At 34.4% G+C, this 60948-nt stretch overlaps 3 protein-coding genes and 1 long non-coding RNA gene across 8 annotated transcripts; 2 read left to right on the top strand and 2 right to left on the bottom strand.

The window, feature by feature from the left end:
* Positions 1 to 5339: 5339 nt before the first annotated feature.
* LOC131599659 (translocator protein homolog) lies at positions 5340 to 6198 on the bottom strand. Its single transcript, XM_058871944.1, has one exon. It carries the CDS (start codon positions 6176 to 6178, stop codon positions 5678 to 5680), a length of 501 nt encoding a protein of 166 aa, XP_058727927.1. The 5' UTR covers positions 6179 to 6198; the 3' UTR covers positions 5340 to 5677.
* Positions 6199 to 16786: 10588 nt separating this feature from the next.
* Positions 16787 to 18422, top strand: LOC131599658 (small ribosomal subunit protein eS21y-like). Its single transcript, XM_058871943.1, has 4 exons — positions 16787 to 16850; positions 16949 to 17042; positions 17151 to 17283; positions 18198 to 18422. The coding sequence occupies exons 2-4, from the start codon at positions 16993 to 16995 to the stop codon at positions 18258 to 18260; spliced, it is 246 nt and encodes an 81-aa protein (XP_058727926.1). The 5' UTR covers positions 16787 to 16850; positions 16949 to 16992; the 3' UTR covers positions 18261 to 18422.
* Positions 18423 to 19947: 1525 nt separating this feature from the next.
* On the bottom strand, positions 19948 to 35696 carry LOC131595201 (uncharacterized). 3 transcript variants are annotated; one of them, XR_009281776.1, is made up of 5 exons: positions 35449 to 35696; positions 26112 to 26192; positions 25869 to 26002; positions 21082 to 21180; positions 19948 to 20981 (listed from the first exon to the last, which is right to left on the bottom strand). It is a non-coding gene; the product is annotated as an uncharacterized LOC131595201 (long non-coding RNA). The 3 variants fall into 3 exon arrangements; XR_009281775.1 differs by having other exon boundaries at positions 19948 to 21180; positions 26657 to 35696; XR_009281774.1 differs by having other exon boundaries at positions 19948 to 21180.
* Positions 35697 to 35806: 110 nt separating this feature from the next.
* Positions 35807 to 38792, top strand: LOC131595200 (probable protein phosphatase 2C 40). Of its 3 annotated transcripts, none has more exons than XM_058867493.1 (5): positions 35807 to 35963; positions 36798 to 36887; positions 36991 to 38085; positions 38173 to 38437; positions 38525 to 38792. In XM_058867493.1, exons 3-5 carry the CDS (start codon positions 37000 to 37002, stop codon positions 38650 to 38652), a joined length of 1479 nt encoding a protein of 492 aa, XP_058723476.1. In that variant the 5' UTR covers positions 35807 to 35963; positions 36798 to 36887; positions 36991 to 36999; the 3' UTR covers positions 38653 to 38792. The 3 variants fall into 3 exon arrangements, with proteins under 3 accessions (XP_058723476.1, XP_058723477.1, XP_058723479.1); XM_058867494.1 differs by having other exon boundaries at positions 35808 to 35959; XM_058867496.1 differs by lacking the exon at positions 35807 to 35963 and adding an exon at positions 36263 to 36637.
* The last annotated feature ends 22156 nt before the right edge of the window (positions 38793 to 60948 follow it).

The raw sequence follows: 60948 nt of genomic DNA, 5'->3' as shown, positions 1-60948 counted from the left end.
CATAAAAAGTATTTAACACTTGGCTTTCTTCCTTTGCATAGTTTATAGTGAGTAGCTTTGGTTCCTGGTCGAATAGTCACTTAGATGTGAATCTGACATGCAGTGTTCATGACTTATAACAAAAAAGAATAAGATTGTTTTGGCACGAAGCATGACTCTATCCATTTTTGGAAGTGTACAATTCTTATGTTCAACAATCTCATGTTGTTGAGGAGCGGTGGAGGTTGAAAACTCATGAGAAATACCTTCATACAAATAGAATTCAGAGAAATTGGAGTTCTCAAATTCCCTTCCATGATCCCTACGAATTCGAATAATCTTGTCAATTTATGTTCCTTTCTCACGCGGCAACAGTTGGCATAGGCTGTCAAAAGTGACAAAAGTTTTAGATTTATCACGAAGGAAGTAAACCAAAATATACCTTGAGAAGTCATCAACACGCTTAAATACATATCTTCTTCCACCTAGGCTTTATACTTGCATGGGTCCCATGAGATCCATGTATAGTAGCTCAATAACTCTTGAGATAGTAAGATGTTATACCCTTTTGCGTGACATACCCATGAAGTCCTGTAGTAAGCATTAATGTACTGGTAATGTTGCCGAACAGGATTTTGTGAAATATAGTTGACATGATGAACTCAGTCTTTTTGACAGATGGAACAAACTTAGATTTTGCGTTCACAGAGCTATAGTCGAACCCAATTCCTTTCATATCTCTAGCGATCTTGCCCACCCATAGAATTTCATCAAGGGTTTCATAACCTAAACTTAACATACGAACTGATTTGGTCATACCTTCAAGTTTGGAGTTTAAATGGCCAGCCTCTTACTTTAACTCGGCGATAGTGTAGCAAGATTCACTTTATCTTGAAGTAGAAAATTGATCTTAACTCTTTGTTTCTCACCAGATATGCAATGCTCTTTCCACTTAAGATATAACAACCTATATGCTTTAACAATATCATCATCTGAGAGATCTTCATCACTTAACTCTCCATCATCATGCATATTTGGCTTGGATCTTACACAAGATGTGTAGGCAACCACACTGTTTTCCTTTTCTTCTTCATTATCATCTTCAGATTTCTCATTTAACAATATGGCATCGTATCTCCTCTTTTGTTTTCTAAGGAAACTAGTACATTCCTCCTAAATGTGTTCAAGGACCTCACATTCATGGCATTGAATTCCTTTACCTTAGCTCAACTTATCTCCTTCTCCACCTTTGTGTTGAGGATTGTATTGGATGGTAGATTTTCTTTAACATTAGTTGTGACATTATTCATTGGTCTTCTGTAAAGTCTTCTCATGTTTTTACCAAATCTTTTTGAAAGTGGTTCAATAGGTTCAGTTAGGTTATCATCAATATCTTCTTCTACCTATTCATCACCATCTTCAATGTCAACTTTGGATGCCACATTTTTTTTCTTTTCTCTGATTTGTCATTGATTGCCATTTCAAAAGTGAGTAGCGAGCCAATTAGTTCAACCACTTTATAATGCTAATATCTTATGCTTCTTCAATGATTGTGACTTTTATATCAAACCTCTTTGGAAGAGATTTGAGAATTTATCTAGCCAACTTCTCTTATGATATTTTTTTACCAAGAAAAAGTGCTATTAGCTATGTCACAAAGGCGAACATTAAATTCAGCTATATTTTCATCCTCTTTCATCCTCAAATTTTAAAATTTGGTAGTGAGGAGTTGCAGTCTTAACATGCGAACTTTGGAGGTGCCTTCTTATGCAGTCTAAAAGGTAACCCAAGCTTCTTTGGTGTTGGAACAAGTATTAATAAGTCTAAAAATATATTTTGAACTCTATTGTAAATTGCATTGAAAGCACATGAGTTTCCATGAGTTTCTTCATCTTCTTCTTTTGATTCGTCACTCTCAAATTTGGGGGTGTCCGTCCTTTTATAACTACTTTCAAAGTTTTATTATCCATAGACTTGCAAAAAAAAAATCGTGCGAGCTTTTCAATAATCATAATTTGCGTCATCTAAAATAGGTGGCAAATTTAAAAATTCTCCATATTTAGCATTCTCCATTTTGAACAAAATATATAAAACCTCTAGAGCTCACACTACCAGAACAGGATGCCTGCTCAGATGCCGATTGAAATTCTTTTTTCTGGATAACAAGATGTCATATGTAACACCCGTATAATTTTAATTTTTAATTTAATTTGGATAATAATTAGAATTATTAAGGATTTTATGAAAATAACGGAGAAAAAGATGGTTTATGGCATTTGGGCCATGTGAGAGATTAGTAAAAGAGGGGGTGTGGTGTAGTAAGGTCTTTTCTAATTTTATTATTATTTTTCTTAAAATAATTGGAATTAGGAAAAGAAAGGACAGAACGTGAAAAGAGAGACTGAAGGTTTTGGAACACGAAGAACATGAAGGAGAATTGAAGAGGGAGAAACCAATCAAGAACTTTTGGCTAAGGTAAGGGGGACTCTCCATTTAATCTCTATTATCGTGTTATGGCTGATTATGTTGATTAGGAGTATTGTTTAGATCAATAGATTCTCTATTCTGATTTTACTGTTTGTGTTCATCATTGGGTTGAAATCTATGACTGTAAATCTCTAATAACTGAGTAGAATTAGGTTGTGATGAGTAAAATCGAATATAGGGTCATATACTATTGATGTTGGATGAATCCTATGCTGTTTAGAATGTGGAATTTCTGGGTTTAGACCCAAATCGCAGGCTGAAACGAATGGATTAGCGAAGAAGACAGATGGGTAAGTTGCAGGTTTTTGGAACTGTTGTCCATTCGCGTATGGTAGGCGTATGATACGCGTATGGGGGGGTGGTACGCGTATGGTACGCTCCTCAATTGTGCATCAGAATGCACCTTCTGCTGCTACGCGTATGATACGTGTATGGTGTCGGGCTGGTACGGGTATGACTTGTTGATACGCGTATGTGTGTGTTTTGTATGGAAAACTGGTTCTGCTCATACGCGTATGGTACGCGTATGGTGTGTGTGTTGTGAATTTTTGGCCCTGTTGGTACGCGTATGGCCACATTGAAATGCAAATTTTTGCTGTTTGTGAATTTAAAAGTTTGATGATGAGTATCTTTTTAAGTGCTGATCTGTTTGGAATGATGTTTGGATTATGATGATTAGAATGAGATCAATCGTATGATTAATTAATATATGATTTTATTGAATGATGTTAATATATATATATATATATATATATATTTGTGAATTTAAAAGTTTGATGATGAGTATCTTTTTAAGTGCTGATCTGTTTGGAATGATGTTTGGATTATGATGATTAGAATGAGATCAATCGTATGATTAATTAATATATGATTTTATTGAATGATGTTAATATATATATATATATATATATATATATATATATATATGTGTGTGTGTGTGTGTGTGTGTGTGTGTGTGTGTGTGTGTGTGTGTGTGTGTGTGTAGTGTGTGTGTGTGTGTGTGTGTGAACATGCCTATAATGTTGATGAATGATGATGATGAAATAAGTAAAGATGATGCTACTCATAAAATGATGATGATAAAAGTATGTTGTATATATGTTGCATGCATTCATAACCATTTGATGGGGGCTGAATCCTAATGATGAGAGGATTCAGTGAAGGGCAAGATTCCCACTGTGTGGAATCTGTGTTGGAAGGGCTGTATCTGGATGATGTTAGATCAGTCGGTGGGTGATTCTCATCGATGATGTTTGGTACCACATGCATAGTGTCAGTTTCATACATATGCATAACTTTTATAACATGAATGATGTATTTTGTGTTATGACTCGATATTTGATGAGGATGTGTATGACAGAATATCTGAATATGAAACGATTGGGTGAATGATATAACTATGATATGTTGTTATTTATGATGCAATAACATTGGTTAACTGTGATGAGACTCACCCTTACTTGTTGTCATTTTTCAGATTGAGGATAGCGGCTTGACTTGGTGAGGATTAGCTCATAAGTCGGTTTAGTAGTTGTGTCAAGTGTCATGCTCTAGTAGATGTAACACTGGGAACGCGATGTTTTGAGTTCTAGATGATAACTCTATTTGTTTTAATTATTTTTGAAGTCTGATACATTAATGATGTGATTTTGACTTAACGATTTATTTCCGCTGTGTAAACATGATAATTTGAATTATGAGTTATGTTTAGATGTCCTTGGTGAATGCATGACATATGACGAATGAGATTTTCTTTTATTATGACTTGTGACACCCTTGTTGCATGTTACTCTGATTTAATTTTGTTAATTGCTGCGGGGTATTTAGAGGGGTGTTACATCATACACAATATTGTAATAATGTGTTTGACAAGTGTAATGTGTAAAAAACATAATAAATGCAAAATGTAAAATAACATAGGCATTGATAATCAAGTTCGATACAATATCACCCACGTATGAAGGAAGTTAATCTAATGAAAGAAAATTCACTCTTAATAGTCAGACGTGCAAATTGGTGTGATTTGAATTCTCCTAGTCCAATGCTTCTTTTTCTAATGCTACCTATGAACTTCTATTCAAGATTCTCCTAAATATAAGACCCCTCTCACTTTCACTTAAACACTCCCTTAAGTGTTTGGACAATTTCAAGAGTTTATGAATGATGAAACGAAATTACAACTCAATATTCCCTTAACACAGGAATAAGACTCAAGAGTTGAGTATTAACCAAAACAAAACAAAACAAAACAAAACACAACACAATAGCAACAAAGATCCAACTTCAAAAGTCCATTAAGATTTTGGTCTTGAACGCGATTAAACTTCTTAAAAGCGCAAGAAATCAATCTTTCATTATGTTGATTGAAAATATTTGATTGATTAAATCTTAAACATATGAGAATACTTCAATTTTTTTTTTTGATACTTAGAATACTTCAAATTTAATCTTGCTAAAAGTGATTATGAAAGAAAACTTCTTTATTCAAAAAGCACACAAAAATTTAAATTCTAATCAAACATAAAAGGAAACATATCCTTAAAAGCTCGATAAACTACTTTGGGCGAAACAAGATGTCTCATAGAATATAGAGCATTATGGTTAACAAGTAGCTTCCTTATTTAATTAAAGAGAAATGCTAACCAGTGTTCTTAGGGCACTCTTTAAGTGCGTTAAAAAATACATTAAAAATTAAAATATTGACTTTTATAAATAATTATTTTTTATTTAATATATTTAAAGAGTGCCCTGAAGACACCGATTAGCAACACTCTTAATCAAATAAAGAACACAAAACTTTTTTTTTTTATAACAAGAACACAAAACATTAGAATGGAAAAGACAAATGAATTGCTATTATTTCCATTGGGCCTATTATGTTGGACAAGCTGAATCTTTGCCAAATTAGGTCAAACCACCCCTCATTTTTTGCAACCATAGTCAATATTTCCTGCACCTCCGCCGTGTTGGTAGATTCTAACGCCATGGACATAGCCACCCCTGTAACTACCGCTATTCTTCTCTCTTCCGTCTCACTTCTCAGCATCGAACAACTTATGAACTAAATGCATTTTTAACGAGTTATGATCAAAGTGCAAAAATGAAAAATGGCAACAATTATAATTTCTCTCTTCCTCAAAACACCATATAATAATCTAAAACCGTTAAAAATTTCCATTATCAAATAATCAACAACTATACAAACCTACGATCAAAGAAGCATCAACTTAAAACTAACAAGAGTAAGATAAACCGTCCAAGCCAAACACGGTTTAGCCAAATCCTTAGCAAACGGATTAACCTTCCTAAACCTCAAATAACAAATCAAAAGCGTAACACAATTAACCGCACCCGAAACCGCCGCAACCGCATAAGCATTCATAACAAGAACAAGAGGATGCCAAACAATGCTCAAAGAGATATGCGCTACGTAGAAACACAACGCATCCGATTCGCCTTTGAATCCACCGTCGGCCCAAACCAACCATGCAGCCAGTCCCATGCACAGAGATGAGCCCAAGGTTGCTGAGTGAATGTACCAAAGTGGTGCAAACCAGAAGGGTTTGGATAAAACATTGTACCGTTTGCTTGAGCCGAAGAGGATGATTATTGTTAGGGTTATGGCGAAGGGAATTGTTATTCCTATTGCTAGGGAACGTAGGGCTCTTTTGGCTTGGGATTTCTTTGTTTCATGCAAGGTTTGAGAAGCCATGGAGTTTTGTTTCTGGTTTTGGTTTTTCTCTCTCATGGGGATGTGATTAGAGAAGAGTGAAAATAATTTTATGGAGAGATTAAATCGGTAAATGAATGTTTTGGAGTGAAATTAGGAGAAGGTTAACTAAAGAATAGTTATCACTAATCATCGAAATTTAAGGTTAGAATAGCTTTTTGTTATTGATTGATACAGGGCCCGTTTGTTTTGGCTTTTTTTAAAAATGATTTTTATAGTGTTATCAAATTTTGCGAATTTTTTTTTTACAAAGAAATTTTTTATAAAAGCTTCAAATGAAAAATCTATTTGAATAGTTATTCTTAAAATGTGATTTTAGGTATTTCATTTATTTATGGGGAAAAAATTTGGATATCAAAATTTCAAAAAATCACTTAATTTTGAAGCTATTTCAAATAGATTTTCATAAAAATCATTTTTGAAATGCAACTTTTTGAAAAGATTATGATTTTGACTAAGTTTTGGTCTTCAATTATGTATGTTTATGTTATATAATGTCAAATTAAGTGTTTCATTTTAGAAAAAACGAATATAAAAAAACTTGTAATATTTTGAAAAACGGTTTTAGAAAATCTATTTTCAAAAATACAAAGAAAAAATCCATTTTTTTAAAGCTGAAACAAACTGGCCCACACTTAAATGAGTTAAGTAATTCGAGAAATTTTGTGAGAGAATTTTATTATCTTAAACCTTGTTTTTGAAACATTCTCATAAGAAAAACTATTTTGATCATATTTTGGGTTTGTTATTATATATTTTTAATAAAAACAAATTTGTATATTTACAAAATTACTTTTGAAAATTTTATTAGTTTGTAATAAAAAGTTAATAGACGATTTGTTTCCATGTTTGCAATAGCCAAAATCGCATGTCTATCAGAAATTAGTATTTAGAGCTTTAGAAAATCATGGTAAAATATGCATTGAATCCTGAAAAAGAAAAATTAAGATTTAATGCAAATACGACGGTGAAAAACAGTTTTATATTATTAGTGAAATCATAACCGTTAATTTTTATAAAAATATGTTAATTTTTATAAAAATATGTTATTTTTAAATCACATCTAAAGTATTTCTTTTTAAGGGTTGTGATTCAATGACTGTGTAAAATGATTATAAAAATAATAATTTTAAAATAAAGTTAGTTTATTATATATTATAAAAAATAAAATCTAATCATTTATAAATTAATTTTTAGAGGCTATTTTAAAAAAAATAAATATTATTTTGAGCTCGTTGGTTACATATATGAAAATGATTTTGATAATTAATACTTTAGATACTTTTGAAAGAAATATTTAATATAATATAAGTAGTTTCGCATTTATTTATAATGAAAATATTACTTTGAATTTTTTATAACGTAAGTGATTTTTAAAAGGAAGATACTAAAATCAACTTTTTATTTGATGGAAATTTTAGATTGTTTTCTTCAGTTTTTTATTTTATTTTAAAGTTCATGGTTAATACCACTTTTGATCATTGCTATATAAGGTAAATTCAGTTTTACTCTGTAAACAAAAATTCTATCTAACCTTTCGGACTCTTCACTTTTGGTAAGTTTCTAAGTTTTTCGCTATAATATGTTATCATCATCTTCATCACTAGAGATGTCAATCAGGATAGAGAATGTTCGGAGGATTCTTTCTTATTCTCCATTTCTCCGTCCAATCTTTCCGTTCTCGTCCCCGATTTTCATTACAAATTTTTCTTTCTATATCTCCATCCTCACAATTTCCATATAGATCCACGAAGATTAAATCTTCAAAAAATTTATATAATTTTTAATCAAAACTATAACATTAGTATTTCGTTATATTTTCTTTAAAAAATTTACATATATTTTGCATCTTTCTTTTTAAAAAAATAAAAATATCAATAAAAAAAAAATACATAAACATTTATAATTGTTAATATTATTTTCTATAAAAAAAATTCAACAAAACATGTTGCTATGACGCACAAACATATATTAATTAATCTTAATTTTTAATATATTAAATTTTTTATTAAAAAAACATATAAAATTATATAATTAAATATTATATATATGGAAAAAACTTAGACATAATTTCTTAGGTGTGGTTTATATTATTTTTTTAAAATAAAAATATGACAAGTGGATAATTTTCTCCTACACATATGTAATTTCCTCCTATATTTACTCTTTAAAGAATATTTAAATACATTTGTCATATTTTTATATGAGAATATGAAAATGAATCTGAACCATTAGATTTTAAAATAAATGGTGGAGATTATGTGATTAATCTGCGGGGCGGATGATACTTTCTCAATCCCCGCTTCAAAGTGTCATCGGAGGACCTTTTCCCTCCAGCCCCATTCGCACGGGGGAAAATTTCCTTACTTCAAAGCTCTAAACAGATAATCTCCAAACGGATCCCCATTAACATATGCAATTTACCCATATCCATCACACTGATTAACCACGCTTTAGCTCCAAATAGATAATCTCCATGTTTCTCTTCTTTTAGAATAAATTTGGGAAAATCTCTAGAATAACTTCTTTAAATTCGTACACTTTCACGAGCAAACTTTACACCATGAAATTTAAGGAGTGTATATGAGTTGATTGGAGTGGGTTTTGGATAACCTCATACCCAACTTGTTCGTATTTTAATGAGTTGGATTTCTTGTCCAACCCATAATTTCATAGATTTTGTCTTGCCATTCTCTATAATTTTCGTATTTGCTAAAATAATGTTATCATTATATTCTTATCCCAAAATTACAATTGGTCAAAACAACTCATTCTGATTGAAGCTATAATTTTCACAAAAATTGGTACTGCTGGCAAAAAGCTCGGGTATAAATTTTACTAAAATTGGTTAAATTTTGTATTTTTACTGCATTTTTAAAAATTTGGTATAGGTTTTTATCGAATTTTTAAAAAATCTGGTGCATTTATATCGTGTTTGTTTAAAAATCTATTTTATTTACGGAATTTTTGGAAAATCCAACAAAATTTTCAGATATATTAAAAGAAGTAGGAAATAATTGAATTTCTTAAAATTTTCTTATAACAAATTTTTAGCCCATTTTGAAAATTTTGGTAGTTCATTCAACATGTTTTTTTTGTGCGCTCATAAGGTGGATGGTTCCTCTATAGATTTTACATTGATTATGGATTGTGAGAGGAGGAAACTACAAGAAGAAGAATTTCTCTCAAAAACTTTTAGTATGAAAGTTAAATATATATTTAAGCTGAGATTTGTGTCAAGTGATAGCGGTTGGAAGGTGATAGTTAGGAGTGGAATTCACAATCATGAACTAACTACGAATGGAGGTGATCATGACATGTTAGGTCGTTTAAAACATAATGAAATATAGTTTGTGAATGACATGACAAAATACAACATGACTCCTAGGTACATAGTTAATGCTTTTAAAGATAGAGATCTAAAAAATCTAACGAGTGTTACACATGTGTATAAGGCAAGATCTACATACAAAACGAGCAAGAGAGGTCCATTGACTGAAATGCAACATTTGTTGAGTCTAATTCATGATGAGAGATATATGTATTAGACCAAAAACACTGACAAATCAAATGTTATTGATATATCTTTTGGACACATCACGTTTAAGTGAAGTTGTTGAACATGTTTCAATTAACGCTGATTTTTTATCTATATTAATATATAAAAATCAATTACTACCAAATTCCCTTAATTACCCTAATCACAATCAATTAAACATGGTTTTACATACCCTTGAGCGTCATTTTACATCTAATCATGATTACATTCCAACATCCAATTTAATGCAAAACTTCTTTATTGGAACACGCTTTTTTTATTGCATCGGTGCATTTTCATTGGGTCATGCAGACATAGAGCCAAGTGAAGTCTGCATAATTTCAAATTTGCATACCCTTTTCCATTCCTCTCATTCAATTTTGTTTGCCTCTTGAATCCTATAATAACTACATAATGCATCTCTCATCCACAAGTTCAATCTCTCCTTCAACCCTAAACCCATTTGCTTTATTCTATACACAACAGTCCATTCCAATTCCTTCCCACCAATTATAAAGTAAAGTTGTTTTTCACCTTCCTATACATCTTTTCAGATCCTTTCAATCTTTCTTTTGTCTTTGGTTTACACCTAAGTTCTACATATTCTTCTTCTTTCTCCATTATAGCAAGGAGAAGTTTTCTTTAAATCTTTCTTCCATCCTTTTTTCGTCTACACCCTTTTGGCCAGAATTTTTCTTCTTTCTTCTGCTGTCATCATGTTTATGTTTCATCTTTTATATAATTTTTCCTAATGCGATGCTTTCATTTATTCATTTCGGTGTTTCTGTTAAACACATAATGGGCTGAATTTTTTCGCTGATTATTTGTTTCGTTGTTGTTATCGCTTAGAAGATGGAAAAAAACAAGATTCAAATTTTTGCTAACCATAAATTGTTGTTGTTTGTTGTTATGCTTAGATTGAGAGATGAGGGGATTGTTTTTACATGAGGATAGAAGCAGAGTTGGAAGAGGGAGGAAGTTAGCGCAACCCAGTGGAGAAAGTGAGAATCGATGAGAAATTAAAGTTAATCGATGAAAAATTTAAGTTGAGAGAATGTGATATTGCTGATTGCTTTTTTTCAAATTATGCTTTTTAATTGGTTTGTTAATTGTTATTATTTTAATTTAATGTGAACTTTTTGTAAAACTATATGCATTTTATTATTGTGTTATATTTTTCACGTGATTGATGCCAATGTAATGAAGACATTTTCCTTTATTCCATTTTTAATAATTACAATTAAGAAAAAATTTGATGTTACATAATATGAATTATAATTTATTATTTATAATAAAGTAGTATCCATATATTATATTATTCATTGATTTGGTTTTATGTATTTTAGTTTATAAATGATTCTTATTCCGCTAACAAATGACTGTAAACATTTTTTCAACTAACAAATGACTTAAACAGTAATATGCTTTGTTTAAACAGTAATATGCTTTGTATCATGATTGAGATTGAGATTTACTTTGCACGCATGCTGTCTTTTTAACTTCAAAACTGTCAAACTTGCTTATTCCAATTAACTTTTCAAAAGTGTGAAACTTACCCATGCCAATATATTGACCTGCTTTTTAGATTCCTAAGATTTTACACTATTTTGCAAGTTTTTAACTCAATATATTTGCTTATAAATGTCTTACCTAATATATACCACAATCTATTACTATTTCCCTTTTCAGGGATGTGATGCAATCTCTATTCCATTCACTAAGATATATGATAATATCATTTTAGATAATCATTGATTTGTAAAAATAAAATTGACTGTGTAACAAAATATATCATTGTTGTCATGTTTTAATAATCAAAGTTATTTTGATTAAATTATTTTTTAATGGTGTAACAAAACATTTACCATGGTTGTCATGTTTTAATAATCAAAGTTATTTTGGTTAAATTACTTTTTAATATTGTAATCATGAAAAAAAATTAAATTGATTGATATTTTAATTGTATATATAGCGTAATTTTATTTTTAACATTTCATTGGTCTCTTAAAAATTATATGCAATTATTTTGAAAAATTTATTTTTGAATTTATGATTGAAATCTTCATATACGGTTAAATATTGAAATCAAAATAAAATATTTTATTTTGTGTTTAATTGATATGCACGGTCAGTGTAAATCACAACCATTTACAAATATTATTTTATAAATAAATAAAATAAAAGTCAAAATTCAATAAATATTTAATATAATAAAATTGAATACCACTAAATTTATAACCATGGCTTACATTAATTGCTTAACTTAATTAATTATTACACTTAATTTTACAATGTTTTAACGTGTAGAATTTCAAAAGACTCAAATTTGCATTGGAAACATTCTACCCTTTCTCATTCTTTTACAAGGTAATTAATTTTTTATTAAATACAAATACTTAATAGTTTTTTTAACCATCATTATTACTAATTGTTCCTTAACACGGTACAATGCAGATTTTAAAAGTGACTTAATATTTTTCAAATCAAGTTCAAAATACACTGCTCAATGTATACATGAACAGAAAAATCATAATAAAAGTTAGAAGGCCTATGGAAAAGTAAATGATTTTGAACAACACTTTAAATTTTAAAGTCATAGGTCAGATAGTTGAGCACTATTCTCTATCCCAACTATGGAGTGAATAGTAATTATCCTCATGTGACTTTGTGAAGAGCTGGATACATATGAAGATGTTATTGTTATTAAAGAGTTTGTTATTCATTTTTATTTAATTACATGTTGTTAAATATGTTATATAAAATCAATAAAATTGATTGAAATCAAATTTAATCAATATGATAGGTTTAATTAATTTGTAAATAAAATAAAATAAATTTAAATGTATAGGAATAAAATGTAAAACATATTTCATTTTAAAATTTATTTCACATGAATGGTATTGAATACCAATTAATATAACCATTTGATTTCTAACCAATAAATATATTTGATCACTTATTTGTCTACATTATTAATCTTCTTTTATATGAATTCTACTAAAGATACACACACCATAAAGAAATGTATGAGATATCTAATAATAATTATGAAATTATTTCTTATAGCAATCATAGAAAATAGAGGAATAGAATTAAACAATATGAATAATTTTTCAAATAATAATTTTAATCATTAAAGTTTCTAATCGAATATAATTATTATTACAGTTTTGAAAATATTATTAACAGATTTCATTTTTTTCTTATTTTCACAAGTGTTATTGTGAAAAAGATTAATCAAAATGATAATATGATACTATTTAAAGATTAATTAATAAAATAAATCTATTAAATATATTAACCATTTTTTAAATTAACATATTTAATGTAATCTACTTTTAATACAATGAAGTAAGTATACTATCAATTTTACTTAATTATCATAATTAAAATAATTTAATAATCTTTTTTAGTACCTAAATGTCATTTTGCGTTAAAAATTTATTAATTAAAAATTAATTCTATTATAATTATTATTAATGACAGACTAATTAATAGTATAAATAAATTCAAATAAGTGATTGAGATATATAAGGAAAATGTAAGAATATCTCTTCTTAGGGGGGTGTGAAAAAAATTAGGCGTTAATAGAGGTGCTAAGTATTGGGTTTTAATATATTAAAGATTCTCACACAAAATTCATAAATGAATGGAGAGTTTATATATTTCAATTCTATGAATCACTTCTATTTCACACAAAATCGAGATTGATTTATCTAAAGTTAGAAACTCCAAATGTTTTATTCTTTCTATTAACAAATAAAAAAAATTAATTTAATTTTTAAATCAAATTATACTAAAATAGTAGAGATAAGTGAATTATATTAAAGTCAATTATAGATAAAATATTCTTTTTCAACAGCAAATCAAATCAGTTAGCTTATTAGATTTTTTGTAATAAAAAATATTAAAAATTTAATTTTTATTATTTATTTTAAATCAATTAAAAATAAGTTTTTGGAAACATGATTTTAGGTTAAATCATTTTTATGATAATGAGATTTAATTTAAAAGTGGGTTAATTGAGAACGTGAATATTAGATTTTTTTAAGGGAAAGTTAAATTAAAAAGCTAAATACAAAATAATTATTTTAGAAAAGTGAAAAGATATTTACTTCAAGACAATCTGCATCAGTCATCATACATATTTTTTAGTGTAGAAAAGTTGTATTTTCTCATACATTGATAAGTGTTGTGTTGTATTTTGGTCTAATTTGTTGTAACAAACTAATAAAATATGATTTCTTTTATAAATTTTTTAAACAAAAATATCATATACCTGATAAAAAAATGATATATATTATTATTACATGATACAAATAAAAATAAAATTGACATGAAAAAATGTTAGCATTTATTTATGATAAGATGTTAACATTTATTCTAAAAGTTGATACATATATTTGTTTTTATTAAAAAACATGAGAAAAGAAAATTATGATTGATGAATAAACAAATTTTTTTATGAAAGACACAAATTTATTTCTTTTTTATATTTAAAACAAAAGGCCAAGATATCAACTATTATATATTTATTTACTATTTATAAAAATATTATATATAAGTAGTGTACATCCTCATATTTAATTTTTTTAAAAAAACTTTTAATATATTTAATTGAAAAAAAATGGGTACATGAATTTCACGGGAGAGTTTAAAATTGGGATTGCAATTTTCTCACGTAAAATTTCAAAAGGAAGGATAAGATTTCACGGGAGAGTTTAACTACGATTCTCTCATATAAAAATTTCACCAAAAATAAAGTGTCTTCATGGTTCAGAAGACCATCTTAAATTCCAATAAATTAAATATATGATTCACTGAAGTTCAATGGAGAGTTAAAAAAGAATTAGGATTTGATTTAATTCATAAATTAAATATGATTTTTCAATTTATTTATTTCAATCTAAATTAAAAATTAACTACACACAAATAATTATAAAATCATTATTTCATTTTATTTCATTTTATTCCTTCAATTGTATTTTTTCATCATCAACCCATATTAGCATGCCTTATGTCTTTAATATTTGACAATATCTAAAAACAATCATTATTTCTTTTGCATGCTACAAGTTTTCCAATCAATTCCAATATCTAAAAGTAATCATTACGGTTAATTAATCATAACAAAATGAAATTCATATAACTCTCTACCTTCCATACAATATCAACAAATATATAGTACCTTGACATAATTCAAATTCAAATAGAGGAATCAGTATAAAATAATTGTAAATAATTAAACATACAAATTTTTTTGTATAGAATTAAAAATTAAAAATTAAATGCATATAACACCTTTCAATACGCATTATTGTATCTTTCCCATTGAAAATAGTTGACATTAATTCTAATTTATATTCATTTCTTTAATATCTATAAAAATAATATTTGACATTAATTCTAATTTATATTCATTTCATTAAATATATCAAATATAAAGAAAGAGTTGGTATATAAATCTTTTTCTGTCAAGATTATAAATAAAATTATAAGTTATTTTTTATTTAATAAATGTTCTATTTTTTGTTATTGGATATGCAATTTAAATTAAATATTTTTGCTGTTTTTATTCCATTACATTAGTATTTTTGATTCGGTATGAGTAGCTAACACAAATATGAGAAATTAACGACATATATATGTGATAAGTAACATTAATATTAATAATATACATCTTTTGTACAAATTTTTCTTTGGTAAATCAAATTAAATATATATTTAAAGTTAAATAATGAGATTTAAATGTGTTGCATTGAATTATAATATCTCATTTCATTATTTTTTGTTTCTTGACTTATATAGATGTTATAATTTTTTTTGCAATTTTTTATTTTGATAATTTAAATTTGCAATTTGAATCATGCTCATAAAAAGGCGGGTAGACATACTAGGGGTGGGAGGCCATAAAAATTGTTGATAATGTGCGTCTGCGGAAAAAAAAGGCGGGTAGACATTTTTTTTACTTTTTATCAAGACCTATATTTTTTCAGAGTTAAAATTGTAATCAACAATAATAATTAATTATCTCTAATATTATTTTAATTTTTATCCAACATAAATTAAAACAACTACAAATTGATAAATTAAATTAATATTGATATGATAATCATCATTGAAGAAATTATTTTGCTTAATTAATATATATTTTAATATAATACTTTAACCATAACCATATTATATTTATTTAATATTTATACCGACTTTACGTGACCCGTGCGGGCGCACGGGTCCTTTACTAGTTATACATACAAAACAAAAAGTCATGGTTTCCTAATTTCCCCCCCTTTATTTACATTGATGAATGCCATGGAAGTTGTGTTCCTATTATAAAATATTTGCACATACATATATATTTGCATACATTTGTTATTTCGTCAATTTTATTATTTAATGATTGTATTATTGTATGAATACATTTTTATATGTACGTATATTTTTGTATGAATATTTTACAATATTTATTGATTTTATGATATAAAATGATAAATTTAAAATTTAAATATAGAAAACTTTATTTTACAACTAATTACATTTTTAAAATACATCACATTTTAAAAAAAAAGTTTCACTAAGTCACATATATTTTCTTGGACGAATTTAACCTGTGATCTAAAATTAAAACTTGGTATCCCAATTTTTTCATAATACCAAAAATGCCTTGATAAAAAGAAAATAAAATGGTCGAACGAAATTTTTGATAAATTATAATTTTGTATGGCAATTTTAAAATGTGCAAAATTTCCAGTAAATATTCTATTTTTATAATTTTCAGTAAATTCTCTCAGAAATTGTAAAATTTATGGGAAAATTTTCCGACCACTCTCATTTTTCCAATATGTTACTTATTTTTTCTAAAGAATTTTTGATATCGGTTTGAGAGATTTAAAATTTGCAATTTTGAAAATGATAGAAACTTTGAGTAAGTTAAAGTCTCTTTTCTTCTATACCCAATTTTTGCTAGTACATTTTGTGAAACTGATTGGGCTTATGTTCCAAAACCCGGCCCATTAAAACAAAAAAGAGTTTTTAGGGTTTGGGATTTATAATAGCTTTGTATCCCCTTCCTGTCACTGCCTCCGTCTTCAATCCTTCATCGCCGATTCTCTTCTGGTCCGTCTCTTCTTCCTCGCAATCGATATTTGTGGTCTTCATTCTCTTTCAAACTCGAAATACGTTTCTAATATCTCCTTCGTTATATTTTGATTCAGGTTTGTCTCGTTTTTTTCAAGGCTATTTCACAACAAACCTCAAGATGCAGAACGATGAAGGACAAATCACCGAGCTCTACATTCCTAGGAAGTGGTATATATACTTTGATCATTTTTAATTTAGTTTTGAAATTTTAGGGTTAGGTTCGTTTTTTTGTTAGGGTTATTGATTTTGAACTGTGTTTGTTGATTTTTGTTTCAGTTCTGCTACAAACAGATTGATTACTGCTAAGGATCATGCTTCCGTTCAGATTAACGTCGGTCATTTGGATGAGAGCGGTGTCTACAATGGTCACTTCTCTACCTTTGCTCTATGTGGCTTCACTCGCGCTCAGGTAAAAAATTTCTCCTATATTTTGCACTTTTGTTGTTATTTCTTTAGTTATATTGATTTAGGGGAGATAATTAATTAGGGTTTTGCATGTTACTCCCTAATATGATTAATTAGGGTTTTGTATGTAGATTAATTGTTAATTTTCTGTGTATTTTTTTAATACAATAAAGTTTGAGTGGTCTAATTGAATTTTGCAGTAGTTTTGTTATGAAGTTGAATTGCTTTTGGGTTAACCTTAAGTTTTGTATGTCGACTTTTTTATTGTCATTGTGTTATGTCTGAATAGAATTTGAATAATGTTTAGTTTAAATGGTTGATTCTGTTTATGCTATTCATATATAACCTGATTTTGATTAAAATTTATTTGTTTGTTGATTTTTTTTGGCCTAAATTCCTTTCATTTGTTTTATATGTCATGTGGTTTTAATTGCACAAACTATTACTTTCAGGGTCTTTTAGTGCTTCAATTTGATTTTTTTTCAGAAGCTTAACTTTTTTTTAAATATATTTTAAGATATAGCTGTTTCCTTGCTAAAATATTCAAATAATGAGTTTGGTTTCTTTACATATATTGCAAGTTTGTCAGCTGTAATATAGAATGGCAGATATTTTATAGGAATTTGAGTAATTTTTTTTTTGTAATGCCGAGTGTTTTACCACCAAACTTTGTGAAAGATAACACTATCTTCTGAAACATAATCAAATTATAGCATTGTTGTTTCATAAAAAGTATAGTCAAATGTTGCCTTTTAGATTCCTGCTCTTGCTTAAACTTGACATACTTTCTGTATAATCAGTGTATGTGTTCTGCTCTTGCTTGATCTTTACGTACTTTCTGTATAATCAGTGTATGTGTTCTGATTTCTCTCTGGCCTTAACATGCTTTGATGTTTTATTAATACCCTTTAATTTCAGGGAGATGCTGACAGTGGAATTGACCGTCTGTGGCAGAAAAAGAAAACCGAACTTAAGCAATAGATGGTGTGATTACCTCTTTGTTGTGTTTCTTTTTGACAGATTTATGGGTTGAGTTCCCACCTTTTCCTTAGAGATATTGAATTATTTTGATCTATGTATTGCAATACTTATTTTGAATTTACTTTTGGTACCTTCAATGCATTTGTCTAAATTGCTTTATAACTTATTTCTTCAAATATATTTGGTTTTTCTGTGATGTTTAAGGTTGATTTATCTACTGTCACCCTTTGAAAGTTTAACTTTAAACACATTCAGATCTAAACAATCAATTATTATCTCAGCTAACGTTTTTTAAAATCAAATGAACTACATCAAATATACATTTGCTATGCTCTACCTATGGGTTATATCGACTGAATGGAAATAAAATATTTTTAATTGCTTGAACTAAATTGTTTAACTTTTCTTGTTATGATTAATTATTCTAAACTCCAACAATTTTCTATTTTCATTCATGTACTATACTACTTTCAAAATCTTCCCTTTTGAAAATAAAATGCTAAATGCCTCCTAACTTAAAAGTAACGCATACTCCCTGTAATCTTATTGTTGTTTCTTAAAAAGAAAATACTTCTGATAAAATCTGTAAATCAAAATATGTAAACCAAAAAGCAAGTCACTTATATGCATAAATAATTCAGGAGTTGCTTTATTTGACTTTGTTGGGTTGAATATGAACGTAGATAAATTTAGAAGAAGGGTATAGATCTTATCAACTTTTTTTAACAAGAATTGTTTTTAAAATATTTTCTAAAATTAAAGTTTAAAATGCACATAAATGGAAGTTTCTTTTTAAAATGAAATTTAAAAAGTTTTTAAAGATAATTACGCAATTGAATTGAATTGATGTACAGACGAATGCAATGATAACAAAATTATGATGAATCAGCTAATCAGCAATATAATAATTTATCTAATTAGATTCAAACAAAAATGTTTGAATAGAATTTTGTACATTGATACGACAATATATAATTATAATTTTCTAGAATAATCACAAGATCTAATTAGATTCAATATATAATTATAATTTTCTAGAATAATCATAAGATCTAATTAGATTCAAACAAAAATGTTTGAATAAAATATTATAAATTGATACAACAATATAGAATTATATTTTTCTAGAATACTCACCAGAGAAAATGTTAACAGGACTCTAACACAAACTTAAACATTAAAACGTTAAATGTAACAAACTCAATCACATGCAAATTAGGAAGAAAATAAGACTTAAAAATATAAAAATTCTATAAAAAAAATTAATAAATAAGAGATATAGAAAATATATACCAAAATTTATATTGGTCTAATACATCATCTTCCCTTCTACCTAGTTCAGTCTCTGATGCATATTAGAAAATTTGCAAGTGTCTTTTGATACAATAGATAACCAACAAACAAACTTAAAACTTAAAGACAATTGTGCTAAACAACATATATTTGAATCTTGATTCTTCTTCTACTGTATGTAAGTATCAGATATGCCTAAGAGGGGGGGGGGGGGGGGGGGGGGGGGGGGGGGGGGGGGGGGGGGGGGGGGGGGTGAATTAGGTACTTTATAACTTTTTCGGTTTTATGGTATAAAGTGATTATTTTTCTGGTTTATGGTAATGTTATCAAAGGATGTAAAGTGCAGAAAAATAAATGACACAAGGATATATCCTGGTTCCCCTCACAAACCGAGAGTACTCCAGTCCCCTTACGCAGTAAGAGATTTTAATATAGATGGTATCTTGTACAAGCCTAACCAAACACCAAGAACAATCCTCTTGGATTTTTCACTAAGACCACTTATGAGAACAATCCTCTCAAAGTGTCTAACTTGTTTCCAACAATCCTGGATAACAAGAATACAACAAGTATTTGATTTTGTATAAGAGTTTGAATAGTAGAACAATGTATCAATCTCTTGATTGATCTTCCCTTCCAATGTTAATAATTCACAATTCTTTAAAGTAATAGATTGCTCAAAATATTTTCTGATTTGGATGATATGAAAGTGTGTAGAAAATATCTTGAAAAAGATTGAAGAATAACAATGTGAATTTCTGAAAATTTCTAAGAGTTTTTGATTGGAAGAGGTGAAGAATGAATTTGAAATTTTGAGTATATATAGATGTTCATAACACCTCTTGAAATATCACAAGTTTCTGTATTTTAATCATGAACCATTGCCAAGATTAAAGGAAAGGTTTTAATGAAAAGGTGTTTGAGAAGGTGTAATGAAAAGATGCTGTTTTTCAAAAACGTTCAGCAAGCAATCGATTGCACCTTTGTGCAAATCGATTGCACATCTTCTAACAGTCAAAAAAATTCAAAAAACCTTCAGTGCAAATCGATTGCTATATTGTGCAAATCGATTTACACAAGCAAAAACAGAAGCGCATGTAAAAACCTTCAGCAAGCAATCGATTTACAGTAAGTGTAAATCGATTTACACTTAGTGAAAATGCATTTTTTGTTTAGGAAACTTGAGATTTAAGAAAGAGTATGCTATGCAATTTTGTGGTTTGATTTTTTGAGCATCTAAAACTTTAAGTAATTGGTAATTATTGTTATACCTATTCCAAAGAATCCATAGCTTGAATCAAAGTCTTTACACATGATGCTTTATCTTGAATATCATCTTTTCCTTCTTGTCATGTATGATTTGTCTTCATCAAAACAAAAGATCTTCCATTGAGAATCTTGATTTCACACTGTACACAAATCAATAGTCTGCAAATCCTTCAGGATTTTCAATCTTGAATTGAACCACTTTTTTTCATAATCAAAGCACTCTAATATTTTGTTTGCATCAATCTTCATACGACCTTACCAAAATTTCCTTGTCTGAGTCTTTAAACTTGTTGAAGGAGTTATAAACTCCAAGACCTGTTGTAGAAGAAACTTTTCTTTTTCTTTACTGGATGTCAATCTGTAGAAATCACAATCAGAATCTGATTCTTCAATTTGAAAACAAAAATTTTCACAAGAATATTATAACACCTAATAGCACATCATAACTATAACGACGTTTGGTTAGAGGTTGAAGATGAAGGTGTTCAGAAAAATCACACATAGTACTCGTTCACACTCAAGAAATCAAAACTAAAAAAAGGTTTCTTCAAGGTTAAGTTGTGACAAAAAGTTTGTGTGATTGACGGTTTTTCAAAGATTACGAAGTTATATTTTTTTGAGCAAGAAATAAATTGGTTTTTATATGAGCTAGAGATCAGACACAAAATAAATGAAAAACACTTTGATTCAAGTTAAATGCAAAAATGAAGATTCGAATCAATTGAGAGAATGATTTGAAATAAGATGAGAAAATCAAAATTTTTCTTGTTTGATTCGAGTCAAGCCTATCTATGACTCAAGTTACACTAAATTCCGAAATGAAAAACTTTCATAAATAAAGCTTTCTATGATCTCAAGCAAGCCCCAAATGCATGGTATAAAAAGTTGAATCAAGTCTTACCTCAATTTAGGTTCTGTCACTCAAAATGCGATCATTCATTCATGAAACCTTGAGAGGAGCAGACTCTCAAGACCCAAACGTTTCACCGCTAAACCACACACGCACTCAGATTCTATATCATGTGTATTTCACTTTCATATACTAAAATAATCCTAGTAAACACCTTGTATAAATATTTGTATAAATATGAGTGACTTGTAACAATATGATATTTAAAATAATAATGAATTCTCTTTCACTCTTTTCCATTATTTACCAGTGTTAATTGTGAAATTAATTCACATGTCAATGTAATAGTTAAGCCTTTTTAGAGTCACATCACAACAAATTCATATTTAAAAAAGAAATCATATCACTAAAAATGATTGGTAAAACAAAATCCTCCAAAACTATTAGGAAATTCAGTGGTCCCTTTTTTGTCCTAACTCTTCAGAAAATCAATGGACACCAAAATATAGTCCCAAATTTTGAAAAAAAACCAAAATATGGAGCCATTCATTTAATTCATAGGCAGCCTCTAAGCATGTTAGAGAATAGTGCATCAAAAACATCCTTTTCCATGACGTTATCAAAGAAAAAACACAACAACGAAAGAGATTTTTGTGATGCTTAATGTCGACTACTACTTGTCAAAAGATCATATATTTGAATTGATATATTACAATAGTCTATAACAATATAATTTAGTTATATTTCCTCTATTTCTTTTTTTGAAGTGGCACTTTGAAAATACATTTTTAATTTGTATCTATAATTCTATAAGCCATTTCAAAAAGTCGAAAAAATCTACTAAAGATATTTTTATTAACAATATGCAAATCATAATTCAAGTAATAAAAATTGATATTATTAAATTAAACAATATCATTTAAATTTGAATCTTAAACTTCACATTGTGTTTGAGTTTTAATCATTATTGTAACTTCGACTAAAAATAATCACTTATTTATCAATTTGAAGGTTTACAAAGTTTAAAGAAAAAGACAACAAAAGTTGAAAAGTTTTGATGGAGTTAATCATAAGAATGATATTTTACTTTTTAGAGATGAAATAAAGAAATGTGAGACTTTGAATGAAGGGATCATATGTTGATTAAGGAGGACTTGAGACCAAGAGATAAGATGAATTGAATAAAAAGTATTCCATTTTCTGAAGAGCATTCTCAAAAGCATCCCTAGGCAAAGAAAAACCATCATGCAAAAATTTAGATAACTCCTTACAAAGTGAAAGATTTTCCTCGCACATGTTATTAAGCCCGACCCCAAACTCCCGTTGAATATCTTGAGACTCCTTTAAAGTCTTTTCTAACTCCTCATTCTGCTTCCAAACAATCTCTGAAGAACGGTTCGCCCCATTCAGGCCACATCCTTATCGATTACCACCTAAACAAACTGCTTCACTTTTTCAATCAAAGAGCCCAAATACCCCAAGGGTTCTAAGGAAATCTCTATAGCAAGGAACAAGTTAGAATAGTCTAAAACCTCTTCCAAACATCTATCCCTCTCAAGGGTAAGTTCACCAACCTTGTTCTTTAACTTTTATCTCTTCCCAAAAAAATGATCATGCAATAAAACTTCTTCTAAACTAGCGACACCAAAAGCTAGAACAACGGATGCCCCGACGAACATGGTAGGCTAACTCGGCCAGTTTACCTCGACGAGTCTCTTCAAGAAGTCCCGAGAAGTAAGAATAATTTTTGTCATAGATCAAAGAACAAAATCCACTACTTGTCCTAGGACTTGGACATGACAACACTACACGATTAGCATGCATCTTTGCAGAGAACAGTCCACCGACACATCTATAGTGTCAAAGGCGCTTGGGAGGAGGACCCTTCTTACGAACTTCTTCTAACTTAGGGATGTGGCAACCTCTCCTCCAATCATGACCAAGAGAAGAATAATTTTCTTCCAAAAAGACGCGACCGAGGGAGGCTGGAGCCATATCCTTGACACCAGGAGATCGTATCTAGGTAATTTGCCCAATGAGCGGTCTAGACGGAGTACCAGCAGGTGCACCCATAGTAGACAAACCACCAGCCGAGGGCGTGTTTGAAATCATGGGCAAAGTAGGAACAATTTGGTAATGACTCTATATCCAAACCTTCCATTTTTGTCACAAATAATCGATTATTTAAAGTACCTAATTAATTAAACTTAGGACCTAATCGATTAGGTGATTTAATTGGCCCATGGATCATTTCCTGTTTGAGCCAAAAAATTTCCTGTATAAATGAAGTGCCTCCTCACTTCATTTCACATAAGAACTCATGATTTCTCTATTCCTTCTCAGTTTATCTCTCCTCTCTCTCTAAATATTTTCTTTTCATAAAATTTACCTTAGTGACTTGTGAATAAAAAACTGCTTGTGAGGAAAGACTTGTACTAATGTCATGCTATTATTGAGCCAAATATTTTCCTATATAAATGAAGTGCCTCCTCATTCCATTTCACATAAGAACTCATGATTTCTATAATTCTTCTTAATTTATCTCTCCTCTCTCTCTAAATATTTTCTTTTCACAAAATTTACCTTAGTGACTTGTGAGTGAAAAACTGCTTGTGAGGAAAGAGTTGTACTAGTGTCATGCCATTGTTGTTATTTTCAAGAATGTGATACTCTTGAAGAATTAAGTTTGGTTCTTGAGATAAGCCATTGAAAAATCTTTGCCTGATTATGGAACTTATCTGGAAAAATTTTGTTTGGTTATTGAGATCAACCTGTAATATATTTATTCGTTTTCGTGAGTACAACCCATGGAAAAATTCACTTTTGGCTGAGGATAAGATAGTGTAAAATCTCTTGATTGGCTTGTATCAAAGGTTCGTGGGCAAACCTGTAAAAGCTTAATAGTATAGTCAAATCTCAAGAAGATCACTTAGGTACCGGAGTATGCCACCGTTCAGTCAAACTTGGATAATTCAATGGTGCCATCTCTTTAACCCTTATATTTTAATTTTCACTATTTACTTTACTACTTTTATTTTCCACTGCTTTTCATTATGATCTTAAAAAATACTAATACGATTCGCTTCTTAAGTAACAAAAACTCTAAACTAAGAGCCAATTTTGAATAACACAATTCACCCCCTCTTATACTTGAAGTCACATGCACAACATGTGGAATCATAACCTAAATCATGTTAAATACAAATCATTCCAGGATGAAAATTGAATTCAAGTTATTCACTTAACAAACCCCCTATCCTTTAATGGATAAGGGTATAGTTTATGGAAAGAAAAAAATGAAAATTTTCATAGAAGGGTTGGATCGCGATATTTGGAACGCTCTGAAGTAAGGTCCATCTGTTCCTACACATGATGTCGATGGTGTTAAAGCGAACAAACCTAAAAAGGATTGGACCAAAGAGGATAAAGCAAACATGTAATGTAGTTTAAAGGCAAAAACTATCATCACTACCGCTCTCGGTCTTAATGAATTTTTACGAGTTTCTCTCAGTGAGACTGCAGAAGAAATGCGGGTTATCCTCCAAATTAACTATGAAGGAACTACTGAGGTACATAACGTAAGGTTCAGATCGTTGAATCATAAATATGAACTTTTCATAATGAAACCTGAAGATAATATAAAACAGATACTAACATGATTTACCCATATCTTGAGTCATTTGAGAACTATGGGGAAAACATTCTCAAATGAGGAATTGGTTATAAAAATTATTATATGCCTAAACCATAGTTGGCAACCTAAAGTCACTGTAATTTATGAATCTAATGATTTAGCAACCACACACGCGCGTGCGTGCACACAGACACACACACACACACACACACACACACACACACACACACTTTTTGGTAAACTCTAGGAACAAAAAATGAAATTCAAGAGGCTTTCCATAAATGAGTAAGGAGAAAAGAAAAGCAAAAGTCTAGCTCTCAAAGCTGAATATTCTGATTTTGATGATAATATGGCCCTTATAGTAAAAAAATTCAAAATATTCCTAAGGTATGAGAAACAACAAAAATAGTAACAAGAAAAAGACGAGGAGAAAGATTCATTCAATTCGACATGCTACCTATGTGGAAATAAAGACCGCATCATGCCAAACTGTCCCATAGCGAAAAAGGCAAACAAAAATCAAAGAAATATAATAAACCTCAAAAAGGGCAAGAAGGCTTACATTGCATGAGAGATAACAATTTTGAATCGTCATATGATGAAGAAGAAGCCAACATATATATTTTGGAAAATCATCAAGACGATGAGGTAACTTTTTATTTCTCTTATCATGATCTTTTTCGCCTTCGTAAGAAGCTAACAAAAGAAACAAGTAAATTGGAACACATTGTCTCTATATGAAAGGATACTATTTATGTTATTGAATCTAAAAATAAAACCTTGAGAAAAAAATGGAAATTCTTACAAAGAGACAAAATGGTCCAGTCCAAGACTCTTCCACTTTTAACGAGGAAGATGAATCTGTCAGGTGCAATGAACGTGATACCTTGAAAAACAAAATTTGTGATCTTTAAAAGAGACTTGTCAAGTTCACTAAATGAAAATATTTTGTTAGGAAACCAAAGCGCTTCTTACAATAAAGCAGGTTTTGACTATGAACCAAACAATAATAGTAAAAACTTCAGTAACATTTGTAGTGCAAAGACCAACACTCATTGCAAGACCTTAAGATGCAACTACTATAATAAAGAAGCTCATATTGCCATATTTTGTTTTATTATTAAAAGTCAATGAAGCAAAGAAAGGCATCTCATTCTTACTTTTATAAGAAATATTATGAGAGACAAACGAAAAATATATTTGTCTCATCAAATGTTTCTAAGAAAAAATCTAATGACAAAAATATTTATGAAATTAACAATAGATGACCCCAGATGATACGAGTGCCTAAAATTAAGACATGATTTTCTATTGCAGGAATTCTTTACAGTCTAGAATGCTAAATGGTACCTTAATAGCGGCTATTTAAAGCATATGACCGATGGAAATGCCTACTCCCTTGTAATTTGGATGACTACTCTCACTGCACCTGGACATTATTCTTATCTTAGAAAAGAGACGTGTTTGGTGCCTTTTGAAAATTAGCCAAGGTTTTCCATAATGAAAAAGGAGTAAGCATTGAATCCATTAGAAGTGACCACAGTGGAGAATTCCAAAATGAGGAATTCAAAAAAATTTGCAACAAGAATAGTATTCAACATACCTTTTCCACTTCATGAACTCCCCAACAAAATTGAGACAAATCTTTCTAAATATTTATGGGCTGATGCAGTAAACACTGCTTGCTATGTCATGAATCACGTCTTGATTAGACCAATTCTAAAGCGGAAGCCATATACACTATATTAATGAAGAAAACTGAATATCTCTCATCTATATTTCTTTGGATGCAAATGCTTATCCTTATTAACACGAAAGATAACCTTAGAAAATTTGACACAAAAACTGATGAAGGAATATTCATAGGATATTCCACTTCAAGCAAAGCTTTTAGAGTACTTAACGAAGAACCCTAAGAATATAAAAATCCGATTCATTTTAGTTTTGATGAAACTAACCTTAAATCATTAGAAGTAGAAGTATTTGATTGTGAAGATATTTTGGAAATGACAAATCTGGAAGAACACGATCAAGAAGCAGAACAAGGTAAAAATTAGAATCAAGTCATATATGAAGAACCTGTTCAACATCAAAACATAGATACTTCTTCGAATCATAAAGATCTTCCAAAACAATGGAGGGCGGAAAAAGACCATCTTATTCAAAATGTCATCAGAGACATCTCTAAGGGAATCACTACTCGATGATCCCTTAATAATGTATTTGACTTTATGGCTTTTGTTTCACAAGTCAAGCCAAATAAAATTGTCGAAGGTATCACTGATGAACATTGGTCGCTAGCCATGCAAGAATAATTAAATTTATTTGAACGAAATAAAGTTTGGAAACTCGTTATCAAAGTTTTAGCTAATATAGTGATTGGTTCCCGATGTGTCTTTCACAATGAGATATCTTATTGACACACAATAAATGGGTTTATGGTACCCCAATGGACCGAATTTTGACTTGGTTGGGTACATCTACTCTGATTTTAATTTGTGCGGATTGGATAGGAAAACACATGACTTACTTGGAAACACGTTTGTATCATGGCATAACAAGAACAAGGAAGTGTCACACTGTCCACAATTGAGGCAGAATACATTATCGTGGGTAGCTATTTCTTCACATTATCTGGATGAAACAACGAGTCAGCGATTATGGTGTTTATATTGTAGTTGTCCCGATAAGATGCGACAACACTAGCGCCACAAACTTCACTAGAAAATGATACTTCACTCTCGGGCTAAATACATTAAGGTTAGACGCCACTTTATTATGGATCATGTTGAAAAACAGAAATGAATACTTGACTTTATGACCTCATCTAATCAACTTATAGACATTTTTACTAAACCAATTCCTAAAGGAAGTTTCTTTTTTCATTAGAACTAAACTATAAATTTGAAGCAAATCATGCATTTACTAGCATGCCTATGTATCTCAAAATTATAATATGTGATCTATGTGCTTTGATTGTTTACTTCATTTTTTATTATGCCAAAGAAAGAGAAGTATACTCTCAAGGGGAGTAGAGTATACTCTCTACTCATGTGAGGGGGAGCTTAATTATTGCAAATGTTACTACCCGTTTTTATTTTACCACCTCCACGAGAGATGTGTTGTCATCATAAAAAAAGGGAGACTATGGATTTATGTGCTTGCATGTATGAAGTTGGTGATCCTGATGTTGGAAACTATTATGATGTTTTGAAGACAACAATGCTACATGATAATATTGGTGATATATTTCTAACTACTTGATGATGGTGACTAATTTGGAGATATCTCAAGTCTCATCAAATATAAGATTCAAGGCTCCAGTAGAGTGTTTATCATATTGGAAAATTTGGCAAAGGAAGAGCATGAAATCTTTGGAGTTATGAAAGCTCGCATGGTTGTGTTCGTATGAGTGACCAGAGTCTTGTAAACATAGGAGAGTAACTCCTAAGATACTAATAAAACTTACGTATATACTAAACAAAATTTGAAGTCTCTTTTTAGAAGATTTTTTGAGCTACCTAATTGATTAGATCCTAAGGCTAATCGATTAGATGAAGCATATTTAATTGAATACTAGATTATGATAGTTTCTCAATGATTGGTAAAAACTCTTTATTCAAAATTTCCATATTAGGCACAAATCATTGATATTTTAAGTACCTAATTGATAAGACTTATGACCTAATCAATTAGGTGAGTTAATTGGCCCATGGATTGTTTCATTTTTGAGCCAAACTTTTTACTATATAAATAAGGATCTTCGTCACTTTATTTCACACTAGAATTCATGATTTATCTATTTATTCTCAATGTATCTCACTTCTCCCTCTTTTTAAATATTTTATGTTCACCATATTTACCTTCTGAGTGAAAAACTACTTGTGAGGAAAAAGGTGTACTGATGTCGTTCCATTGTTTTTATTTTCAAGAGTGCAATAATCTTGAAGAATTGAGTTTGGTTCTTGAAATAAATTATTTGATAATATCTATTTGGTTATTGAACTCGGCCTCGAAAAGTTTTGCTTGGTTATTGAGATCATCGTGTAAAATCTCTACTCGGTTCGTGAGTTTGACTAGTGGAAAATCTCATTTTCGGTTGGGATAAACTAGTGTGAAATCTCCTGATTTGCTTGTATAAAAGGTTTATGGTAAAAAAATCATTAAATACTATATATTATAGTGAAATCTCAAGAAGATCTATTGGGACAGGAGTAACGTTCGTCCAAACTTGGATAATTCGCAGGTGTTATCTCTCTAACCATTATCTTTTAATTTCTGCTATTTACTTTACTACTTTTACTTTTCAATGCTTTTTATTCTGATCTTAAAAAAATACTAACACAATTTGATTTTTAAGTACTAAAAACTCTAAACTAATCACGAATTTGAGTTCCTAAATTCACCCCATCTCGTGCTTGAAGTCATTTGTCCAACACATGTAAGCAGAAACAAGGGTTTGAGGGAAACTATTTTGGGTCGCTCACTAGAACCACACATAAAGGCCCAATCACAAGCACCACGAGGAAATGTGCGAGGAACACGTGCAACCTCGCTCAAGAGCAGAACACATAATTTTAACTTCTCTCTAACTTCCTACAGTTCGATCTAATAAGTCGGTGATCCCGTGAAGCGACTAACAAAGTGGAAGCAACTCTAACTTTGAAAACTATATAAATATGTGCACATGTTAGACCTAAGTATTCTATTCACTCTCAAACTGAAACTACTTCTAATTTATGCACTGACTTGGGTGTTGAAGTGATAACTTTGTAGATCCACCTGCTCCGCCGTATTGAAAACACACTCTACCACATCTAAACTCTATTTCACTATATCATCAACTATTTCTTGTCCTATAATGGAAAGTTTTGTACTTGAATTCAATATAATTCTTATTTATGTTTGATACACAAATCAAGGTCACTTGCAATTTGTTCATCAATATTGAATCCTTTGTATCATCTTCAAACATGGATCGAGTGATACCATAATTATACAGCTTGTTGTATGGTGTTATACTTAAATTTCACTTTTAAAGGAAATATCACATCATTATTACAACTAACATCCAATAAAATGGAACAACTATTCAAAAATCAAATTTGAATCAGAATGACGGTGTTCGATTTAATGATATTTGTTCTGAGCCGACCAGAAAGGCCATCGACCACAACCCATATGAAGCAACTATTCATCCAAAGCACTCACAACACAATGGGGTTACCCTGAGGATGATCATAGGAGATTCAAAGCTCTGACAAGGCAGCCTTCGATTAGGCCTCTAGTTCCAGCACCACCCTTAGGACCTGCACATTATCTAGTTTCCAGTTGTTGCAGGCTAACCTCAAAGTACAATATGCAAATGATTTGCTGAACAATATGTATAGAGGAAAGACTATTTTGTTTGGAAGTAAGCTTGGATAACAACCCTCGTAAGGGAAACATGGTCCATGTAACCATTTCCATGCGAAACCAAAAAATCATCCCTGATCCGACCATGTTATAACGAGAGATAGCTATGAGATCTCAAAACTACCATAGAAGCATGAGGAAACAAACTCCTCCTCACACTCCAGGAGGACGTCGGGGGAGTTTTGTTCTCATTGAGGAACAAGTGGTAAGCCTTCGGTAAGGAACCCGCATAAGCCTCCCATATGCGCTCGTATTTTGGATAACCAAATACCAAAATCATTGGATAAACCTCCAAAATTGACTGAATATAACTGGAAGGGAGATCCCAACAAGCATGTATAACTCATCGATGAATATTGAACTACTTCCACACCAATGAGGCAGCTAAGTGAAAACTATTTGCACTCACTCTAATAGGATTCACCAGGCTCTGGTTCAAAGCCTTTCCAGATGAAAGCATTGAGTCTTAGAATGATGTATTGGAGAGATTCATCACACACTTCACTAATCGAAAGAGATAACCAATGACAATAGTTGTCCTGAGAAGGATAACATATGGGAAGAAAGAAAGCTCGCGGTCATATATCGACCGTTTCACTCAGGTAGTAATGGAAGTAAAAGGAGCTGAAGAAGGTCTCAAATGATGGATTTTGAGAACAACCCGTTCCATGATAGTTCCTTCAGGCAGAAGTTAGAATGTAGGGGAGGATCATAGTGTGAAAGAAATACTGAGCATGGCACAACCCTTCATTAACTTGGAGGAGAAATTTAATGCTTGGTTCAACAATCCAATCATAGCAAATATAGGCTCTAACTGATTGTTTGGGAAAGACTCATATGTACAGAAGGATGAATCCAACTGGGGAACCCTTGGTCGATACGATAAGTACACTTCTTTGAACACTTTTTGAGATATGATTTACCAAGAGTATGCCAACACGGAGTTTTGGAAAGGCGGAGTCAGAAACCCCTTCCTCATCAGGGAGTCATCCTGAATTGATAAAACGAAATACTATCATTTCCACAAAGGCCACAATCACAACACCGGCGATTCTATACAGTTGTAGGATACAGGTAAAGGTTTGATAAAGAGGGACCGTTTATCTGAGTATGTCTAAGGCGAAAAGAGGTAGACAAGAATCGCCCAAGAGAAAGTATTCCTCCAAAGCTGTAGATACCTTGACCAGGTAAGACTGAACCAACTACAAAGATAAAGGAGTAAGCAAGGGTAAGTGCCAACACATTTCTTCTATTACTAGAGGCACACTACATGTGAACATCCTGTCCAAAGGGATGATGAAGTGGAAAATCATTGAATTGATGATTGTCCATAAGAAGTAAGATGGAACATTAACCCAGACCCCATATAGGCCAATGCCCGGGTTTCAGGATTGTAAGAAAAATAGAGAGGGGGGGGGGACCTCGAACGAGATCTTCCTCCTAGTCATAACTGCTATGGTCGGGAATTTCGATGTCTCCCAGATCCTGATCGATAGTGTCAAATCATGCGACATAATATATTCAGAGTTGTTTGAGAAGATTGGCCTCAAGAAATAAAGTTTATGACCATACAAAAGGTCAGACTTACAGGCATTGACGGGCATGACCACCCGCATGTGGGGGTATTGTCGAATTGATGATATATATAGAAGAAGCAAAAGGAATATGGTTTGTGAACTCATAATCCCTTGTAGTCCCTTATAAGAGTGTCTACAATTGCATACTCGACAAAACCTTTGCAAATGCCCTTGATGCCATGGCCTCACTGGTCCATCTCAAACTCAAATTTCCCAACCTTCACACTGAATCGGCCATAAGGAGCAAAAATGATATACCAAATGCTCTAGCATAACCTGGGGATATTGATGTCATGGAGATTAAATAGCCTCCCTAACTGGCCAATTGAGGAATATAAAGATCTGACCTCCAAAAAGTGGCTAACCTAATAAGATGTGAAATAGGGAGAACAAGCGATGGTCTGTTCACTTGGTTATGTTTTCAAATTTATATTTAATGTTATTTCTCGTATAACTAATTCTTTATTAAAGTGTATTGTGAACTCCCAATTATTAATGAAGAAATCGCAAATTCTGAAAATATTTCTTTTCTTTGTACTCATATAAGGTAATGATGAGTCTGGGGTACCATCGAATGGATTGAAACCCTCAACACAAAGACTCAAGGGTGCTGTTGCAAACGACCTGAACATGTAACTATATCAATGAAAACCCCACAATGTAAAACATACACACACACACACACAATGAAAATAGAAAAACCACTAAAACGACAATAGCGGTCTACCTCCCTTTGGTAGCTAGCCACTCAGAAGCCGCGGTGGGTTGGCCACACGCCAACCTCGAACCAGGTTTCACCTAGGGGGAGGGGTATCCATTCTTATCCACTTTGGGGGAATACCTCCTAAATTCATGCAAAATTTGGAGAAATTTACTCAGAAAGTATATATGCCTTAAACAGGTAAAAACAATGACACAACATATATTTCATTTCACTCACACTTCATAGGGCATGATATTTCATAAAAAAAAGAAGAAAGAGGTCAGTAATCCCTAAAAAAGACGATCTTTCCTTATTTGAGCATCTGGTGCATCCGTAATTGTACCCTGAAAATACCTAGAAGAGAGTGAAAATGCTCTACACACTAAAGAGTGTTATCAAAGGACTCATAAACGACCATGATACTAGCAACAAATGACTAATTTAAACTCAAAACCAAGGAAGCATTCTCAAGATGCAGGCTTCCAAGGCCTCCTTGAACTGCAGAAAGGGACGTGTGTGTAGCAAATACAGTCGCCCGCATAGAGGCCAAAGCTTTATCCTTCCTTGATACACCCTCACCAAAAAGGTTACCTGATTGACTAACGAGGCAGGGTGATCGAGGGAACATAAGTCATCACTTACATTGGTAAAAGAAACAAAAGTTTTATGTAATTCTTACAGGTATATATCCTGTTGAAGCATTGACCACAAATACTTTCCCATAAATGCCACCTCTTCACTTGTCACTATTTATATAGAAAGGCATCCCAATGACTGGTGCTGCTAATGGCCAGAACGACAAAAGTACTTCGGGTATATTACACCATATTTGATAGCTCTTCCTTGAGAGCCCCACCAATTAGGTTGGCCAAGTAAGATCAATCTTCTTCCGAGGTAGACGCCGAATCTATAAATAGTAATTACCAAACGTAAGAGCATTAAGCATAGTTGTATTGAATGCAAGGGGCAAAATGTATTTGAAACTCACAAAAATGACTTTCCTTTCCTCCTTGGTGCGGGCATCCATTTGCAAATAGGTTTTAGTAAGTCGTTTAAAACATTTTCGTGAAGCCTCGTTCTGAGGGGTGACACCCCTGACATGATCCAACTCTTTGACAAAAGCAACCAACAGTCTCTTCAGATAAAGTTCATCCCGAGATAAAATGTTTTCCTTGTAGACATACAACCCATTCCTCATCAGGAAATGACATTTGTTCCAGTACTTGGGAAACAAGTCGGTAAACATGTCATTCACGCTAGTCCCTACGGTACATACCATTGCATGAACCTATATACAAAGAGGAACAATCAAGAAGAATCAATTTTTGAAATTCTTTAGGCTCTTCAAAAAGGATTCAAAGTCGCGAACAAACTACACCAGGTTAATCAAGCCATAGCCCTGCACATGGACTGCAGAACTACAATGTACTTTGAAGAGGTGGAAGAAAAGGGACAAAAAAGGTTACCCCGTTTGACATTTGCACGAGTACTAGAAAACTTTAATATATATCTTGCTCGCAGGGTGCAATTGCGGGGTGGGGGGAAACCATCAAGTGATTCAAAACTTCTATTTCAAAGTTGTTAAAGTGAAACCAGAAACCCAAGATTGAGAGGGTGTATTTATAGAAATGAATGATACATTTTCCATACTTGCTACATATCCCGTTGTCTTCATTAATGGTCTATACGCGCCAATCCAAAGATAGACCTATGTCTAAAAAGGCTCCGTCTAGACTATCCTCTTGAATAAAGATAGAAACAATTGATGAAGAGACATGGTCAACCCAGGAGACAAAAATGTCTTCTTTTGATTTCCGACTCATTGAGGGCACTACTTTTTTCAATTATAGAAGGGAAAAAGCGTTGCAGAAAATGAAAGTAACAAAGAAGCAAAAATAATGCCTCAAAAAATGAAATGCTGACTCTTTAGAAATCGTGTGATAACTTACTAAAAGCAACAAGCGCTATCAACACTCTAGATCACCTCAACAAGTCAATTGAGTGTTTAAGTTCCCAAAGACCATTATGATGAAACCTACGAAAAGACGTCCGAGGCATGAGGGGCATTAAAGGCGTGAATTCCCCGATAACAATAACGTCACCTCTCGACAGTCCACTTAAACCAAGGTATAACCAACATGAACGAGGCTAATACGACAAACCCTCGCACTGTCAAGCAGATACGAGGGCTTGAGGGGCAACTCTTCTAGATTGGCCATAAGGGCCATCAACTGCAACTTAGAAAAAACATCTATTCACCCAAAGCATTCGCAGCGCAAGAGGGTTACCATGAGGAAGAACATATGAGATCCACACGTAGGATATATCCGACAATTTCCCACATCTCACACCAGGAGAATAACGACTTGTTATAACTGTTCCACTGTATAAAAAACACATGTGCCAATTTCACGTGGCAATTTTAAATTCACATTTTATTCACTCACCTTGTTTACATACTGACTCGAGCGTTTGAATGTTAACCTTATAGGTCAATCCTTCTTCCACCGCAACAGAAATTCAAATCCATCGTTGCACATCAAAACCTCCATTGTCGGATCAATTTTAATTCCATAATTGAAGTAGGACTTTGGACCTATAAATATTTCTTTGACACAAGATAATAAACAAATTTGAGATCAATAAAGAAATAAATGAATAAACATATAAGTACATAAATAAATAAAAGAAATAGAGAGAATCATGAGCCATGAAAAATTCGGTTCCTCACAAAAAGGGAAAAACACACTTTTCTTATCTACCATTCGAATTCGCAACGACTTCGCTTTTCGCGTCTCATTGAAGCGCTTATTCTCCACTTTATATATAAACCTAACAACCCTTTTTCTCTTTTCTTAATTGATTTCCCTCTTCATCCCCATTTCTCTAAATATCTCTCATAGCTGCATTCTTAGCTTCTTCACTCACCTGATTCATTGGTTTCTTCAGGATCTGTTCGTAAGTAGGTTTCCTTAATTTTTTTTTCTATATACAATTTTCATTGCATGATTTGTTTATTTATTTATTTACCAATTCAATAAGGTGTGTTTGTGTTGGATTTTGTGTTCTGGGTTTCCTAGGTTGCGTATGTTTTGTTTTTCCTTGTGGGTTTTGACTATCTTTGGGAAAAGATGCGAACTTTTTGTTTTAAGCTTCCATACACAAAATGGGCTATTAGAATTATGAGTAATTGATGAATTGAAAAAAAAAACAAATTTTGAGTAATTGTTTTTTAATTGATGAATTTTGCTGCTATACTTTGGTGTGATTTTACATTAAGTTTTGTGAAGTAGTTGTTTTAGTTGATTAGGCTCTTGTGTTAATCAATGGTTTTGAGTATTATAATAATAAGTGTCACTGTCAATGACGCTTGACTGAGTAAGAGAGAGAGAGAGAGATTGGAAGCAAGCAAACAAGAACATTGATTTTAGTACACATAGATTATTAGTGTTTCTAGGCTTTTGTTGGTTTTTAACTATTAGCAGAAGGAGCTTAGCTTTTTGATTGCTTATGGTGATGAATTGAATAGAATTTGGTCATATATATGTTGGGAAAGTTTCTCTGACACTGAATATGTATTTGAGTTGAAGTTAATATTACTGTGAAACTTAATTTTACTTCAATGAATCTAACAGAGTAAGAAGTGGAGAGGATCTTGACCCTCTTTCAATATCCTCCTCTCTGTTTATATCTATCTTATAGTAGTTTGTTTTATACTTATACCTGCAAACTCGTTTTCGTGTTGTATTTTCTTTATCGGTTGACCTGGTGGCTGCTACTGTTGTATGTGGTGCAGGCTGCAAGGTTTATTGAATGAAACCTTGTTGGACTTGGAGGGTTGTTTAGTGTATCAATTGAGCCCTTCTACAATCTAGAAAATCTATCAGTTGAGTTTCCTATATGCATTGATTAAAACAAATTCGATATTTCACGTACGTTTTGTATATACATGTGATATTGATATTGTTGAGCATGAATTCTTAAACCAGGGGATAAACATGCTTAGTCCTGAAGGTGAACTGAAAATAAGTTTCGGCTATCAATGCAATGAAGACAAAGGTATCCCCTGCAAGGTTGCCAAAGGGTACAAAATCCTTCCTGAAATGCGAAGAACAAGCAGTTTCTCTTGCTTGTCTGGTGCTGCCTTGAGTGCAAATGCTACACTTGCCAACACAAACATCTGCAATGGTGTTATAGGAGAAGAAATCCTTCCGAATTTGGACTCTCCTAATTCATTTCGGCGGGTACCCTCTTCGCCGTGTCTTGGAATGTTGGATATGCTATCATCTTCTCTCCCAAGTAGTTTGTCAAACCTAAGTTGCAGCCCGTCCAGTCCAAGTCATATGCTTGAATACGACCCTTGTTCGTTAAGACTCATGAGTCCTTCCTCTAGAAATGAAAGTTTTCTCAGTGCTACAGAAGTACAGGTAGCAGGAGGAGCTGCTGGTGAAGATAGGGTTCAAGCAGTTTGTTCTGAAGAAAATGGTTGGCTATTTTGTGCAATTTATGACGGATTCAACGGGAGAGATGCGGCAGACTATCTCGCCTGTACTCTTTACGACTCTATTGTATCTTATCTGAATAAAATAGATTGGAATTCAGAACCGAATTCCATCAACGCTTCTGACAATATCGGTTTGGGTGATAGTTGTGTTCTTGATCACGAGCATCAATCTTCATCAAACAAATCATTTTCGCATGTGGTACTTGATAGCCTCAAACATGTTCTTGATCAGGTTGAGAATGATTTCTTGTACATGGTTGAGCAGGAAATGGAGGAACGTCTGGATTTAGTTTCGATTGGATCTTGTGTTTTACTCGTGCTTCTTCATGGAAATGATTTGTGTACGCTCAATCTTGGTGATAGCAGAGCCGTGCTTGCAACGAGCAGTACAGGTAACGGAGTGAACGGGAGTGAGAGGTTGAAAGCTATTCAGCTTACTGATAGTCATACTGTTGACAATGACAGTGAAAGAGCTCGACTTCTTGCTGAGCATCCTGATGATCCTAAGACCATTGTAGCAGGGAGAGTGAAAGGAAAGTTGAAGGTTACGCGTGCTTTTGGAGTTGGGTACTTGAAAAAGGTTGGTTACATTTTAAGAATTTTTTGTATTGCCATATCCGTGCTGTATTTTACCAAATAGATAAACTTGATTTTTTTTTTCATACAGAAATTTCTGAATGATGCATTAATGGGAATCCTCCGAGTTCAAGATCTTAGAAGCCCACCATACGTTTCAACGGATCCATCATTGAACGTGCATAAAATCTCTCCTTCCGATCAATTTGTTATAGTTGCAAGTGATGGTTTATTCGACTTCTTCAACAATGAAGAAGCAGTAAATCTTGTGGAGTCTTACATCTTGCGCAATCCTCATGGTGATCCTGCCAAATATCTCATCGAAAAACTAGTAACAAAAGCAGCTGATTCTGCAGGTTATTTTCCTAGATATCATACTAAGTTTACAGATAGATGTTTATGGTTTTATTATCAGTTCGGTTACATTATCGATTCTCTTACAGGTTTCAGCACGGAGGAGTTGATGAATGTTCCGGCTGGAAGTAGGAGGAAATATCACGACGACGTCACTGTAATGGTGATCATCCTTGGGATGAATAAACGGACTTCAAAGGCGTCGATTTGCATCTAGACAATGACGAAAGAAAATTCGCACATGAAGCTTTTCAATGGAAACTAAAGTCATTTTTTGTATTGTAGAAAGTTGGGATATTGGAAGATTGTACATATGACAATTTTGAACATAGAATCATTAGTTCCTTTGTATTCAAATATTTTGTGCAGTGCTTCCATTTTGCTGTAGAAATGCATGTAAAAAAATAAATAGGCTGCATTACAAATTATGATGAATTCATTCATTGATTGGCATAATATATTTGTGGAATTCAAATTAATATGAGGTGTTTTTCATTTAGATGTCCAATTTTTTAAAGTAAACCTTCAAGGGAATTTGTGCATGTAACAATGATGTCTAATTTAGAATGCTAACTCCACTTCATTGTCACAAGTGCTTCTTTGCTGATTTTGTCAAAAAACTTAAATTTGACTCTTTGGTAAAATTGACTTATAACGTTGGCTTACTATTTCAAACTTGTATTTGTATTTTCAATATGCCCGAATTTCTTATAGAAAACACTAAGATCTAAACTGTGGGCGGCTGGAAAGTTTTACTTATTCAAATTACTTCTAGAATGATCATATTATATCTACAACTATACAGTTCAAATATCTTTATATGTGTAGGAGTTGAAATGTTATTAAATAGACCAAGAATATCGATACAAAGTTATTAACGTGACTAACAATTCTGAGCAAAACTGTTCTTTGGTAGAACTAAATGCGGAATGATGTCTAGATAGAATGGAGTAAGCTTCTTACGTGGTGGAAAAGAATTGACCTACAAGATTAGCACTTCAACGCTCAAGTCAGTTTTAGAGTGAAAAGTAATGTGAAAGTAAATTATGGTATAGCATACATCAGGTCTTGCGTGAGATCTTCTTGTTATTAGAGTGGTATGCGACTATGCGAGGAATTGAAAGATGACATCCAACGACGAAAGCTGATTATGGTGTAAATCAAATACATGCTTGGAGGTTGCGGGTGCATTGTACCTCCAACACCTTATGACTTTTGATTAATTATTGAGCCTTTTCGTTTTTGGGCCTCTGGTTGGTCTAAAAAAGATGCCATAAGGCTTGCCATAATCTAGCAATGGGAAACCTTTCAGAATACTGGGTTGGTGTCGCCTTAGGTTGGGATCCTCAAGGTGGATCTTGTTTGGCGAAGTGGAAAAGATTCGCATAACCGGATTGAATGACCTTGGGAATAGACATATTAAATGTCTATCTCATCATTCTAACACTTTGCAGAATTGCTCTTACATGTGGCCCTAGACTCTTAGAGTAGGGTATGACTCTCTCATCTACGGTTCTCATGTGTACTCGAGTACTGTGGTACTTTCGAGGCAAATCTAACAGTTGTTTTTCATCTGCCTAATTTCCTTCATTTTGGATTGTTGATTTGCATATCTCACTTCACTATATAAAGGTCATTAAGTAATTAACCTTTTAGGAAACATTTTCACTTTTTGCTTGAACTATGATTTTCCTCTTCCCTTTTCAAACTTATAATTCTTCTTTCCCGAGTCTCATTGAATCCCATCACACTTTCAGAGCAACCTTTCATCTTACTTCTCCCTTCAAACTTCTAGTTTTCCAAGTACCACTTCTATCTCTTCCATTTATAGTTATTTCTCTGTCTTCTTTATTTTAGCCATGGCAAATATAGAGGGTGAACCAGAGAATCTCATTGAAATATCCAGTGGCAATGATATAAGTGAGGCTTCGTCTCTCACAGGGGTAATAAACCAAAAAAATGTAGAATGTCCCCTTTGACAGTTGCACAAACCATTCTAAACCTTGTTATTCTTAGCGATAATTTTGAAGCTTGTGGGAGTTCCATCGAAGATGGCAGAGAACCCTTAAGTCCCCCCTCTTTGGTGGAAACATGGATGCTTCTACACAAGGAGTCAGAGGGGTGAACCCGAATCATCCCTTTATCGAGGAGGCTTATATTGATCCCTCCTTTTCCATGTTACATACGAAGGATATTGAATTTGTTGAGGTGTATCACGAGGGTCTGAGAGTTCTCACTTTTGTTAAAGCTTTTTGGTTTTTGAACGGTCCAAAACCCAATGGCAATGTTGTTAAGAAGCATCTCCTCTTTTGAGATCATTCCCTAATTCATGCCAAACATTCTCTTTTTGTTGGCAATGTGGTAGACACAATTTGAAAGCATGAATAAGGTCTTGTGCTGCCTACCAATACTTAATATTATTGAATGGATATCAAATCGGTGGGGATGGTCTCCACCCTCAGTAACACTCATAGCTTGGAATATGCTTACTCAAATGTAGGGCCATCTTCTGACTGGTCTATTTCCTCAGTCGACCCTGGCAAGAGGGCGTGCAGTTCATTCGACGGGGGTTCAGTTCCTCTTTAAGAATGTCAGTTTTCTAGATTGAAGTTTAGACTTCCTTTTAACGGGTGTTTAGTTCCTCTTTAAGAATGTCAGTTTTATGCTCACGAGCCCGCACCACAACATTAAAATCCCCCAATGAACCCCAAGGAATGGAGTGAGTAACAAAAATATTAGTAAGATCTTGCCAAAGTAACCTTCTTTTGATGTAGCAAGTAGAAACATAGATTACAACATGGACAAAATTTTACCAACATTCGACATAGTAAACTTCATTGTAATACCCGAGGCCGAAGAAGGCGAGGGTTGGTTGCACCGCATGTAACACCTGAGACCGAAGGCAGCTAGGATGGTCGCCACATCGGAATGAGAGGGATCCTAAGGCCGTGCATGTATGGGATTGCATGGGAAGGAAAACTTATAAGGATTGATGGGTACTACCTATATCAACAAGATGCATCTTCTTTTCGATAGCCCGTTCCATAGGAACTCCACAATTAAGAGTGCTTCATTTGGAGCAATTCTAGGATGGGTGACCTTATGGGAAGTTTCCCGGAAAGCGTGCGAGTGAGGCCAAAGCATGCTGAAAAGACCCGTGTTGGTTTGTGGGGTCAGTCGATCATCCCGATAGCAGTCTGGGGCGTTACAAATGGTATCAGAGCCAGATCTCTGTTCCACAGATAAGCGTGCTTGATTTGGAGCAATTCTGGGATGGGTGACCTTCTGGGAAGTTTACCAGAAAGCGTGTGAGTGAGGCCAAAGCATGCTGAAAAGATCCGTGTTGGTTTGTGAGGTCAATTGATCATCCCGAAAGTAGTCGCCCTCTTCACCGGACCAATTGAATATTTTTTAAATTCAATTTTTTGTGATCATCTTTAAAAATAATTATATTTATAATATATATATATATATATATATATATATATATATATATATATATATATATTAAAATAAATTATTTACAGAGTCAAAAGCTAGCCTAATAGTGGGACCGGTAGAAAATAGGGGAGCATTTTTCTTATTTCAGTTTCAACACAAGTCATATAATAAAATCAATAAATCAATTCTTAATCATTTAATATAAATCGTTTTTCAATAATCATTTGTAAATTGTTTTTGAAAACAACGAGTTTAGTGGAATTTTTTTGTGTAAATCGTTTTTGGAAATCAAGATTCGTAGGTTGGTGGGAATCCATCATTGGAAACAATATTCATCTTCGGAATGGATTAATGGATTAGAACTCAGACTATTGATGGCAAATGTTGGAACATACACGAAATCCTATAGTGAATCAATGGATAAAATGTGTTAATTGGAGAAGATGGAATGAATAATGAGAGAGAGAGAGAGTGTATGTGTGGGGGAAGAAAAATATGTAACAAATGGAATTAAATTGTAATGTTACAACTGAGGGAATTATATATAAGCTAACACAACTATTGGAAAACGAAACAACTTAAAAATAAGTCAAAAAAGTCCAAAACACGGGCTCGTAATCGGTTATGACAAACAGCGTAGCCGATTACGCATGCACAAAAGAGACTGACATAAAATGGAAACACACTTTGTAATCGGTTGTAGCAACCTGCCCTAAAAATTAGACTTTTAGAGTCGCCACCTATTCTGAAGGGCGAATAGGAAACCCTACGCAGATATGAGATTCGGGTAAGTTATTATAATCAGGTCGAAGGAAGGTGTTAGGCACCCTCAACCCTTTCCTATGGCTTTGAATCTAAGGTAACAGTTTTATGGCAAAATTATATAGGTTAATAGCTAAGGAAGTGAAAAGGGCAAAGATGAGATTTATGGGGAAGGGGACTCGCCTTGGTTATCCAAGTGCCTACGTATCTCCTTAGGGAGAATCAGAGTCAACGTAGTTCGGGCACAGGATTGTACGCCTTAGAATTAGAGTTTGAATGGTTTGAAGGTTTTTTGAATGGCCTATCGTAGTTTTGAGTTTGCAAGGCATTTTGAATTGCCTAGGATAAAAATCCGTAGTTTGATTTGTTGTTTTAAGGTTTTGAGCGTACAACCCTGATTTAATTTGTCACCGTTAGATGCGATGATCAATAGATTTGATTAGTATAACTAACGAATTAAGGGGCATTGCTGGTTACTCAGACCGATAGATTGATCGTCGCGGGCAGCAAATTAAATGTATTTTAATTTGTATTTTTATCTCTTGCCTAATGCGACTAATAGATTTAGTCGGGTCGAGAAGAGAATTAATGTTAATGTTTTGTTATTTTTATCTCTCGTCTAATGCGACTAATAGCTTTAGTCGGGTCGAGGAGAGAATTAATTGAAGGTTAATGCTTCGCCAAATGGGCAATGGGATTGGGCAAACCCTAACACTTACACCTTTATAGGGTTTTTTTGTGATTTAATATCAATTAAAATTAATTTTATCAATTAAGTCGAATAATCGAAATAATTAAGTAATCGGGGGAATTATAATCCTAACCTAACCCTAACCCTATTTTTATTATTTCTAAAATTAATTTATTTAAACTATTTATCTAATATTTAATCTAAATAAATAATAAAACAAAATAAAAATATTGATATAGAAAACCTGGCAGTTATCCTGTGTTGCTGGTCCTTGAACATCCATTGTGTGCTTGCCTTCTTGAGAGCGTTGGATTTGATCCTATTGATATTTGACGGCTGTGGCGTGAGGGGGTATTGTGGGTATGTATTGGCTATGCGTACATGATCTAGGAGGAAAATTGCATAAAATAATAAAGGGAGACGCTGGGTATTGAACCCAGGACTCGTTGGTGACAAACCCTTCTCCTTAACCGCTTGTGCCAGATTCTCCATTTGCAATTATTATGATCCTGAGATATTATATTGTAAAGGTAAATTACATGCTGAGAATTCAAAAAGAAAGTCAAACCCGGTCCCCACTGGTGTCCCTGCATCCGCCAATGATATAGAGAAAGAGAACGTTTCTGTGTTGACCCTCCAATAGGGTTCTTGCGCGCGCAGACCTTCCTTTTCAATTTTCGAATGGTCCAATTAAAAGCCTCCACGTTCAGATCGCCAGCCTAGCAAACACAGGCCACCGAAACAGTGCCGGTCATCTTCTCCGGCGGGAAGCACATGACTACCTGCGAAACACTCATGAAAAGGAAATAAAAAAAACCCTACCCCCCCTATTTCGTACCTTACGAATCTTATGGTGGTGGTTTTGAGACCGGAAAAAGCCTGTAAGTTTGAGTACGAAGGAAGTAATAAGGTCACGGCCAACAATGGCAGGGACCGAGTTTCACGTCGAAACTCACATGTGGCAGCCCAGAACAGTCCTAATTAACCTCCTAAATGCAACCATGCAGGTCGAACACGTTAGAAATACCTGAATCAATGAGTTTGAATTTCAAGAAAGCTTACCTCCGGTGCTAACAAAACGCGATGCTCTGGACGTGATTGGCTTTGTTCGAGGGCGTGGGTAGGCCTTTAGGAACCTCAGGAGGCTAATGGAATCCTTGCACGCAGCTAAAACCTGCCATCTCAAAAGAACCCCCTTGCCCGAACCCTTGAAATTTCTTTTTAAGTTTATAGAACCCTAGCCCCCTCTTCTTTTCGTCCCCTCTTTGTCACTGAGTGTTTTTACCATATATGTGAATGGTATTAGGTTAAACATGGGCTTGGACTTTGAATCTTTGGAGAGTTGGAAATTTAAGTGAATATGTGTATAATATTTCTATTCTTGCACCATATCTTTCCTAAACCTATTTCCACAAATTTCTCTTGATTTACATATTACTTTGTGACATAAATCTCATAACAAATTATGACCATGCATCTCCTAAATGAATTTCATGATTTAATTGTTTTTTAATTGAATTAAAATATATAATTCAAAGTAAAAATGAGAAAAATCATGAAAAGTGGAGAAGTGGAAATATGGGCCCTAAATATCATCACAAGAACATTTAGAAGCAAATACTTAGGCCCATTTGCTTTGAAAGTTGAGAATTTGCCAATTAGTACTTTGCTCTTCCCTTGAAAATCGACCAACTTCCAAACCCTGTATCTCCTTCAATCTTTGCCATATGACCATGTTCTAATACTTTTTGGAAAGCTCAAAGAGTCCTTTAAAACCTCCTTTTGGTTTCACCTCAATTAGAGCTTCCATGCTCGAGTTATGAGCCTTGACCCAAAAGGTGTTTCTTGTTGACTTTTGGAGGACCTATAATGTATTGTGCCATATCTCTTGAATGAAGCATTTCTAGACTTGTCTTGTGAGAGACAAAGTTGTAGAGAATCAAATTTCCTTCAAAATAGGCTTTGGTTGGGAAATATTTGATACTCCATGTGAAAGTTATGGTCAGTCAAAGTTGCGTTGACTTTCTCCTAAAGAAACCCTAATTTGAACCTTTTGCATTTGTTCATTTCTGAGTTTCTATTTATGGATCATGATCAACCTTTGATCAAATGATGGATATAACCTCACATACTTGATGTTGACAAAAAATCTTGAAGTTTGACTGTACTTTGACTATAGTTGACTTTTAGGTCAACACAGTCGATCATTAGTCGTCTGAGCCATTGAGTGAGCAATCCTTGGAATAGAAGCTTGAATTTGGACAAGGAGGTGCCTTGAGACATATGAGGGACCTTGAGATTCATTTGAGGCCTTGGATATTCACAACCCTTTGATAAAATGAAAACCCTAGTTTTGGAGATCTTTGATTAAGAGCATGTTGCTTGAATAAACCATTGGACCTTGAGCCATTGAAGATAAGCAGAGGAGGGCAAATTTTGGGTAGTGACAGCTGCCCCTGTTCAATCTTCTTAAAACTGAAGAGTCAGATAGGCACGTCTGCCTATTGTGATCTAAAGGTAGAAGATGATTGGACACTGAAATACCCTGAAATTTGCATGCGTTAGGAATAAATTCCGTGAGGGATGGGCTTACAGATGCCACCCAAGGTAGATACCATTTTTCACAGTGTGAAGCACACGCCTTTTGGAAGGAACCAGGTGATTTTTTTGTAGCACGACCTAAAAAGGCAACCTGCATTTTATGCAATGTTATGATGCATGCGATGCATGATGCAGTGAGCTTCTCAAAATAAATGAGAGCGGTGTATGTATATGCAATATGTATGAATGAGGTATGTTAATTGAATGATGCATGATTGTTAGTTGAAGTATGTTAGTAATTTTGAAAAAGAAAAATAAAACCTTTGTGTGTTTTTGATGACGTTTTGGAGAATATCACTGCCGAGGGACTAACGTGATAAACACAATTGAAGAGACCCTTTGTAAAACCCTTTGTAAAACCATTTGCAAAACCCCTTTGTTGTTTTTTTTCCGAAGTAGATCACTGCCGAGGGACTAACGTGATAAACCCCATTGAATAATCCTTTGTAAAACCCTTTGATCACTGCCGAGGGACTAACGTGATTGGTAAACGTAACTATCAATAGCGACGACTCGCAGTTTGTGAACCCCACTTACTATAGTTCTAGTAAGTTTCCGTAGTTTGTGAACCCCACTTACTATAGTTCTAGTAAGTTTCCGTAGTTTGTGAACCCCAAAAGGATCCCTTGTTATAGCTCTAACAAGTTCACCTGCACCAATAGGATTACTTGTCATAGTTCTGACAAGCTCACCTGCACCATTTGGATCATTTGCCCTGGTTCGGACAAATTTCACCTGCACCATTTGGATCATTTGCCCTGGCTCGGACAAATTTCACCTACACCATTTGGATCATTTGCCCTGGTTCGGACAAATTTCACCTACACCATTTGGATCATTTGCCCTGGTTCGGACAAAATTTACCTGCACCATTTGGATCATTTGCCCTGGTTCGGACAAATTTCACCTACACCGTTTGGATCATTTGCCCTGGTTTAGACAAATTTCACTTGCACCAAAGGAATTACCTGCCATGGTTTTGACAAGCGTACCTGCATAAGAGTAATCATTTGCTATAGTTCTAGCAAACTTACCTGCATGAATAAGATTCACCTGTTTGGAGACTCGCGACTCGAGGGTCGGAGAAAATAGCATGTCAAATATTCACGACTCGAGGGTCGGAAAACAAACCTATCACAACACGAGGGTTGAAAATTTACGACTCGAGGGTCGGAAAACACACCTATCACAACACGGGGGTTGGAAACTCACGACTCGAGGGTCGGAAAATATACCTATCACAACACGAGGGTTAGAAACTGGGCTTTTGTAGTATGTGAATGCACTAGATGATATGCATATGCTAATGCGTATGTATGTATGCTGACGCTGATGTTAATCCCAAGATTGAACCCGTTGAACTTGTTTACTCCATATTTGCACCTACACCACGGCTATGCTTATGTTGGCTTGGTAATGTTTATGTATGCGGGTAATGCTTATGCTTATGTATATGTTGATTGATGTAGCGAGTGGTACGAAGTAATGTCTTCTATAAGACTACCTGAAAAGGTTTCTGGAATGGATGTGAATGTTTGTCTTAAAAAAGACTATCTGAAAAGATTTTTAGAAATGATAGCAATTTGTCTTAGAGAAGACCACCTGTAAAGGCTGAGAGATGTCTTAAAAAGACCACCTGAAAAGGTTCTTGGAATGATAATGAATGTTTGTCTTAAATAAAACTATCCAAAAAGATTTTTTTTTTGGCGACGGATGAAGAATGTCTTTAAAGACAACTACCTGAAAAGGCTGAAAGATGTCTAAAGAGACTACCTAAAAAGGTTCTTAGAAAGGACAATGAATGTCTTAGAAAAGATTACCTGCAGAGGTTCTTAGAAAAGGAATGTCTTATGAGACTACCTAGAAAGGTTCTTAGAAAGAGAATGTCTTGAAGAAGACTACCTGAAGAGGTTCTTAGAAAGGATCGTAGGATTTGTCTTAAAGAAGATTACCTGAAAAGGTGTGGTGTAATGTATCAACCAATGTATGTATTGCATGATTTATATGGTGTTTGTATGATGCTCCGATGATAGGTTGTTGATAACCAAAGCGTATATAGCTCGCTGGAGTTGCAGGTTTGTTTGATAAGGTGGGGTGTGATGCTAGCGCGATTCCCCGATACCCATTTTTGAAGATCGTGGTTAGGAGAAAGATTTGTCGAATGTTGTAACGTGCGAGAACGCCTTTCCCTTTTGTTGTGCGCCTTGCCCCGGTTTGGCTTTTTGAAATACTCCACGTCTTTAACCTTCTGAGGTTCTCCACGCCTTTTAACCTTTCGAGGTTCTCCACACCTTTAACCTTTTGAGTTGTTTACCTTATGGATTTTGATATCCAAGGCCCCAATGTTTAGTGGGAAAAGATGCCTATGATCTCCAAGATATGGAGGACTATCCATAGTGTTCTATCCTTTGTATTTGAATTTTTCCCATGTTTGACATGCCCCTGTTTGCTTCGAGATGTGACTCAAGCCGATTGAACCTTTTAGATGAATGCCCCTAGTTAATAGGATGTTTGATTGCATGCCCCGGTGATCCTTGAGTTTTTGCCCCTGTTAAGGGGAACCCCCTATATGTGATTCCCCCAATTCCAGAGTCTTTATTAGAATTGGTCATCTTTGATTAACCAATTTCGAGATCTCCTCGATGCAAAGTGTATATTCGTAGATGGAGTTGTACCCTTTGAAAAGTAACTCCAATGCAATGTGTATGCAAGTTTGAAATTGAAGTCCATTATGAATTAGGACTAGATGATTAGAAATGAATTCTTGAAGAAGCGTAGCGGTTAGAAATAGTTTTAACAAACTTCAGGAGTCAGTATAACAGAATCCTGTTTAATATGCTTTCGTGGTTAACCTTGCCTCAATTAGGACTTTTGAATGTTGTAACTTGGCATGGTTCATGTTTTAAGAAACAATGGATATAAGGCTCAAAATATTTTATTTATCCCACCCCTTTCTCCTTGATGTTCTCCAGATCCTAAGAATTCGCCTAATCCAATGAATGTGCTTTATTTGCAAGAGAATCGTTTCAGTTTTGATATTGAGCAAAAGCCTTAGTAGAGATCCAAGCATCTATGAAAAATGTTGTAGAGACCCAAGCATTGATGGGAAGCTTTGATGATTTAGCAGTCACAAGATTATCCTTTGTATTTCGCCTTTGTTTTTATCCCTTATTTTGCATGAACCAAATCCTTTGAATTTGATCCATCGGGATGCCCTAATTTTTGCCTAAGTCATTTTTGTTGTCTTTTATGAAATTATCCATTTTGACTTAGCAGACGTCTTTCTTTTAAAAGCTCCTTTTGAGATTTGATCCTTGGATATTGAATGTTGTGACTGCTATGTTGATTTTGATTTACAAGCTTCGCCTTTGATACTTCCTCGATCTTGAATGATGTAATGAGGAAGAAGATTGTTGTAAATGTTATCTCCATTACTTCCTCATTCTTAGACGAATGCGAGGAAGAAGATGTGCTCGAACCTTTGCTTTGCTTGATCCTTTGCTTGAATCCTTGCTTGGATTGACTGATTCTCTTGACAACCAAAATACACCATTGAATTAATTGAAATCTACCCTGCCACTGGTTAAAATCAAGGTTTATTTGAAAAATTAGAAACAAACTCCAACTCCTGGCTCAAGGGGGTAACAAGGGATTAACATCCTTATATCTCCACTGTTTGGGAATGGAAACAATGCCTGTACATCCTCGGCTCGGTCTTACCTCGAAAGCATATGTTTAGCTGGACTTAGTTATTCATGTTCTTCATTCTCCCTTAAGTTTGTTAACAATCCTAAATCTGAGATTGAAAATAGAAGTGCGCGAATGAAGCGAATGAATTAATTCCAAAACCTGCATGGTCATCCCATTAGAATTGTTAATCCGAAGATACCACTTTTATCCTGAGTGACACTTAGCGATCGTAGGGGTTGAAATCCTGAGCATGGCAAAACCTATTGATCCTAGGGACAATCTCCTTTGTAGATCTGTTTATCTTGTTTTACTCCTTAGCTTTTTAGACTTGTAGAAGTGAGGGCAACCTCGAATTTTCCTTGGGCACGTCAAACCGGTCGGGAACAAATTGTTAGCGGTGGGTTTTCGTCGTATCGGAACTTCATGAGTTTCCTTTGACTGAACCTCTTTTGCTTTTCCTGAGGATAGTGTCGCACCGTTCGTAACCTCCAGAGTTTGTAGATTGATAGAGAGAACCTATAACTCTTTTTCCCCTTGGTGTGGGGTTAACACATGTCGCCTTCCCTCCATCGTAGTTATGCATCTTCGTCCAGGATATTGCCCCAGTTGGACTAATCAATGCCCCCAGGTTATCGTAGAGCATCCTTGTAAGTTTGATATGTTCTAAGATGAACCCCTTTATGACTAGATACATCTTGAGTGTATCTATGAGGGAACTTCTTTGATGAACTAATCCTTGCTCGATGACAACCTTTATCGTATTTGTAGTCCTGTTCCGACAAGGCATGGACATGTAGTCGGCATGGCGAAAGACATCCCTTTTTTCCTCCTTGTAAGACCACGTTCATATTTTATTCTCCTTTCTCCATAGTTTTGATCCTCTGGATTTTCTTCGGGAGTTCCGGGAAATCGGCTAGCACACGAGTGTGGATACGGGTGAAGATGCAAATGTAAATGTATGAATGCATGAAAATGCAAATGCATGGGTATGCGAGAGACTCCTCGTATTATAACTCTGTGTATGCAACGCAGACGGGTGACGTATAATTCTAGGGATAGCCTTAGAGGCGACATTATACCCTCATGAAATCCTTGTAAGATAGATGTTATGACATGCCAATGGAAATCCCTTAGGTCGGGGAGTACGCAGAAGGTAGCGGCTGGTGACCGTTCAAGACTGTCACCAAATCTCATGGCCATTGAGAGGCCCATCAACGTCTACCAATGAAGTTGTCCCTCGTGAAGTTGACCGTTCAAGACTGTCACCAAATCTCTTGGCCATCGAGAGGCCCATCAACGTCTACCAATGAAGTTGTCCCTCGTGGGAAGGTTCTCTATGCGGAACACAACCTATATAAGGACGATATCGGATGAAGTGAAATCCTTACAGGCTAGGGATGAAAGATGTATAGATGGGGATCCAAACCCTACAAGTTAGAGGGTGCGCGAACAACAAACATGGAGTGACCGTTCAGGACAGTCACTAGATCTCATAGCCATCGAGAGGCCAATCGAACGCATGCTAATGAAGTTGTCCTTCGGGGAAGGACGCGTTATTGTGAAAACACATGGATGTAAAAGAAAATCCCTATAGGCTAGGGAGTACGTAGGAGTAAGCACGGGGTGACCGTTCAAGACAGTCACTAGATCGCATGGCCCTCGAGAGGCCAATTGACGTGCGTAAACGAAGATGTCCTTCGTGGGAAGGACACGTAGTTGTAAGGGTACAAAAATGTAAGAAGAAACTCCTTACAGGTTAGGGATGCGTAGATGTAGGCACGGAGTGACCGTTCAAGACAGTCACTAGATCGCATGGCCATTGAGAGGCCAATCGAACGCATGCTGACGAAGTTGTCCTTCGTACGAGGGATGTGATTTTTTTTGGAAATAAAATCCCTACAGGCTAGGGGATACGTTTATGTAAGCACGGGGTGACCGTTCAAGACAGTCACTAGATTGCATGGCCATCGAGAGGCCAATTGACGTGCATAAATGGAGGTGTCCTTCGCGGGAAGGACACGTTGTTGTAAGAATACAAAGATGTAAAAAGGAAAGTCCCTACAGGATAGGGAGTGCGTAGATACAGGCGCGGAGTGACCTTTCATGACAGTCACTAGGTCTCATGGCCATCGGGAGGCCTATCAACGTGCCTAAATGTAGACGCCCTTCGTGGGAAGGACATGGTTTGGGAAATAGAGTCCCTGCAGGCCAGGGAACGTGTAGGAATACCTGCAAAGATTAAACGCAAGCCATTTGCAGTATATAAATTGCATATATAATGAGCATGTAAGTACATAAGCCCTAGGTTCATAGGTTCGACGTAACGGCTTAGGGTGCCTACCCTTTCCATGGGAATGTTCTAGAAGGTCTCATGGGATCGTTCGTAGCCGCCGAGACTTTTTGTCTCTTTGGATTTTGGAACAACTCATTGGTCCATGAGGTTCGAGTTTTAGGCGTAGGTTCCCAGAGAGATCAACTAAATACCCAGTCCAGCCCTCAACAAGGTCGAGCCTCGTATCAGACCTTTCCGAATATTTAACCCACTCTGAGTGGAATTATTACAAGACTCGTAGGCGATGTAGTTCCCCTCTGGTCTTAATTATAATTCCCACGCTTAGGTTTAACAGCAATTTATATATCCCACAGAATATGATAAACACAAATATTCACATGAACAAATATTTAATATTTAATGAAATTGCTGAATAAATGAAATAGCAAGTAAATAAATAAATTGCCAGTAAATAAATAAATAAAATTTAAATATTTACAATAAACCTTAAACCATAATCCGAAACCCTAAAAATGGCAAAATTTGCCAAACCCTAAAATTCGCCAAAACCTAAACCATAGACCACAAACCTAAACCTTGCCAAAACCTATAGGAGTATAGTAATTCACCATTAAGTGTATCCCCAGCAGAGTCGCCAGCTGTAGCAACCTGCCCTAAAAATTAGACTTTTAGAATCGCCACCAATTCTGAAGGGCGAATAGGAAACCCTACGCATATATGAGATTCGGGGTAAGTTATTATAATCAGGTCGAGGGAAGGTGTTAGGCACCCTCAACCCTTTCCTATGGCTTTGAATCTAAGGTAACCGTTTTATGGCAAAATGAAATTCTGGACTCAGACACGCGATGTCTTACAGGATGTCACGACATCACTATCTGAATGTTTTTAAACAAATGAACAAAGTGTAAACAGAAAACAACACAGGAAAATTGTTAACCTAGTTCGGTGCAAACACACCTACATCTGGGGGCTACCAAGCCAGGGAGGAAGTCCACTATAAGTAATATCAATTCAAGGTAATACAACTCAATATTACGCCTTTCACTTAATATCTACCCAATGCAACTTCAATCTAAACAACTTAGACCAGAGATCCTACTCACTCCCCCTCAATCACAGCAGTGATGAAGACCTAACAGACGAATGACTAAAGAAGACACTCTTCAAAAACACAACTTGATCTTGCTTAAAAGCTTTGATCAAGTACAATAGTACTCTTGCTTAAAAGCTTTGAGTACTTCTTACAACTCAAAACAATAACGCCTAGACCAAGACAATCATCATGATGATTGTTTGGCTTACAAGAAAGCTAACACAGAAAAACAGCAAACTTCTGGACGGCAAACCCTAAACCAAAAAGAAGCACGTCCAGCAGCTTCTTCACTTGTTATAAATAACCTTGCAACAGCTGGGCCTTGGATCCAATATTAGTTTTAAACCTAATTAAGACCATTTCCATAAAGCAAAGATCCTATGAATAACCATCGCATAAAGCTGTTCTGAAACAAATCAATATCCAAAGTTTCCAAAAGAGGCGCGCAAAGTCTTAACAGATCAAACAACCATACCGAGAACATAATAAAACACAGCAGCTTCGGATGTCATGACATCGGTCTTGACATCAGGTAAAAGCCTGCACAAGAAAAACTTCAAAACAATGCATGTCATGACACCAGGTTTGACATGATAAAGACACTATTTGTTTTACCAAAAAATACAGCCAATCAATAACATCTACAAACTCCCCCTTTGGCGAATTTTTGGCTAAAACAATAATAGATGATACCATTAGAGATTAGAGTACGCACAGCAGCCAATAGAAACAGGAATCCAGAGAAATAAATTCTGTCAGCCAACAACATCCTGCTTGATTAATCATAGTACATCCAAGGAACCAAAAGTAACACAGAGAAACAATTACAGCAACAACCAGCAACAACCAAGTCAACAACCAAGTCATCATCTATCACTTTCACTTCTCCCCCTTTCTAGCCACAAAAGGAGCCAAACAACAGATAAAGATTTACACTTCAGAACCAGCAGTATCTTCAGTATCCTCCTTACTCATTTCCACATCACTGGAGCTACTAGTCCGGGCATCAGCATCCTTACCCTCCTTAGCCATCACTACCAACAGTATGATCATCACCACCATCAGCAGAGTATACTTGACATTCAAGTGAGCGATAGTGCTGGTCGCACACCCAATTAATTGCTATAATCCTTCACAAAGACAAATGCCCAGTTTGCTTCTTAGATTCTCAAATTGATTTGCATCCAAGGCTTTTGTGAAAATATCAGCTAGTTGAAGGTTTGTAGCAACATGTTCCAAGACAATTGTTTTATCTTCAACAAGATCTCTAATGTAATGATGTCTAATATCAATGTGCTTGGTCCTGCTATGCTGAATGGGATTCTTTGAAATGTTGATGGCACTTAAATTGTCACAATATAATGTCATGACATCTTGTGTGACATTGTATTCTATTAACATTTGTTTCATCCAAACAAGCTGAGAGCAACTACTTCCTGCTGCAATGTATTCTGCCTCTGCAGTGGACAGGGACACACAATTTTGTTTCTTGCTGAACCATGAAATAAGATTATTACCCAAGAAGAAACATCCTCCTGAAGTACTTTTTCTGTCATCAGCACTTCCTGCCCAGTCTGCATCACAATATCCAGTGAGAATAGGTTCACACCCATGAGAGTAGAGCATTCCATATTCACAAGTACCATTCACATATTTCAGGATCCTCTTGACTTGATTGATATGGCTGGTTTTGGGTTCTGCTTGATACCTAGCACATACCCCAACAGCAAAGGCAATATCAGGTCTACTGGCTGTAAGATACAACAGACTTCCTATCATGCTTCTGTATAGACTTTGATCAACACTGGTTCCCTTTTCATCTTTGGACAGCTTCAAATGGGTAGGTGCTGGTGTCCTTTTGTGAGAAGCATTTTCCATTCCAAACTTTTTGACAATGTTTCTAGCATACTTGCTCTGAGAGAGAAAGATTAAGTCTTCCATCTGTTTGACTTGCAGCCCAAGAAAATAGGTTAATTCTCCAACTAGACTCATTTCAAATTCAGATTGCATCTGATCAACAAAACGTCTAGTCATCGTGTCTGACATCCCACCAAATACAATATCATCCACATAGATTTGAGCTATCAGAATCTTCCCTCCTTCGTCTTTAACAAAAAGAGTTTTATCTATCCCTCCTTTCCTGTATCCATTGCTAGTAAGAAACTCAGTTAGTCTCTCATACCAAGCTCTAGGAGCTTGTTTCAGACCGTAAAGAGCTTTTCTTAATTTGTATACATGATCAGGGTGGTTTGGATCTGCAAAACCTTTAGGTTGTTCTACATAGACTTCCTCATTCAAATATCCATTCAAGAAAGCACTCTTCACATCCATCTGGTATAGTTTGAATTTCAGAATACATGCAATCCCTAACAATAGTCTAATTGACTCAAGTCTGGCAACAGGAGCAAAGGTTTCATCAAAGTCAATTCCTTCAACTTGGGTGTATCCTTGAGCAACTAGCCTTGCTTTGTTTCTGATAACAGTTCCCAGTTCATCTGACTTGTTCTTGTAAACCCATTTAGTTCCAATGACATTAGTACCTTTAGGTCTTGGTACCAGCTCCCATACTTCATTTCTTTCAAACTGGCCTAGTTCTTCCTGCATGGCATTAATCCAGAACTCATCTGTTAATGCTTCCTTGACATTTTTAGGTTCAATTTTTGACACAAAACAAGAGTTTGAGACGACTTCTCTTGACCTTGTAATAACTCCACTGTTGAGATCTCCTATAATAAGATCTTTAGGATGATCTTTCTGAATTCTTATAGAGGGACTCTTGTTAGGGGGTTCAGTCTCAGCTTCTGTGATAGTGGGACTGCAATCATCTTCTCTTGTAGAACCTTCTGCTGTAAAATCCCAGAATGTTCCGACATCTTCTGTGACATCTGCTTGATTGTGAACATCATCAACCACAACATTTATGGATTCCATTATTATTTTGGTTCTTGAGTTGAATACTCTATAAGCTCTACTGTTTGTAGAGTAGCCCAGAAAGATTCCTTCATCACTCTTGGGATCCATCTTCCTCCTGTGATCTCTATCAGCAAGAATGTAACACTTACTACCAAACACATGGAAGTATTTGACAGTGGGTTTTCTTCCCTTCCAGATCTAATATAGGGTGGTAGAGGTTCCTTTTCTTAAGGTAACTCTATTATGGACATAACAAGCAGTATTCATGGCTTCAGCCCAGAAGTAGATAGGAAGATTCTTAGCATGGATCATGGCTCTTGCTGATTCTTGAATAGTTCTATTCTTTCTTTCAACAACCCCATTTTGCTGTGGAGTAATAGGGGAAGAGAATTCATGATGTATTCCTTCAGAGGAGCAGAATTCAGCAAACTTTTGATTCTCAAATTCCTTTCCATGATCACTTCTAATTTTCACAACACCATTTTCTTTTTCTCTTTGAATTCTTTGACATAGGTCCTTGAAAACATCAAACACATCTGACTTTTCTCTGATGAAGTTTACCCAAGTGTACCTGGAGTAGTCATCCACAACCACATAAGCATATTTCTTTCCTCCAAGACTTTCTATTTGCATTGGTCCCATCAAGTCCATATGTAGAAGTTCAAGAACTCTGGAAGTAGTCAGATGTTTAACCTTTGGATGTGACATCCTGGTTTGTTTTCCTACCTGACATTCACCACATATTTTTCCTTCATCAATTTGTATCTTAGGAATTCCTCTTACAGCTTCCAGAGAAATAATTCTTTTCATACCTCTTAGATGAAGGTGACCAAGTTTTTGGTGCCACAACTTTGCTTCTTCTTCTTTAGAACAAACAGTAGAATAGCTTGATTCATGAGACACCCACAAGTAGCAGTTATCTTTGGATCTGACACCCCTCATTACGACTTCCTTTTCTTCATTAATAACCACACACTCAGCTTTGGTGAAGTTGACTTGGTATCCTTGGTCACAGAGTTGACTGATGCTTATGAGATTGGTAGTCAGGCCTTTGACCAACAAAACACCTTCTAAGTTTGGCACTCCTGAACAATCTAATTTTCCAACTCCTTTGATTTCTCCTTTAGCTCCATCACCAAAGGTTACATAACTTGTAGAATGACGCTTGATATCAACAAGCAGATTTTTGATTCCAGTCATGTGTCTGGAACATCCACTATCAAAATACCAGTCTTCTTTGGCTGAAACTCTAAGAGATGTATGGGCTATTAAAGCCATACTTTTAGGTTTCCATTGTTGCTTCTGGATGGGCATGATCTGCTTAGGTTTGTAAGAAGGAGTTTGATCTGGATATCCATATAGTCTGAAGCAAAAAGGCTTAATGTGTCCAAATCTTCCACAGTAATGACATCTCCATCTTTGAAACTTTCTCTTCATTTTACCTTTCTCGTGATGTTGAGTCACATGTTTTGACATCGGCTTCAACATCTCAGCTTCAGGTTTAGTTCTGCTACTATCTTGGACATATTTCTTTGCACCAATAAATCCTATACCAGGCATATCTCTTGAACTTTTTCCAACCTGCAAGATCTCCTCCAACATATCCGTGCCACTGTTCAACATTTTTACAGATTTTGACATCTGATCAAGTTTGGATTGTAGCAGGATAATTTCACCATTCAGTTCAGATATAGTTTCATTAAGCTCTTTGTTATTAGCTTCCAACTGGGCTATGTATTTCTTCTGCTTTTCACCTTGTTGACATACTTCAGCAATAACAGGATGTTCCCATCCTTTGTTCACAGCTCTCCATGCTTTGCTGTTCACAGATTTCAGAAAGGCCCCATGAGAGGTTTCCAATAATCATAATTAGAGCCATCCAGAATGGGTGGTCTCATAATAAATCCACCACCTTCTTTGTCCATCGAACCAGAAAATACTTTCCCTAGATCTCACCCAGTAAAAACAGGCAGGGTGCCTGCTCTGATGCCAATTGAAATTCTGGACTCAGACACGCGATGTCTTACAGGATGTCACGACATCACTATCTGAATGTTTTTAAACAAATGAACAAAGTGTAAACAGAAAACAACACAGGAAAATTGTTAACCCAGTTCGGTGCAAACACACCTACATCTGGGGGCTACCAAGCCAGGGAGGAAGTCCACTATAAGTAATATCAATTCAAGGTAATACAACTCAATATTACGCCTTTCACTTAATATCTACCCAATGCAACTTCAATCTAAACAACTTAGACCAGAGATCCTACTCACTCCCCCTCAATCACAGCAGTGATGAAGACCTAACAGACGAATGACTAAAGAAGACACTCTTCAAAAACACAACTTGATCTTGCTTAAAAGCTTTGATCAAGTACAATAGTACTCTTGCTTAAAAGCTTTGAGTACTTCTTACAACTCAAAACAATAACGCATAGACCAAGACAATCATCATGATGATTGTTTGGCTTACAAGAAAGCTAACATAGAAAAACAGCAAACTTCTGGACGGCAAACCCTAAAACCAAAAAGAAGCACGTCCAGCAGCTTCTTCACTTGTTATAAATAACCTTGCAACAGCTGGGCCTTGGATCCAATATTAGTTTTAAACCTAATTAAGACCATTTCCATAAAGCAAAGATCCTATGAATAACCATCGCATAAAGCTGTTCTGAAACAAATCAATATCCAAAGTTTCCAAAAGAGGCGCGCAAAGTCTTAACAGATCAAACAACCATACCGAGAACATAATAAAACACAGCAGCTTCGGATGTCATGACATCGGTCTTGACATCAGGTAAAAGCCTGCACAAGAAAAACTTCAAAACAATGCATGTCATGACACCAGGTTTGACATGATAAAGACACTATTTGTTTTACCAAAAAATACAGCCAATCAATAACATCTACACAAAATTATATAGGTTAATAGCTAAGGAAGTGAAAAGGGCAAAGATGAGATTTATGGGGAAGGGGACTCACCTTGGTTATCCAAGTGCCTACGTATCTCCTTAGGGAGAATCAGAGTCAACGTAGTTCGGGCACAGAATTGTACGCCTTAGAATTAGAGTTTGAATGGTTTGAAGGTTTTTTGAATGGCCTATCGTAGTTTTGAGTTTGCAAGGCATTTTGAATTGCCTAGGATAAAAATCCGTAGTTTGATTTGTTGTTTTAAGGTTTTGGGCGTACAACCCTGATTTAATATGTCACCGTTAGATGCGATGATCAATAGATTTGATCAGTATAGCTAACGGATTAAGGGGCATTGCTGGTTAATCAGACCGATAGATTGATCGTCGCGGGCAGCAAATTAAATGTATTTTAATTTGTATTTTTATCTCTTGCCTAATGCGACTAATAGATTTAGTCGGGTCGAGAAGAGAATTAATGTTAATGTTTTGTTATTTTTATCTCTCGTCTAATGCGACTAATAGCTTTAGTCGGGTCGAGGAGAGAATTAATTGAAGGTTAATGCTTCGCCAAATGGGCAATGGGATTGGGCAAACCCTAACACTTACACCTTTATAGGGTTTTTTGTGATTTAATATCAATTAAAATTAATTTTATCAATTAAGTCGAATAATCGAAATAATTAAATAATCGCGGGAATTATAATCCTAACCTAACCCTAACCCTATTTTTATTATTTCTAAAATTAATTCATTTAAACTATTTATCTAATATTTAATCTAAATAAATAATAAAACAAAATAAAAATATTGATATAGAAAACCTGGCAGTTATCCTGTGTTGCTGGTCCTTGAACATCCATTGTGTGCTTGCCTTCTTGAGAGTGTTGGATTTGATCCTATTGAGATCTGACGGTTGTGGCGTGAGGGGGTATTGTGGGTATGTATTGGCTGTGCGTACATGATCTAGGAGGAAAATTGCATAAAATAATAAAGGGAGACGCTGGGTGTTGAACCCAGGACTCGTTGGTGACAAACCCTTCTCCTTAACCACTTGTGCCAGATTCTCCATTTGCAATTATTATGATCCTGAGATATTATATTGTTAAGGTAAATTACATGCTGAGAATTCAAAAAGAAAGTCAAACCCGGTCCCCACTGGTGTCCCTGCATCCGCCAGTGATATAGAGAAAGAGAACGTTTCTGTGTTGACCCTCCAATAGGGTTCTTGCGCGCGCACACCTTCCTTTTCAATTTTCGAATGGTCCAATTAAAAGCCTCCACGTTCAGATCGCCAGCCTAGCAAACACAGGCCACCGAAACAGTGCCGGTCATCTTCTCCGGCGGGAAGCACATGACTACCTGCGAAACACTCATGAAAAGGAAATAAAAAAAACCCTACCCCCCCTATTTCGTACCTTACGAATCTTATGGTGGTGGTTTTGAGACCGGAAAAAGCCTGTAAGTTTGAGTACGAAGGAAGTAAAAAGGTCACGGCCAACAATGGCAGGGACCGAGTTTCACGTCGAAACTCACATGTGGCAGCCCAGAACGCTCCTAATTAACCTCCTAAATGCAACCATGCAGGTCGAACACGTTAGAAATACCTGAATCAATGAGTTTGAATTTCAAGAAAGCTTACCTCCGGTGCTAACAAAACGCGATGCTCTGGACGTGATTGGCTTTGTTCGAGGGCGTGGGTAGGCCTTTAGGAACCTCAGGAGGCTAATGGAATCCTTGCACGCGGCTAAAACCTGCCATCTCAAAAGAACCCCCTTGCCCTAACCCTTGAAATTTCTTTTTAAGTTTATAGAACCCGCCCCCTCTTCTTTTCGTCCCCTCTTTGTCACTGAGTGTTTTTACCATATATGTGAATGGTATTAGGTTAAACATGGGCTTGGACCTTGAATCTTTGGAGAGTTGGAAATTTAAGTGAATATGTGTATAATATTTCTATTCTTGCACCATATCTTTCCTAAACCTATTTCCACAAATTTCTCTTGATTTACATATTACTTTGTGACATAAATCTCATAACAAATTATGACCATGCATCTCCTAAATGAATTTCATGATTTAATTGTTTTTTAATTGAATTAAAATATATAATTCAAAGTA

The sequence above is a fragment of the Vicia villosa genome, linkage group LG4, assembly GCF_029867415.1.
Source record: "Vicia villosa cultivar HV-30 ecotype Madison, WI linkage group LG4, Vvil1.0, whole genome shotgun sequence".
In the NCBI taxonomy this organism is placed as follows: domain Eukaryota; kingdom Viridiplantae; phylum Streptophyta; class Magnoliopsida; order Fabales; family Fabaceae; genus Vicia; species Vicia villosa.
Note: the sequence above shows the minus strand (reverse complement) of the source record. Positions and strands in the feature narration are given on the sequence as shown.

What these genes read in the sequence shown, in the direction of transcription:
- LOC131595200 (XM_058867493.1), top strand. Translation starts at nt 37,000, where the DNA reads ATGCTTAGTCCTGAAGGTGAACTGAAAATAAGTTTCGGCTATCAATGC. An exon ending in GAGTTGGGTACTTGAAAAAG is followed by an intron (nt 38,086 to 38,172) that starts GTTGGTTACATT and finishes TTTTTCATACAG; the next exon opens with AAATTTCTGAATGATGCATT. An exon ending in AAAAGCAGCTGATTCTGCAG is followed by an intron (nt 38,438 to 38,524) that starts GTTATTTTCCTA and finishes ATTCTCTTACAG; the next exon opens with GTTTCAGCACGGAGGAGTTG.
- LOC131599659 (XM_058871944.1), bottom strand. Translation starts at nt 6,178, where the DNA reads ATGGCTTCTCAAACCTTGCATGAAACAAAGAAATCCCAAGCCAAAAGA.
- LOC131599658 (XM_058871943.1), top strand. Translation starts at nt 16,993, where the DNA reads ATGCAGAACGATGAAGGACAAATCACCGAGCTCTACATTCCTAGGAAG. An exon ending in CTCTACATTCCTAGGAAGTG is followed by an intron (nt 17,043 to 17,150) that starts GTATATATACTT and finishes TTTTTGTTTCAG; the next exon opens with TTCTGCTACAAACAGATTGA. An exon ending in GTGGCTTCACTCGCGCTCAG is followed by an intron (nt 17,284 to 18,197) that starts GTAAAAAATTTC and finishes CTTTAATTTCAG; the next exon opens with GGAGATGCTGACAGTGGAAT.